Below are 72,089 nucleotides of genomic sequence, written 5' to 3' on the forward strand. Positions count from 1 at the left end.
CAAATTTTGGTGAAATAGACCTGATCAAGACGAGCCCGGCCTGGCCCGAAATTTTAATTTTTTTGGGCGGGTTTGTAAAACACAAAACTACACTTTCTAGTTATAAATTTGACACGGTTCGAAAAGCCCGGTATTTTAGGCCTGAAAATAGCGGGTTGGACACAATTTTTTGGCCCGGCCCGACATGGCAGGCTAATTTTTTATGCATAGGCCCGACCCGACCCGCAATTTGATCAGGTCTAGGTGAAATTAACCAAGTAAACTAGCTGACATTTACGATTCCGTAAAAGTTTTGACATAGCAAATTATTGTCACCCAAAAAAAAGTTGATGAAATAAAGACAAGATAGGTAAGCAAGTGCCCTTAATCTAGTATGTGGTGAAGCACATAAAAACAGCACGTAATTTGGACCTTTAATAATTAGCACCACGAACTGCAAAACAATGGATAAATAAAGGCACAAAAAGATTAAAGGTTTAAAGATCAGAGAAACAATTTCTGGATTTCATCCACCTTTTAAGACGAACAAGCAGTGGGAAGAGCCTTTTAAAAGCAGAATTAACACCTTATCTCATTAAAATGGTATGCTTTTAGATTGAGTAACTTTGCTTCTCATAACCTTTTGCTTTTCATGATCATACGCACAAGCTAGGGGAACTTAGTTGCAAATTGTAATTAGCATAAGTAGACGTATTAACTTCTAAAGCCTCGTCGACTAAGCGGAGTTTCTTTATCGTTTTTAGTCGTTTTGTTGGCAAGGTAAGGTTAGAACTAGAGGTGATCAAAATTAAGGTATGACCGGGCTTTAACACACAAAAAATGCCATATTCATAAATTTGGTACGGGCTTTGTGGGCCATATGGGCTTTTTGGGCCAGTCTCTGATTTTGGTCTTAAAATGCATATTTTAGGCTACCCAAACCCGGCTTTCTTGAGTCGGGTCGGGCTATAGTTGATCAAGTCTAGTTAGAACTCAAGTTGAGCCGCGCGTGCATCTCCGTTAACAATGACAGGAAGCAATTGTGAGGTCATTGTGAAAGGGATAGAGAAGGAGGTGCCAGTCCACGCCCATCTCACTTGTTTTATGACAGACTTCGAGCAAAATTTTAAAATGACGGCTCAAGCCCATGGGCCACAAGTCGGTTCTTCCTAATTTCACTCAGTTAAGGTGTTTTGTCATGCCGAGCTTTTTCCAAAAAATCTGACCCAGTTCAAGACTCACAATTGCATGCTCGTGTTGGATCGTACTTTTTTCCGTGCCCATGTCAGACCATGCTTTTATCGGGCTGGGTTGTGCCATCTTCAGTAGGAGGGAGAGAGAGTGGGGTTAGTTGTAGAAAACCGGGGGGAGGGCATTAGCAACTTTGGGTTGGTGATAGTAATTTTCGAGATTAGAACTGCGGTTGCAAAAAGTCCCTCATGCAGTATCCGGTGTATAACATTTTCTTCAACTTTTCCCTATGTACACATCAAAGAGAATATGAATTTCAACTTCATATTAGTCTATTCTCACTCTCCTTTAGCCTAATCGAGTAATAAAATCTCAACTCCGAATAATAACCATTGAGTGGGAACAAAAGCTCAAAATTGAATAAATCAGAAAAATATAGTATATCGTTCCAATTTTATCAGATGTCTGAGTCATAAAAGAAAACAGTGGACAAATACGCAAGCAACTTATCGGAAACTTTCAGAATCAGAAAAATAAGTATAGCACTTCTGGGACCAAAACTCGACTTGGCTTTACGAGTTGTGGCGAATAAAACCAACGTAAAAGAAAAAGAAACATAGGAGTTTCAACTTGTAACTTTGTTAGTGATAAAGTCACAAGCGTATAGATATGTTTCAGATGTGTTTTTTTAATCTGTTAACAAAAAGATATGCTCCAATCATTCATAAAGTGCAACATCCTCCTTTTCTTTCTCTCCTAATTTTAGTTGTTTTCAGCAATATCTTACTAGCCCTTGGCTTACAGACAGTATAAAGCAAAAAGATCTTCCTAGGCTAAAAGGAAACTTCTTAAGAAAGAAAAATCACACAAAAAAAGGTCAAGAAATTTGAAAAAAATAAATCAATAGGATTGATGTTTAAGTTACGCTTAATATTTGATTGATCAGAAAGTGACCCTAATCAGTAATCACCCAATCATATGATCCAATTCGGATTTATAATTCATCGATGTTGTCCCACGCTCCCATTTCCTTGGATTCGTGTAACTCTTTTGGTAAGACCGTCTCACACTAATTTATACTCTATAATGAGACATCAAAAAGCTATAAGCTAAAGTAACAAGTCATCTTCAGAATAAGCTAAAGTCACTGTGAGACCATCCCATACAAGATTTTTCCCTACAATATTAAGTATAAACTCTTGAAAAAGGTAAAAACATGCCTCCTCTTTTAGTCTTGGGTGTATGAACCTAATTGGTTAAGTTGCAAACCTTATAAACCAAGTCAACACTTTTTAGAAGCAACCTCTCTACTAACCCAACACCAGCAAAACGGTGGGACCTGTGCAAGATTATCTGCTGTTGTGACCATGTGGACTGTGATAGAGTGACATAGAAATATAACTGAAGGAAATTCCAATTTATTCATGCACTTCTAATCAGATTTCTTACAGTGGTTTAATAAAGGACAGGGTGGCTTATTGACTGATTCTTTCTTCTCTTGTTTTCCCACTTTTGTAGAACATCTATTACAGATCTTACCATGTGTAAACAGAAGGCAGTTCAGATCGAATTTCAGTTCGTTAGGAATTCTCTGGTTTAGGTGAAGATACGTCTTCTTCGCATCAGCTCCTTCTGGTACCCAACCAAGAGTAGTTGCTATCTGCAAAATCTGGAATGCATAATTCGGTTTTAGAGGATCTTCCAAACATGTGACATAGTCTTTTCACCAGCACATAAACTAACACTTACATGTGTGTCAACTGGAAAGTCGTCTTGCTGTAAATGGAACATGAGAACGCAAGCTACCTGAAAACCAATTACCAAATTATCACATAGCCAAACAAAAACTAACACAATTTTTCTATTACATCCATTCTTTACCATTTTTTTTTACCAAAAGACGCCAACTAATGTAGATGATTCAAACACCAGGAAGCTCATAACCGATATGAAATTGATAGAAGTAGGCACATGTCCATGTTTCGGTAATTATGCATACTATTCACAAACCCTTCTTTTTAACCACACGTCTTGCAAAAATTGCCTAACAAACAGCTACTACTAAAATCAGACACTATTACGCAATACATTCCTCCTGCATGACATAGCATCCTACAAGGCAAAATACAAAACAGAACTCACAGTTTTAGGCCCGATTCCTTTGAAAGAGGAGAGCTCGGACTTTATTTCGTCTATGGACAAGTCTCGCAAGTACTCTAAGCACAACTTCCCACTCTTCTCGTTGAGGCAACTCAAGATGTTTCTAATGCAGGAAGCTTTAGTTGGAGCCAAACCTCCACATCTGATGGCATTCTCTAACAAGTTTTGTTCAGCAGCAAGGACCTAAAATTTACAGAGATTGAGCCACAAACAGATTACACAGACAGCAACAAAAAGGAACAAGATTTCAAAACTCAAAAATGTCCTGAATGTACTCATGTGAAAATGGATACACCACACTTCTACGCGCTGTAAACTCAGTATATAAGAATCTAGCATTACCACAGAAAGATTTAAGATAACATAAACACTCTACCAATACTCGCGACTCTTATAGATGTAATGCTTCATAATAACAGTGAATTCAGGCCCTTAAATGTGTATTTCCTCTGGCAATGCATATAAAAAGTTTAGCTCAATAAGATTAAGGCTTAAACCATTCATGCATAACCTTGGGTTATCTGTATATGTGCCATAGAGCCAAAAAAAATCCTATATTTCACAAAAAAAATAAACGGCAGGACACATCAAAGAGCCTAAATAATCAATTACTACTTAAAAGTACTGCTTCAATCAAAAATCAAAGCAATTATTGCCTAACAACTTAATCTATAGTTCTTGAACCAGTATATAACCATAAATTTAGGATTTTTCCAGCAGAAATAGGCAAATAGCACATTCAAAATCCAGAAAAAAAATACAGTAAGCATCAAGTATCCAACAATTAAACCATAAATATTCAATGATAATTGATAATGAATTCCAGAAATTAATGCAACTTACAAGTTCCCAAGTGGGAAATGCAGCTTTAAGAGAAGCAAAAGCCTTCTGAGAATTAACATCAGTAGTATTCTGCGAAAGAACAGTGCTCACTAAACCATCCAAAACGCTCAATTTCTCAACTGAAACCTCTGATTTCACTGACCCATTAATCAAATTCGAAGTTTTAGGTTCTGGGTTTTGTCTTTCCTCGCGATACTTGGCGAATTCTTCAGGGAATCCATGAAATTCCAAGAGTTCATCCCTAATCGCTAAGCAATCTTCTGGAGTTGGTCTTGGGTGAGATGGGTATGGTTCAATTGTGGCTGTTTTGGGGGTTCTCTTGGTTTGAGTTGATCTGATTTTAGCAATTGTGATTTCTGCATGTTGTTTGTCGTTTTGGGGAGAAATTTGCTTCCTTTTTCGGGTTGGTTTCTGCATTTTTTCAACTGGGTTTGCAATTGGGAAGGGAGATTAAAATTGAAATGTCTACATTAGGGAATGTTATTATGTTTTTTGGGGTTTTCTCTTTCTTTTTCCTTTTCTTAATCTTCTTATTCCTTGTGTTTTTTTCTTAATACCACAAACACAAACTATGTTTAAGGATGTAATTAGCAATAACTAATACAGAGTATTCGGGCTCAACTTTGTACTATCTCCGTTTCAAAAAGATCTTTACAGTTACTATTTGCACGGACTCTAATGCAATATTTAACTACTAATATATCCAATTTCGTATGTGAAAAAATTATAAAAATTTGATATTCTGAAAATACATCCCGACACCAATCTAACAAGATCTTACAAGTAACGTTTTGATGTATATAATGGTGAAAATTTACGGTCAAAGTTTTTATACTTTGGACACATTTTCCAAAGCGTAAAGAATTTTCTGAAACGGAGGAAATATAAGGTTTCTCAACAAAATAAAGAGTTTTTCCTTACATGATGGACCTGATCTACATAAATAGATGCTACGTAGATATCGCACAAGGAAACATATGCATAGAGATGAACTAATAGTAGTATTGTTTTTTAACTTGAAAAAATATTTGATTAGTTTAAATGTGTGTAGTTTTAGATATATAATTATTATTTTTTATTCATAATAGGTGTCATAATTGTAAGATGCTTATATTTTTAATAAGATAATTGAATTTTGTTGTATTAAGAAATATAACTAAAGTGATTATTCTTTAATCTAAATGAATGAATAATTTGGGATTTCCCTAAGGAAAGAGCTCAAGAGCTTGATGACTTATAGATAATAATCTTTACTTTTTCGTTTTACTCGAAGTTTAGAATACTATGTAGGTTCCCAGTTATACTAGCTACTACGATTTTCATTAATCAAACGTAAACGAGCTCGATTTTATTTTGTTTTTCAAGGAAAATGAGCTCGATTTTTGAAAATCTTTTTTTCTCAAGCCACTACATGAGCAAATAGTTACGTTTTATATTGTTAAACCTTTTAATCCAACAACAAAATACTCCTCCCTCGGGAGAAAAAACCTATTAAAAGATAGTTTTTTATTATTAAAAAGTGATTGTGATTGCATTTATTGCACTAGCAAGTATAGTGAATAATGGACAAATTACAAGCATTTCCAAATTCCAACCCCAAATTGTTGGGGTCAAAAACTACATTATCCCATTCATTAAAGGTAGGCATCATTCGTGTACCACTATAGGCAATCACTACAGTTACTTCACTTAGGTTAAAGATGAATTAAGAAAAAGTGGGATTTCCTATTCATAATTATTCTCCTCCAATTTCACTTGTCAGATTCATAGTGAGGAGCAAAACAGATTGACTTTGAAATGTAAATTTGTTTAATTAATCTTATAATTATCACATCTTAACTCTTCAGGCACATAACTATCTCAACTCATGTACTATTTTATACGGAGTACACAAGTGTAATCCTTGATAGATAAGAGGGTGATACGAGATACATGTCACTTGTTAGAGTTTGTTGTCAAACCAACTGCAGAGAAAGTCAACTTTTGTCAAGTCAACGCTTAACATCTAATATCATTGCTCCACCACTGTCTCACGTTTTAGGTGCTATGTGATAAATAAATTTTGTAAATAATTATATAAATTTGATATTCATGCGCTTCATCATATACTTGTATGTAAGTTTATTTGTACAAAGTATTATATATGACATGCTTACAAGTCTACAACGTCAAAATCACTATCACTCCAATATATTTAGGTCACAATATGGAACAATTCCATCAAATACGGACCAAAATCTTCATTGAAGATAACATATGAAATTATTAACTAGTATTCATCATTCTATATCAAATAAAAAAACAAATTAGGAGTTATGATAAGTTACACGTCATTATCCTGAAATTTGTTTTTATGAAACTTCCCAATTAAAAATTAAGTCAATAGCAATTCAATACTATTAAAGTCATGTAGTCCATTTGCAGGATGTAACAACTTCTTTATTAGTTTAATAGGGGAAAGAATAAAGCATCATGTTATTTCATCCGTTTTCTAATAGTTGCAACACTTTTTTAAAATGACAAGTCTTTCTAACAACGTTACTGTACAGGGTGTCCTACCGGCATGGGCTCATACCGGCAGAACTCCCGTCAGCAAAGTCATCCAAGAGCTAAAACGAGTAAATAAACCGATTTAACTCTTACCAGCATTTCTACAACTCTCCTACCGACATTAACAGTTAGCCACGTGATCAAAGATCACCAAAAGGTCACCACCAAACAAGTCACTGTCCTACGAGGTAGAAGTTACTCGACCGTATAGGACACCATGTCTATACAAGGAAGACCTCATTTATTGCTACAAGGTACGAAAAACTTAAACACACTCTTTACTTACTATTCAGTTATATCTTAATTACGTTCAGTAATCTTACTTAGGCATCGGAGGGGGATCCTCGAACCACCCCGAGGCTAATTAATCCATTATGTTGTGCAGATCCAAGTCAACATCCCCAACGAAAGTTCACTATTCCACAGTCAGTTGTTCTTACTCCACACCCAGAACAGTTACGATTATGGTAATTTTGCACTATTAAATTTACAACTTTGTCCTTATTCCTCTAATTTTGCTTAATCTATATCCAAAATCCCACTATTTCCCCATTTTCTTAATCCCCACTTCGAATTAGAAAATGGAGGAAGTACTACTCTGTTTAGAAAGGGTTAAAAAGCAGTGACATAATTAATCTTAGTCAAAGCAATGAAAACAGGGAACCTTAACATCAAAGAAATCAGATTTCTTCATTCAATGTCTTCTTGTCGTCATCATTTCTTTCAAGCTCCAAAACAATAAAGAAATAAGTTGATCAACAACTTAATTCATACTCCGTACTCGGTACTACTTGATTCATAACTTTTGGTTCTCCTTTTTTTACCGAGTAATTGATAGTTTGATACATTTATTTTGTCGTGTTGGTTAATGAAATATTTAAATCACTAGCATATTTTATTATCAATGGTTAAAAATGATTAAAAAAATTTGATGATTACTCCCTCCGTCTCTTTTTGTTTTATATTTTTGGTATTTTTCACGCGTTTTAACGATTAATTAATTTGCATCGAGATTCCTCAATTTTTTTTATTTAAACAAGATAAATTACGTTTATTTATAATGTTTTCACTTTTATCAAAATTCTGATATTGGGAAATGAGAAAAATTTAATGTCCCAATAAAAAAGTGTGAAAATTTTAATATCCCAATGAATTTAATTGGTTAAAATAATAATTGGCCCAAATTTTGATAGAATAATAAGTCATTTATGTGATAATATAAAAGGAAATGTAAAGAACACTTTGAAAAACCCAAAAAGAAAAACGTAAAAAACAAAAAGAGACAAAGGGAGTAAATTTTTTTTGTAAATATAAATTACAATAATGATAAAGTCAATTATATGAGTAATGTCAAAAGTCAAAACGTGTTAACTATTTCATTTATAGATTACCTTGCCGGTGATTCAAATTACTCCGTACTACATCTCCATAAGTCCATGCTCGACTTGGTATCCGAGGAAAGTTCGCCAACAAGTGTTCCATATCTTCAGGATTTGAATCCAAAATGTACAGTTAAACACAAGTAACAAAAGTTAAACACAAGTAACAAAAGTTAAACAAACACTAGACATTCGGTAATGTAACAGAGACAAAAATTCTAGTGTTAATATATACAGTATCAGATTAAACAAATAAGATACCTTCCAAATCCATCCATATTTCCAAAATGTAACACTAATTATTTACAAAATCCACAAGTATTTATAAAAATCTGACAATTAAAAATAGAATTAATTTCCCCAAAATTCATAACCCCTTGACCAACAATCTAACATAGTCATCAATAATTACATCTTGATCTTGAACCCAAAATTTAATGCCCAAAAACAAAGTAAACCAAACTACCAAAGTCAAGGTCAAAACTCGGTCGTTTTACCAAAACCAGGACCAACCGCAACTCGGTTCCGAGTCCGACTCAGTCCACCATCCGGTTCCAGAATCGCCTCCCAATCGATCCCCTCCCCAAGCCCATCCTCACTCTCTATCCTACCTTTCAACACCACCAGTATCCGCCTTGCCTTCTCTTTTGCCCGCTCGCTACCGTTCTCCTCGACCTCCTTTAACACCTCCACCGCCCTCGCCTCCTTGGCGAGAGCCTTGAACCTCATACTACCGTGACTCAGCGCGTAAAGTGCTGCGACACAGTTTTCACGAGTTGACTCGGACTCAAACTCGCCCTTCCCTTTTCTTAACATCCACACCAAATGCTCCACCGCATTCCCATCCAACATCGCCGCCTTTCCTTCAGTACTCGCTGCTAATTGATACAGCACCAGTAAAACTCTCCCGGCGATAGACTCCTTCTCCTGCCGCAGCACCGCCAACAGCGGCGGAACGGCGTTGAATTGCTTCACGAGCTTAACTCTGTTGCTATGATCAAGCGATAAATTATAAAGCGCGAGCGCCGCGTCACTCCGAGTTCTCTCTGAGTCTGACCTTAACAAGCAGTTCAACAATGGCGGCAAAGCGCCTAGAACACCGATTGCAGTCCGATTCTTCTCTTCCAAGGAGAGAGAAAATATCAACCCCGCGGCGTGTTCTTGGGCCTCTGACAATCTCCCTCTCAACAACTGAATCACCGTAGGAACAATTCCTGACCGTACGATCTTCAACTTGTTCGACTTCTCAAGCGACAAATTCACCAGCGCAGCTATGGCGTTTATCTGAACTTTCTCGTAGCTCGAGAAAAGCAGCGATCCTAGAGCAAGCAACAACCGCGGCGTACACACAGAAACCCGAGCTTCTTCGTCATTTCTCGTCGCTTTTCTCAGCGAAATAGCGCCCTGCTCCTGCTCGTACGGGTCACAGCTCTTGAATTTAGATATGAATTCCTCGTCGTCGGAAAAATTAGGGTTAGGGTTCATCGCTTCGTCAGAAACTAGGGTATCCGATGAAGAGGTATGAAAGGGGGACCAACAAGAAGCAGGCCGAGTGGTGAACGGCAGCGGCGTAAGCGGACTAGCAGCCGCAATCACAGACTCTTCGGAGCTCGTCGACGTATCGAACCGGTTGGCCCGGTGAGTCAACTCGGTGACGGCGTGTGATAGGTCCGGGTCAGCCTTATCCTTTACCGAGTCAATGAGGAACCTCTCCGATGGCCGAATCAAACCATTTTCTCTCTCCTCTTTCTCAAGCAACTCCTTCACAATCCTCTCGACGGCGACGTTCTCCTTTTCCTGAGGTAAAGCGACACCGTTTTTGGAGCACCAGGTGGGGATAGCAGTGCGGAGGGCCAAATTGGGGATTTTAGTGGAGAAATCAGGGCGGGTACCATCCGGGAAATCCGGCTTAAAGTTATGAACCTCACAAACCTCAGCACAGAGGCGGTCGACGGTGTGACCCGACCCTACAACAACCGGGTCAGTGAAAAGGGAGTTGCATATAGGGCAGATGTATTCCGGCGGCGGTGGCGGTGGAGACTGAGCTTTTGATGACGAACGTGAATGTGAGTTTCTGTAAAATGAGAAATTTAATTTGAGGAATTTCCCATTTCCCCCCATAATTAATTAATCAATTTGATTTTGATATATTGATTCTTTAATTCAGGTTTTCATTGGTTGGCAGAGGAGAGAGAGTGGAGGGAGGGCAGGGGAGGCCGGGAGGGGGGGTGAAGAGGATATTTGAAGAGAGTATATTAAGGAGGTTGAGAAGAGACTGAGTCGTTGCAGATGGAATTTTAGTACTCGTATTATCGTATAGTGATCGATGATTGACTAGCTTTGAGGGTGAGACAACAAGAGGATTACAAGAGAGAGGGTGTGGGAAGCAACTACTTAAAAAAAAATAAAAAAAATCTAGACACTACTTTTTGAAAATGATGGTTAATGTGTTCATGTGGTCTAAATGTGGTTGTGGATCGGGCCAGCCCGAAACCCGACCTGACTCGGCATGAAAAAAAGGCCAGCCCGGCCTGAGCATGAATAAAGTCTGGCCCGGCACGAAGTCGTGTGCCGTGAGCCTTAATTTTTTTGGAAAAGCACGACAAGGCACGGCATGACTCCACCTGGCACGAGAAAGCACACTGAATTTAGTAAAATTAACCTTAGGCACGACGGGCCGGCGCGAAAGCTTGTGGGCTCGGACCGGGCTTGGGCCTTATTTTGAACTTTTCGGCCCGACACGATAGAATGTGGACCTTCTGTGGGCCCGACCTGTTTAGGCCCACGGTCATCTTTAATGTGGTCCGGAATTAAAATTACACGCATAGTATCTCGAGTACTATTTAATTACACATACATTCATGTGTTCATTTGATGCGGAATTAATAATTACATATATAGTATATCGAGTACTATTTAGTTACACATATGGTGTAACAATTTAAGATTATTGAAATTTAGCATTTGAGATTGTATAATGTCAATAATACAAAATTCAATATAAATGATAAACTTTCTGACTTCTGAGATGGTGCTAGTGTTATCAATGAATTGCATTCAAATCACCTTTATGTTGGAGACTCGGAGGAGTATTGTTTTTTAAGTTCTTTAATTCACCTATACATGTAATTCATAATGTTCCATAAAAAGTGTTATCTTTTTTAAGATAGGTAATGCATTTGTGGAAATGTGAAATGGGTTTAATTTGATGACGGATGAACAATGAAAAATGACATACTTCCTCCGTCTTTTAATACTCGCAACGTTTGTTAGTTTCACGCATGCCAATGCACAACTTTGATCATTTATATCTTAAATTCTCTTTATGCAAAAATTATTAAAAGTTTATATTTTGAAAATACGCATTGAGACGAATCTAACAAGATCTCACATGACTATGTTATATCTTATATAAAAAGCACTAAGAATAGTCAAAGTAGATTATATGAATAGTGGCAAAAGTCCAAACGTTGCGAGTATTAAAAGACGGAGGAAGTATTCCGTTATTTTACTATCGTGTTAGAATCCTCTCTATTTCTTTTCGGATACAACAATCCTACTACTCCGTAATTTGTATGATTAGTAAGAGATACGGATTACTCCGCATTCCATACTACGGAGTACGTAAGAAAGATTAAGATAATGGAATAATCTGTTTTTTGTTTTCAGTTGGGAGCAAGATATTCAGTGAGATTTTTCCATTAACAAAAAAAAAAATTGGTGGACTTTGTATTAAAATAAAGAGTTTGATGAGAACTAGGCCTCGTGCTTTGGGTGATGTGGTGTTTTGGTGGAATAGATTAGTAATTGGTCCATTCTAATTTGTCTAGTGTTTATTGGTTGTGTATTGTATGCTTGAATTGGATGATAAATTTGACCATGGTGTGGTCAACAGTCAAGACTCAAGTGTATTAATTGGGTGGAGAGTCTGAGACTTCAAACAGGGTTTAAGGGTTGAGTACTTCTTAAGAGTTTCATTAAGACGGCTAATCATAACATTTTAGCATATTTAAATCATGATTATACATACCTAATAGGTTCATAGAGTTCTACTTGATATGTTAGTCAATATTCCCTCTGTTTCTTCAATTTGAGGCAGTTAGTCCCAAATTACATTTGATTTACTTATTCCCTCAACAATGCCCAACAACCTTTTAAATTTGACTTAACTTTCTTTTTTGTAGTATAGTGTTGGAAAGTTTAGTTTTAGACTATTGAACTTTTTCATTGACTTTTATATATACAAATAGGATAATTTTACAACGGCTACACTAATTTTGTAACTATTGTAATCTTTTGATCTGAATCGTTCATTCTTCGTTTTAAATCTCCACCCTCTATTTCATTGACTAAGGATTTTGTTTTTAAGGAAAATACTTAATTACTCTCTGTCTTCCTTTTCTTCCAGTGAAGGCCTGCTCAGTCTCTCTCATTTTTGTGGAAATAGGAGACTTAGATATGTCAGTAAGTACTACGTAATTAGTAGAACAAGATTGTGGCCATTTGATTAGCACTATGACTGGACCTCTGAAAGATTATTTTTTTCATTTATTTTACTTCGTTTATATTGGATAACTTCCGATTCTATATACCATGAGTCCATGACTCAATGAATACTTGATGGATGTAGAAGGAAGAGTGGTTACTTCAACCTTAAAAATGAAAGTTCATTGTCACGAAATTTATAGTTGGGATTTTCTTCCACTGAATGACGCCATCACTAAATTTCACTAAGCAGTTTTTTTCCTTTTTTTTCTTTTTCTTTTTGAAGGGAAATTAATAACTGAATTCCATGAAATTTTTGGTCAAAGAATCTAACGGATAAGATTAAGTCTATACAATCAAGGGTCCTGATTTTTAACAATTACAATGGCTACCGATTTTATATAGCCATTGAAAAACTTTCCCTACAAATAATAGTAACTTACAAGTCGTGAATCAAAAATAATATTGTGTTTTTAGAGTGAATGTGATGTTTCTATAATTGTCCTCACATTATCCATAAGTTTCATACTTCGTATTATATACGTACTTTCTTCAGTGTAACCTACTCTCTTTGCATAAATTTCAAGATTAGCCTCCTCTTTTTAACTTCATCAAATTTTTTTGTGACAGGAAAATGTAACGTACTTTCTTTACATAAATCTTCGTATCATTTCACCTCCAACTCTAATAAAACAAAATAGGATTGATTTTCTTACCTGCTAATCGCAATAATGTCTGTAATTATTGAACCCTCTAATTAATAAAATCCAGCATAAAAGTAAACATGGTCCAGTTCATTAAGAAAAGGGGTTTGGATTGACTGTGGGTAGGGACAAAAAGGTGGGAGAATCATGTGGATGGATTATGAATTTAAGATGGCCGATCTGCTCAGATATTCCAAAAGGTTTACTTCTTTATTCAGCTACGAATTTTGTTTAATTTTCATCCTTCTTCTTCTTGTATTTTTCTTCCCATTTTATTCCTAGTTTTTGTAATATATACTTGTTCATCTAATGAGTTCAACGTGACATTGTTTTCTATTATGACTTCACTCCATATGTTATGTTGATGCTTAGAATTAATCCCTTTCTTGCTTATATTTATAAAAAAGAGTGGAATCTTATTTTTAAAACACAAAATTAAAATTAGGGATATCATCAGTTCGGAAAGTTACATAGAATATGAATATTATAAAGTCTTGAAAGATAAAAGTTACTTACGGTAATTTATGGTAAGGAAATGATAACGATAGAAGTGTAGCGTACGGAGTACTAGAGTGTACAAATATGAGTAGATCTGTCCAACGGGTCGGTCGGGTCGGGTTGTACAAAAATATTTTCGGGTTCTGTTGAATCGGGTCGGTCACTTTTGGGTTCGGGTTTACAATGCTTGTTCAAGACCTAGAACTTTCGAGTTCGGGTCGACCCAACGGGTTGAGAGATTTTAAAACGCACATTATATTTTCATTAATTTGGGTGATATATAAGGGTGTGTTCTATTGACCTGATTTTCACTTATTTTTTCTGAACTTATCTTATCTGAACTTATCTGAACTTTTTAGAACTTATCAAAACTTATTTTAGTTATGAATTGTACTTGGTCAACCCTTATTTTTCCTGAACTTATCTTATCAGAACTTATCTGAACTTAACTGAACTTATTTTTTCTGAAAAAAGTGAAAATAAGGTGAACAGAACAGGGCCTAAGTAAGCAAATTATGGGTACAAATTAACAAATTTTCCTACACAAGTTTATATTTAGACAAATTTAATCATAAAATGGCGTATAATTCAAATTAAAATCATATTACACACAATAATAGTAAAAACGTGTTTATTATGCTTAAACTTTCTCATAATCTCATTTATTACTATAAATACAATGATTTCCAATCGGTCAGTTCCAAAACGGGATCGGTCGAATTTTGACCCATTACTTTTCGGATTGCTCGGGTTCGCATAAAATTGGATTACGGTTCACAAAATCTTGTTCAAGACCAAGAATTTTCGGGTCAGGTTTTTTTACTAATATCTTACATTGAATACGTTTTAAGACCATTTACCCAAGAACACAATCTCATAAAATTGAATACTATGGATTATTCCGCATGTAAATTTCTTGGTCAAAGTCTTGACCGTTAGGGAAATCAACAAGTTGCTTTTTAAGTTACTTGAGTATTGTATAATTTAAGTTCCAATTTTCAACCTAAGAATTCAGCTGCATACTTTTTAATTTTTATTGCTACGACTAAATTATATGTCAGATCAACTTGAATATATGGTTTCTTTTGGTCCATATGTTATCCTGATTGGGCCACTACTCAGTCGGTCCAAAAATAAGCAGCTACGCCTAATTGAAATAGGTCCATTCATTCCGGGCTGTAGAAGATCCATACATGGCAGAACCACAGTGTGTATTCATACTAATTGAGGTTGGCATGAGTGGTTAAGGGCCTCTTGCTCCTTAACCAAGGTCTCGGGTTCGAGCCTTGGGAATGGAAAAAATCTCAACTGGGAGGGATGCTGCCCATCGAGGTACCCATACAAACTCCCGCGGAAGATTAGTTCACTCGCCGAAGGCGGTGGGAACTCCTCGTAGTAGAACCCAAAAAAAAAAACAGTGTGTATTCATCACTGAATGGGCATTTATTTCGGGTCGGTCAGCTTTTAACCCATGTGTTTACTAAAATAATCTCCGTTGTCCCAGACTCCCACTCACTAACTTTTCTTTTCGTTATTTCATTTTTCTTTGTGCAATCTTTTATTTATTTTTAATGCAAGCATAGAACATTAGATTAAAAAGTTCAAAAGGTTACAAGAGAACGTTCAAGGAAATTTATCCTTCAAAATTACATTCACAACAAACATAGGAGGGTTGTTCAAAACACTTTAAATTAACGGTTTTTTCATGAAATGCCCCTGAGGTTTTAAAAAACGCACCAAATACCCTCGCCTGTTTCGATTCACATAATATACCCCTATTTATCCGTACTGTTCATGACATGCCCCTGTTAGCTAACGCCGTTAGTCTGCCGTTAGTGGTGTTTTACTTATTTGCCCTTAATTTTGGTTTAGCGCCATTGACTTCCTTCACTTTCACAGAAAGACCAAAAAAAAAAAAAACCGTTCACATTTTTCTCTTTCTCTCTCCTCTCCCCTGTTCTTCTTCAAGCTCTAATCCTACTCAAACCCTAGAAATTCTGGGTAGATCTTCAATATTTTTGTGAATTTTGCTGCGCACCTTAAAGGCGAGTTCGTGGGTTGTGATTTTGCTTCAATCGCGACAAAAAAGGGAGAAACTTGAGGCGATTTCCAGTTGAGTTAGTGTTGAAGAGGAAACGGAATTTAAAGTTGGTTAGTCTACTTCCAGGTAATAATCTCTTCTCCTCTGTTTAATTTTGCTGGTAAACTTGTTTTTTTTTCACGAAATCGATTAGGGTTAGGGTTTGTGAAATTGTCAGTTTTTTTTTTAAAATTGCGCAACTTTCTTGTTGGTTATTGGTCAATTGTGGTTGTTGGAATGAAAATTGATGTTAGTTTCATTATTTTTTCCCTTTAGGATGAGTGCTATTTGGTTGTTACTACGTTATGGGTCACATAGTTTTGATATTAGAGTGGGAGACATGGAAAAATATCGTTTGTTGAAGTTGTTTCTTGATATCTTTGAGGAATCAGTTAAGCAAGATGTTTTTTTGCCTAGTACCTTTAGCTTGTATGTTGAGGGTCCTTGTGGTAAGGTTGAATTGAATGATGATAAGACTTTAAGGCTTCTGTGGGGATGGAATTGGGGTAAAGACACTGCTGAAATTTGGGTTGAGGGAACAGATAAACCAGGATTGGTGTTTAGGAATGCTGTTGCAACAATTGAGAATCATAGAAAGGAAAAAGAGAGACAACTTAAGGAGAGACAAGAGGAACTGTTGAGGGCTCAAAGAGAGGAGGAAGAGGCAATGAGGAAACAACAGGAAAGGGAGGACATTTTGAGGGAAATACAGGAACAAATGGAGTACACTGTGGCTATGGAGGTCCCTGTTGTTGATTGTGAGGACATGAAGGTTGAGTATGTGAGAGTCATTAGCAAAGATGATGCTGATGAGGTGTTTCCAGGTTGCTCTCAACCAAAACAAACACAAGAATCCCCAAAGAAACAACCCACCCCACCCAAACACACAAATCATGTTGCTTCTAAGTCAAAAGGCAAGGATAAGCCTGCTTCTAAGAAACTAACCCCCAAAAGGAGGGCATCAGCTAAACAACCCACCCCACATAAACAACCCACCCCACCTAAACAACCCACCAAACAACCTACACCACCACCCCCACCACCCCCACCACAGAAAGAACCCACCCAACCAAAACAACAACAACACACACCACCACCAGAACATCCCACCTCTCCACCACAACAACAACAACACACACCACCACCAGAACATCCCACCTCTCCACCACAACATCACACCCCTCCACCACCACCACAAAATCCCACTCCACCATAGAACAACCAAACTGATGAGCCTAACAATCAAGCACCACCTGATCAAGCTCAGCCAGTGAAAAAGAAGGGGGGCAGAGCTAGACCTGAGGGGTTTAGGGTTAACAAAGTCACTGCTAAGAAGGCTGGAACTTGGGTTTCCAAGGGAAAGGGAAAAGGGAGAAAGGGTACAGGAAGGTCTAAGACACCAGGGGTTTTTGCTGATGTTGGTGAGATATGTTCAGAAGAGGAGAGTGAGGATTCTGATTATGAGGAATCAGATTCTGAACAAGAGGATGTTCTGAATGATTGGATTGATTCTGATGTTGATGATGAGGTGATTCCTGATGATATTCCTGATTTGGGGTTTGAGGATTGTCTAAATGGTTCCTCAAAGATGGATAAGGCCTATAAAAATGGCAAAATATGGACTGATCAACCATATGGGTCCATTCAGTTAGAACCCTGGTTGATCTTTCATGATAAGGCCACATTTCTTGAAGTGTTGAGAAGTTACTGCATACAGGAGGGGTTTGGGCTTAGTGTTGAGAGGGCTGATAATAGGAGGTACACAGCAGTGTGTGCAGTGGAGTCATGTGACTGGAGGATACATGCCAGTAGGTTGTTTGACAATGTTAGCTGGGCCATTAAGGTGATCAGTGGGTCCCACAGAACTTGTGGGAGGCTTGAGGAGAATCCAGTAGTGACCTCTGAGTGGTTGTGTAAGCATATGTTGGGGGAAATAGAGGCAAATCCAGAGATTCCAGTGGAGACATTGAGGAGGTATGCACAGGAGAAGTTTCAGTTGAGGGTGAAAAAGAGGCTATTGTACAAGGTCAGGAGTATGGCAAAGGGAAAGCTGCATGGTGGTTGGGCTGAAGCATATGAGCTGTTGCCTAGATATGCTGAGATGATTAAGAAAACAAACCCAGGGAGTCATGCACTTATAACATGGGGGGCCAGTAGTGGGGATGTGAACCCAAAATTCAGAGCTTGCTTCTTCTCATTTGCTGCACAAGTCAGGGGGTTTCTAAGGGGTTGTAGGCCCATAATTGGAATAGATGGGGCTCATTTAAGTGGTTTCTACAAGGGCATTCTACTGACAGCAGTTGGCATAGATGGGAATAATGAAATTTTTGTTCTTGCCTATGGGATAGTAGACACTGAGAGTTGTGACAGTTGGACCTACTTCATGAGATGTTTGAGGCAAATGTTTGAGCAGGAGGGTTGCAACAGAGATGATTGGACCTTCATCAGTGATAGGATGAAGGTATGTGTACTGATCTGATATTTACTCTTTTCTGATCTTTACTTTTTCTTATGTTTATGTTTCTATATTAATGAACCTGTTTTTGTTGTTTGCTGATGTGTAGGGTGTTGAGTTGGCAGTTAGAGAAACTTTTCCTAGAGCAACTAGGAGAGTTTGCTGCCAACACCTATACATGAATTGTAAGAACAATGGCTTCAGTGGATCTGCATTCCACAAGCTATTTTGGATAGCTGCTAATGCATACAATGAGTATGTGTTTGGTAAGGCCATGGAAAAGATCAGTGAGTACAATGCAAATGCCACTGCATACTTGAACAGCTGCATTGAGCAGTGGTCTAGGCATAAGTTTGACTCTACTGTTTGTTGTGATCACAACACAACAAACTTTGTGGAGTCATTCAATGCATGCACAAAGCCCTTCAGAGACATGCCTGTCTTCTCATTATTGGAAGGTATAACTCTTCTAATCATATTCATGCATAATATTACCCCTGAACTTGTTGTTTGTTGTTTAATCATATTCATGCATAATATACCCCTGAACTTGTTGTTTGTTGGTTAATGTCTGGTGTACAGCAATCAGAAGTTGGTGTATGCAGAGGGTGGGGGCTAGATTTGACAAGGCAGTTGACATGGAGGAAGGTCAGCTCACTGCATATGCATTGAAAGAGTTAGAGGAGAGGACAGCTGAGTCCAGGTTATGTTATGCCACAGCATGTGGAGGGGGTGAATTTGAGGTTAGGGATGGACATGTCAACTTCCCAATTAGGCTTGCAACAAGAAGTTGTGCCTGTGGGAAGTGGCAGATCTGTGGAATCCCCTGCAAGCATGCACTGAGGGTCATATATGACCAAAGGATGAACCCCCATGATTTCATATCCCCATGGTTCAAGGCTGCTGCATACAAGCTAACCTATGCAGAACATATTCATCCTATGGCAGATCCATCTCAATGGCCTGACTTTGGCCTTCCTTCCATTCAGCCTCCAACCATCAAAAGACCATCTGGCAGACCTGCTAAGAAGAGAAAGAGAGGGGCAAATGAACCAAAGAAAGGGAAGAGGAACACAAATGTGAAATGTGGAAAGTGTAGAGAGTTTGGTCACAACTCAAGAACATGCAAGAGTGGAGGAACAAGTGCCACTGGACCAAGTACTTCAAAGAGTGGTGCAGCAGGAGCAAGTACATCAAATGGGGGACCAAACACAAGGAAGAGGTCAAAGGCAGCTGCATAGTCACCTCAGTTGGCTATATTTTGTGAATTGTAGTGCACAAAGCTAAACTAACTTAGTCAAATCAGTTTAGTCAGAATCAGTTTAGTTAGAATCAGTTTTTGGAAACAGTTGTGCAGAGATCATTTTTTGGAAACAGTGAAATGCTTAGAACACCTCTTTTTGTGCAGTTCAGTGGTGTTTGTCCACTTAAAGTTCAGTTTATGTAAAGCTTATTTGCTTGAACAAGTATTTATGGAACAAAGTCTCTTTATTTCATGAAATTTGTTACAACTTTACTTCATTGCTATCCAAATCAGAAATGCAAACATTAATACACCAATTTTTATTGCAAAATTGATTTGCTGTTTCTGTTGTTTGATCTTCTTCTTCAATAGCTTCAACTCTTCATGCATTCCCCTGCTCTGTTCTTGCATTCCCCAGCTTTGTTCTTGCATTCCCCTGTTTTCATCATCTCTGTTTCCCTTGCTCTGAACTTCATCACTTGTGTGCTCAAGAAAACCTTTGCACCATTTGAAATTATCACAAGGATCACACTTGTAGTAAAGCTTTTGCGGATTTTTTTCCGTTTCCGAGCTCCTAATTGCAAATCTTCTCCCGCAATAGCAATTTTTATTAGGAACTCTAATGTATGCTAAATTTGGGATGGAAGAAGATTCGATTTTTGAATGAGAGCTCATGGCTAATTTGGAGAGGGGAAAGTATGCAAGTGAGGTGAACACTAGTAGCATTTATATGCAGCAAGAACATAACGGCTATATTTTGCTTCCTAGGTTTAAAAACTAGCCGTTAAATTCAAATTCCTGCAATTTGGGTATCTAGTGCAACTTAATTTTAAAATAGGTGTATATTATGCATTAAGTTTATAAAAAGGGGTATACTGTGAATTATAAACACGACTTAACGGAGGACTAACGGAAGGTCAGTTAAGGGGTATTTGGTGCAAACTTGGAAAAAAATAGGGGTATATTATGTGAATCGAAACAGGCGAGGGTATTTGGTGCGTTTTTTAAACCTCAGGGGCATTTCATGAAAAAACCGTTAAATTAATTAAAGATATATTACATCGAATGACACATTTTAGCCATTTTATCCGCCACCTTGTCAATACATCTCAGGACATACACAATCTCAACTCCCGGAAGGCATTGGTGCAAAACATGTTCCAAACAGTTGCAGAAGCGAGTTTGCTAAGCAGGTGGAGGCAGTTTAGCTTCGGTAGTCCTCTTTGGAGGGGTTGAGTTTCTATACTGCAATGTCATCTGTGATGAAATCTTCAAATGATATTACTGGAATCGTAAAGCCACAACGACTACGGATCATTAGACAATAGCGCATCATCATATACCGTTGGACTAATCGTATATCTTTGAAATCTATTCCCAAAGTTTACTTGGAACTGCGGTAGTATGAGATTTGAGTGTAGGTTTAATCGTTCTCCGTATTCTAACATTCTACCTCTTCTGATTATCAGAATATCGCCACCAAAGTCAGACTGGACGATGTATAAGTAAGGCTCTGTGTCGAGCTCTGAAAGCGTAGTCGTAAAATCTGGATCTATTTCAATAGGTCCATACACATAATTAGACCTGGTTATCGGGCGGGGCGGGTCAGGGTCGGTGCGGGTCAAAAGAGGGTCGGGTATTGAAAGGGTCATTTTTAGCGGGTCGATAATGGGCGGGTCAAAAGCGGGTCGCGGGTCAATAGCGGGTCATTAGTGGGCGGGTCAATAAACGAGCAATGAAAAATGAAAAACAAAAGAGCCATGTGCAAGTACAAGTAAATACGAAGCTATACACGTAATTTTTGGTATCATTACTATTTTAATTTTCAAAATAATTGTAGTATAAGTTTGACCCTATAATGACCCTGTCCAATAAAGGCCCTGTCCAATAAGAGCCCTATTAACTTGACCCTAACCCAATATCCATTGGACTACCCTGTCCAATAACCAGGTCTACACATAATTAGTGTTGGAAAGTTGAAGCTGTTTTAGTTCTTTTGGAGTATTGATAAAGCTATCAATATCACAATAGTATAAGCTACCTACTTCGTCAACAAACACCAGTGAATTCATCTCACTTTTATATATAACATCCCTCAACGTGGTCAAATCAAAAAGCCCCCTCGGCCAACCATACGGCGAACCCCAACATGCTTTGCCTTTTATTTCAGGGAGGTTGAAAGTATACATTCTTTCCTTATTCAACCTCAAGTTCAACAAACTTCTTTGATTAACAATTGCATCATCGTAATTAACAAATGCCTTTTCCTCTTCCTCTTCCCCAACATCAACATCATCATTAATCATAATTGTTCCGGGGTTGAAACGATGGAAGGAGCGTCCTTGATGTCTTGAGTTCCGATCACGTACGGTGCCTGCAAGATGAACTCCGGGCCAAGGGGGGGTCCCCGAGGCGGAGCCTCCGACGCTCAAGTCAGTACAATTGATGTATAAAATGAGGTGTTTAGGGGAGAGAGAGTAGGGTGGCTTCTCTAGGGTTAGAGAATGACCCCTTTACCTTGCCCTTTGAGGGGTATATATAGTGCCTTTGTTGGGCCTTTGAGGCCTTGTAAGGGATATTGGGCTTGAGTGGATTTTATTGGCTTTTAGGTTAAAATGGTGGGCCCATTTTAACACCCCAACAAATGCCCCCCAGACCCAATTCTATTTGAAAAATGGGTTGGGTTTTGATTTTGATCACTTCCAAGTGAAAGTCGATTTCAGCTCAGAATTTTAACCTCGGCTCGGATTGTAACATCGGTTCGAGTTGTAATCTCGGCTCGGATTTTACCTTCGGATTTTTGTCCTTCGGATTTTTACCTTCGGCTCGGTTTTGTCCTTCGGATTTTTACCTTCGGCTCGGTTTTATCCTTCGGATTTTTACCTTCGGCTCGGTTTTGTCCTTCGGATTTTTACCTTCGGCTCGGTTTTATCCTTCGGATTTTTACCTTCGGCTCGGTTTTATCCTTCGGATCGATTTTTACCTTCGGATTTTTACCTTCTTCTCGGATTTATCCTTCGGATTTTTACCTTCGGCTCGATTTTATCCTTCGGATTTTTACCTTCGGATCGGTTTTATCCTTCGAATTTTTACCTTCGGCTCGGTTTTATCCTTCGGATTTTTACCTTCGGCTCGGTTTTATCCTTCGGATTTTTACCTTCGGATCGGATTGTAACATCGATTCGAGTTGTAATCTTTGAGCGATTTTTAACCTCGTTCTTCAAATCCGGAGATCTGTTTAAGAACGTGCTTCTAAAATCGGCTCGGATTGTAACATCGGTTCGAGTTGTAATCTCGGAGCGGCTTTTTACCTTCGGCTCGGATTGTAACATCGATTCGAGTTGTAATCTTTGAGCGATTTTTAACCTCGTTCTTCAAATCCGGAGATCTGTTTAAGAACGTGCTTCTAAAATCGGCTCGGATTGTAACATCGGTTCGAGTTGTAATCTCGGAGCGGCTTTTTACCTTCGGCTCGGATTGTAACATCGATTCGAGTTGTAATCTTTGAGCGATTTTTAACCTCGTTCTTCAAATCCGGAGATCTGTTTAAGAACGTGCTTCTAAAATCGGCTCGGATTGTAACATCGGTTCGAGTTGTAATCTCGGAGCGGCTTTTTACCTTCGGCTCGGATTGTAACATCGATTCGAGTTGTAATCTTTGAGTGATTTTTAACCTCGCTCTTCAAATCCGGAGATCTGTTTAAGAACGTGCTTCTAAAATCGGCTCGGATTGTAACATCGGTTCGAGTTGTAATCTCGGCTCGGATTTTACCTTCGGCTCGGTTTTATCCTTCGGATTTTTACCTTCGGATTTTTACCTTCGGCTCGGTTTTATCCTTCGGATTTTTACCTTCGGCTCGGTTTTATCCTTCGGATTTTTACCTTCGGATTTTTACCTTCGGCTCGGTTTTATCCTTCGGATTTTTACCTTCGGATTTTTACCTTCGGCTCGGTTTTATCCTTCAGATTTTTACCTTCGGCTCGGTTTTATCCTTCGGATTTTTACCTTCGGCTCGGTTTTATCCTTCGGATTTTTACCTTCGGCTCGGTTTTATCCTTCGGATTTTTACCTTCGGCTCGGTTTGACATCCTGAAGCTTATTTTTTTTTGTTGGAGCTTTCCTCTTTATCATTAATTAATGTAAATAGGGACCTACAAAACAAATTGCAACTTGTTTTAATCATTTACCGCCAGGAAGATGCTTTTCTTGTAGTAAAAGATTGTTTATCTTTTAAACAGATCTTTCTCTTGGCTCTTGATAAATGGAACTTGGTCATTAGATGTTTTGCTGATGCGTAGCTCGTAATTGATTTGTTTGTTTGCGACTGAAGTGTCGTCAAATGAGTTTGCCAAACACATTATCCACCTTCGAATGATGAAGATTTGTTAGTAAACTAGTAGTTCTGGCTGGCTATCTTCAAATTTTCCGGCCACTTTTGTGCTTGAACACGATAGCCATGTAAGAGTGGATCTTCATGGGTTATTGTACTCTCTCCCCACAGACGGCGCCAAATTGTTCCGGGGTTGAAACGATGGAAGGAGCGTCCTTGATGTCTTGAGTTCCGATCACGTACGGTGCCTGCAAGATGAACTCCGGGCCAAGGGGGGTCCCCGAGGCGGAGCCTCCGACGCTCAAGTCAGTACAATTGATGTATAAAATGAGGTGTTTAGGGGAGAGAGAGTAGGGTGGCTTCTCTAGGGTTAGAGAATGACCCTTTACCTTGCCCTTTGAGGGGTATATATAGTGCCTTTGTTGGGCCTTTGAGGCCTTGTAAGGGATATTGGGCTTGAGTGGATTTTATTGGCTTTTAGGTTAAAATGGTGGGCCCATTTTAACACCCCAACAATAATAATCTCATCATCTTCTTCACTTAAAAGTTCATTATCATCTCCCTCACTTGGATACTCTTCTTTTTCAAATTCGCGAACGTAGGCAAAAATGTCATCCATCCAATTACTTGGTTCGGGAACACTATGGCGGGAGTAGGAATCGTCATTACCATCTGTTAGCATAAGCCATGGCATTTGACGAGCCCACTGGTTTCGCAACTTGGATTTGGAACAAGTATAAGCAGCACGGTGCCATGAATGACAAACAACTGAAAACATGATGTAATCTTCCAGTGATATTAGATGATTCTCGACAATTCGCATCAGCAATTCTTCCGGGAGATCAGACCAATCTATAGTTATACCCATCGAACAACCCTAACATTCACAACAACAAAAACAAATTCATTATCAGATTTCTAATTCCAAATAACAAAAACTAATTAAAATCATTGGAGAATATATATGAATTCAAAACTGAAATCAACCATTTGAGGAATAAATTTTATGAATTTCACCTGATCGAACGCGTACGAAACTCCAACGGAAAATTATACCGAAAGTATAAACTGCTAGGGGTTTGTCGAGGAATAGATTAGAAAATAAACAAATTAGAGTGAAGACCGACCCAAAACGACAACGTTCTGTTAGGTTAGAAATAGGGTTGTTACACAGGTTGTGTAGTATCAAACGCGTCAGCATTTGTTTTTAAGTTGTGCATGGGCCGTGTAGGCCCACGTGCTATATCCCATGCCTCTTGTTCCAATGAGCCGTGTCTAGAAAGCAGAAAAATTCATATCGAGATGGATTTCTGCTAGTTTTTCATAAAAGAGTCTCATGTGCGACCTGTCCCACGTGTTATGCTAGTTGGCGCCTTACCAATTTTATGAATTTTATTATTATTGTGTTAAAAATAAGTGGGCCAACTCGTAGTATTCGAGCCAATTTTTGGTGAACTTCTTATCTTTTGTTCACGTACAAGAAGCTAAAGTGATGGCTACCACCAACATAGAGTTGGTTCAAGTGGTAAGCAGCTTGATGCCGCTTAAGGGAGGTCTCGGGTTCGAGTCTCGCCGTATGTAAAAAACTCTTGTTGGGAGACTCACCCACCACAAGCAAGGTGTACGACCCGGGTCGGATCCGGATGTAGTCGGAGCTAAGCTCCGGTGAACCGGGTGTGCTATGCGTAAAAAAAAAAGTGATGGCTACCAAGTGGGTTATGATGAGTGTGTTTGGTAGGTCGTGAGTTGGGGATGGTTGACATAGATGAGACCAAGCAGTGGTGTTACTGGTGTATCAAGATGAGACCAATCCGTGGTGGAATAACTAACTCAATTTAAGAGATCAGGTGTTTAAATAACTGGTTTCTTAGGTTTTAAATTAAATGAATAAGAGAGAAGATCCAGTGAAATCGGACAAATTTGAGATAAATCATGCATTAGAACACACACAACCTTGGCATGTAGCTTGGGTCGAGTGGTAATTGATAGGATAAAATGACTACAATGTTGATAGTGTACAAGGGTCAAAATTTAATTAACTTGACCCGGGTCGCGTATGTGGCCCAAGGTCAAGTGCATTAAAATTGGAGGTGGGACCGACTTCAGCTCCACTTACACTTGCATCGGTTGTTTGCATGCAAATATTTAATGCAATTTGTACCGTGATTATATTACTGTATGCATGCAACAAATATTTCAAGTTCTTGGGCTCGTGTGAACCTGCCACGCATGTAATTAATTTTTTTTTTTTTTTTTCCCATTTTGCATGATAACAATCCAGTTATGTACGGAGTATCAATTTTACTTCATTGTGCTATATATGCGTGTTTAAGATTATAGGTTACATTTTTTTTTATATATGTAATGATAATTTAATTTCATTCTTTTGTTAAAATTAATAATTGTGTTTGAAGGTGAATTTAAAGTGGAGTATATGTAAAAGTAAAAAAGTAGGTAAAAGATATTAATGACCTTGAGTCAAGATTGTAGAAGCAAAAAGAGAGATTTAAGTAATTAATATGTCAAGTTAGTGGAATATGAGGTGGAAGAAGGAGAAGGATGAGAGAGAAATTATTTTTCATTTAACCGAAGGTCAAGGATGCACATGGTCTTAGCGTGCATTTCAAGAGTTTAGAGCGAGGATGGTGATGCATTGATGAAAAACAAGCATGAAAACAACCTACCATCCAAAATTGTCGTCCTAGCTATATCTACTTATACTTTTTTAATTAATAATAAGATTATTAAAAAAGAAAGGAGGAAAGGAATAGGGAATACTATTACACAGTATTTACCGCCTTAAACACCGTGTTCAACCATGATTATAAAAGCAAAATTGCAGCAATTGTCGTCCCTAATTTGCTCAAAAGACTTAACCTTTGGAATCTTTATCAGTTTACCAACTTTACTCATACCCTTTTTAGGAGGTGGTAAAAAGTGGGAAGTGGGAATTTATCAAAACCATGCTAAGGTTAAAAAGAGAACCAACTAACGAGTACTGTATATAAAGTCACCTTTCTAGCCAAAGTGATGGAGTATAAATAATACTTTCTCCGTCTTTTAATACTCGCAACGTTTGGACTTTTGCCACTATTCATATAATCTACTTTGACTATTCTTAGTGCTTTTTATATAAGATAAAACATAGTCATGTGGGATCTTGTTAGATTCGTCTCAATGTGTATTTTCAAAATATCAACTTTTTATAATTTTTGCATAAAGAGAATTTAAGATATAAATGATCAAAGTTGTGCATTGGCATACGTGAAACTAACAAACGTTGCGAGTATTAAAAGACGGAGGAAGTATATAGATGGGAATTGAAATACCCTCTCACATTTTCCTCTTATATGTAAGGAGAAAATGTAAGAGGGTTCACCCATGGACATAGAAATGCCCTTGAGTACACGGTACACCCGACTGTATATAATAATTTTTTAAGGAAAGGACGCCTAGCTAACATTCACACTTGCATTTAACAAGATCTTACTTCGTTCCTATATATGCACACTTTTGTAGAGGTGTAGATAGGAAGTTGGCTTGCACCCCCAATTCCCATGCATGCATATCGTTTGCAAAAGTAACCTTATTACTTTATTAGCTAGCTTAATATTGCTATTACCATAAATCCATAATAATATGAGCATATACCGATAATGTCTAGATCTAGGTTAATTAAGAAAGTCTGTATATAATAGGTCGCATGTTCGTTCCCTTCACCCATCATTTGTAACTTGTATTTCCTTTGTGGTTCATTCATAGCAAAGGAAAAAAAAAAATATGATGAGCATATAATTCTTGCTAATTAGGGGATTAGGTAAATAAGAACAATTGCAATTTAGAGTGCTTTCTTTTCTTTGTTTCTCGCTTACTATTCATAACAGAAAAAAAAAAAAAAAAAAAAAAAACAACTAGAACAAACTCACTCATTACATATACATATATTCTCATGTCACGATCGATAAAAAGTCAAGTAGAATCATGACAGGGTTGAAAATTAGCGCTCTTTTTGATGAGGGGTTGAAAATTAGCTAAATCCAATCTTTCCTAACAACTTCGGGTATGATAAGATCGATAATACGAGTAAAAGTACTGTGTTCAATGTTCATGATGATAAACAGCTCACTCATTGCAAGTTAGGCATCATAAATTCATAATTAAATGCGTCGCGTATACATGTAATCAACCGACTTAGCCACTCCAAATTAAATGTGTCGCGTATATGTATAATCAACCGACTTAGCCACTCCAAATTACCCGACTTAGCCATCCCAAATTACTTTTATGAGTCTTAACATGAGTTTCTGCAAAGTCTATCATACATGGCGCAAGTCCATCTACATCTAGGAATATAGGTGATTTTATGAATTGAATCATGCATGCTTTTCAAGTTCATTATGAAATTGATCATGTAAAATAAAGATAGCGTATGATAAATTAAAAATACAAAATTGTGAGTTACAAACCCTAACTTGTAGACCTAACAAGCTTATAAAGATTATATCTTATTTAATTTACTTATTCATCAAGATGTATTCAATGAAGTATAAATGGATTATATAAGCCGCTTAAAATTATCCCATAATTAAATCGTTTAATTAAGAACAATTTTAATTAAACTAAACTATACTAATTATTAACATACGGAGTACGAAAAGATTAAATCAAGATCGAAAAAGGCTTAATAATTCCATAATGGAAAATACAATTCAAGAGTAAAATCAATGAAAATAGGTAACAAGTTTATATCTATCAAACAACTTTTCTTTTAAATTAATACAAAAAAACACGAGAATACAATTAATTGAAAGCCACACAACATAAAAACAAACATAATAAAAATAATAATACAAAAAAGAAAAACTTGTGATGAAGATCTTGTAATTAAAAAAAAAAAAGATATAGATCTACCTAATTAAAAACCCTTAGCTAGGGCTAACAAACAATCGGACCAAGATGCTTGATTCCCCATGTGAAGATAAAGCAACTCAAAAGAGCTAAAGATCGAAAAGAGAAAAACCCTTGTTCTTCAACTTCTTCTTCTTTAGTTGCATCTTCAAATAGTAGGAAGAATATTCATCATGTTGTTGTTGTTGTTGGTGTTCTTGATGATGATAACGACGACGACGACGACGACGGCGGCGGTGGAGGAAAAAACGGAAGTTGGTGCTTTCGAGGAGGGTGATATAAGAATAAGAATACAGAAACAAGAAGATTATTTGAGGACGGAGAGAATATAAGACGACGATGACGATGATGATGGTGGTAGTAGTAGTAGTAGTGGTGGAGGAAATGATGAGAGTTGAAAAAGAGAAGAAGAAGAGTGAGGATGTAATGATGAACAAGAGTCAGAGTGTAGGGTAATAAGATCATCATGATGATAGAGATGATGAAGGTTTTTTTGGGTTTGCTTAATTTTGTGATAATGGTGATAATTTTATGAAGAATTTAATTTCTCTTTCCTCCTCCTCCTTACCTAAAAGGAAAGGAAGGAAATGAAAGGAAAGAGGCTAAGAAGAAAAATCCAAGAGGCTGGGTTTGTGTGCACTCACTATCATCATCATTTCTTTCTCTGACTCTCACACATTCCTCCTCCTTATCATCATGCTGGGGATAATTATGATCAACCCAGAGTGTCTTTTTCCTGGGGTCCCACTCACCACCCTTCTTCTTTAATCTATGTGCCCTAATTATCACTCCTTCGTTTATGCTAAGTCTTATTTGGCATAAAACATTTTCAGTGACCTTCAATTATAAATTACTATCTACCCCGTATAATGATTTAGTGATTTTATATATTACTACTTATACTCTTTTCGTATTTTAAAAAGAGACATATTTTTCTTAAATGGACGTATTTTAAAACCTCAAGTCTTATATGTGACCAGAGACACCATCAAGTTGATGGTGTGGCATCTTCACACTTATAAATAAGCCTAACGTGTTTAAAGCCCAAAAAATAAAGTAACATCGGCAAAGAATATAAAGTAACATCAGCATAGAAAATAAAGTAACATCAGTATATATAAAGAATTAACCTCTAACATGAAATTGAAGAAAATGCAATAAAACAAGAAAAGTAACAGCAAAACAATGTATAAGTAACACTAGCATAGAAAGTCAAGTAAAATCAGTTATACAAGAAACCTCTAACATAAAATTGAATAAACTGCAATAACGAAAAGGTAACACCAACATAAAAAGTCAAGTAACACTAGTCTATATAAGGAACCTCGACCATGAATTTCGAGAAATTGTAGTAAAACAAGAAAATAACAACGAATACAACGTATAAGTAACATTATCATAGAAAGTCAAGTAACACCGGTCTATATAAGAAGAACCTCTAACATGAAACTGCAATAAAACAAGAAAAGTAACAACGAATACAATGAATAAGTAACACCAGCATAGAAAATCAAGTAATATTAGTATATACAAGCAACCTCTAACATGAAATTCAAGAAACTGCGGAAAAACAAGAAAAGTAACAACGAATATAATGGAGTAACACCAGCATAGAAAGTCAAGTAACATGCATCCGTCAATAACTTTCTTCATATTAGATAAGCGCGTCACACCGTCAAGTTGATGGTGTGGCTGGTCACACATGAGACGCGCTAATTTTAAAAAGATATACACTTTCTTTTTTTGACATGTCTTGGTCCCCACTTCCAATTATATTAATATTTCTTTTTTTTTCTGGTGGTCCCCATACTTACTCACATCATCTGTTTACTATAATAAATAATTTATCCACCACCCCACTTTCATTTTATTTTAATAAATTCAATTCACTCTTCTAAAATTACGTGCCGGTCAAAGTGTATCTCTTTTTAAAATACGGATGGAGTACCTTGTTAAAAGTTGTAAATCTATCTATATGTTTAGTTATTGTTGTCAATTACTACATTAGCCCATATTTCATCCAACTAATTACTATCATAACATAATTAACCGTCACTACAAGAAATTGAACTATTAACGACGGGAAATCCCGTCGCAAAAGGCCAATAATCGTTGATTAACGACGGGATTTCCTGTCGCGAACCCGTCATAAAAGGGGGTCGTCGTTAATAGAAAATCCCGTCGTAAATCCGTCGTAAACCCGTCGTAAAAGACTTTTGCGACGGTTATTCCTGTCATTGTTTGGTTGTTAGCCCCGTCGCAAAAGGCTTTTGCGACGGGATTTTTGACCCGTCGTAATTAGGTTGTCGTTAAAGATACAAATTCTTGTAGTGCGTTAATCATATTTTAATAATTTTTTTATTTAAATAAAGTATTAATTAAAGTATGTTAACCGTTGATTGTGAAATATGTATGAAAAAAATTAAAAAATTAATTTACTAAATTAATAAAATAATTAAAGTATAATTAACGGTTGATTATAATATGATTAGTGACTAATTGACCGAAATATGAGGTACGGTAGTAATTGAAAACTTTTAACAAACTATGTAGTAATTTGGATAGTCACTAAAAACTTAGGTACTTTGCAAATTCTCCAAAATATAATTCCAAATTAGTTTTCCTTTATTTAGTTACTTACAAGAAAATTCATAGAGAAAAGGAAAAGAGGGAATATAGGGGAAGATTGATGGGAAGTAGGAAGAGGAAGGAAAAGTGAAAAAATTGATTTTTCTTCCTTCCAAATGGTATTTGTATTTGATCAACCAATTTTTAATTTTGTACATAATATTCGGTTATGTATTATTTCCTTCTATATATTGATTGATATTTGATCAACCATTTTTTTTTATATAACTAAAATCACATTAACATGAACTAAGTAGATGTACGTAGTTGATGATGTACTGGAACTACTGATCGAATGAGTACAAATAGGGATATTGGGTGTAACCCGTGTAAGGCATACCCGGATCGATGATATAGACGTTTTATCTACAAAACACCAACTATTTTGAAGAAGAGACTTGTGGCTATTGTAATTAACTAAAGATTTTAGTGAATATAAATAATACTCCCTCCGTTCCTAAATAAGTGTCACATTTTCTTTTTTGGCGTTCCCTTATAAGTGTCACATTTCTATTTTTGAACATATATTTTTCCCAGTTTTCCATACACTTTTCACACTTTTCCATACACTTTTTCCACTTTTCTATAAATTATGATTACTTTTACTTACACATTCTACACTTTTCCACTTTTCAATCCCTACATCCACTTTTATTTGTACTTTACTCAATTAAACAATTATCTACTTTATCCTTTCCCCAAAAAAAACATTCCCAATCATTAACTCTTACACACTTTACAATTTTATTAATTACCGCGTCGGAGCCCAAATGTGACACTTATTTAGGAACGGAGAGTACTTGCATGTGTACTATTTAATGTATCTTACCTCCGTTTCATTAAGTTCTTTACGCTTTGAAAAATGTAAAACTTTGATCATAAATTCTCACTATTATACATATCAAAATTATCATGAGATATCTTGTTAGATTCGTCTCGAAATGTATTTTATAAATATCAATTTTTTATAAATTTTTTTCGTACAGAATTGGATATATTAACGGTCAAACATTGCACGGAATCTGCATCGGAGTCCGTGCAAAAAGTAAGTGTAAATATCTGCGGGTTGGTTCCTCTGTCGTCACCGGGGAGCTCTTGGCGATCGTCTTTGGAAAGTAATCCTTGGCATAAGCTAGCCCCTCTTTGACTTTGAAGTTATTTCCAGATACATGGGGAGAGCGGAACCAGGCATAAGGAGCTTCAATCGCTAAGAAGAACTATTCTTTATAAGATAAGAGCTAACCGTTTTGAAACGGAGTTAGTATATGTTACAATCAGTGTGTTAGAGACTTAGAGTTTTAATATGTTAGGGTTCTAACCCTTTTAATTAGCAGACATAAGAGGGTACATAGTATATACTCAGAAATTATCATTTGTTTTTAAAGAAAAAACACATTGTGTCATCGAAAATGATAAAGGTCGGAACATGTAATCTTTAAGCCGTGTCACAATGATGACATGGCATGCTTACGTGTCATGATTTAAATTGGAAACTAAAATATTTAAGTTATATAACCTATTTACATGTTTCAAAAAAAAGTTAGGAAAATCTTAGTATTCTAATTTGTTTCCTTCTTTATCTCGAATACCTTATTTACATATTTTCATAGTAAAAATATTGTATTGATAGTAAAATAATCTGATGACGCATAACATACGTAACGCCTATATGTACCAATTAAATTCCAACACATGAAATTGCGATAACTAAACGTTGTTACAACTTGCTACTTTTCTCATCATAACAAGGAGTCTTTGAAATTAATCGTAATTGTGACAATTAATGATGGAGCATCCAAGTAATTAAGTCTCGGCTAGTTGAGGCCCAAGTCTCGTGGTCATCCTAGATTCCTACCGTGCGGGTATAGGGTTTGAAAACATTCTTTTTGGTAGAATATCTGAATAATATATAGTTGGATTTAGAATATTAATACAAGGAAAAGGCTGTAAGTGACTGTATATGCATGCTTTAATTAGAATATTGTTGGGGCGTTGGGAGTGTAGATCATTTAGATGCTCTTTGGTTGCTTTATTGTTTTTACTCCGTTATCAATAACCCAAAACACAGGAATCATAGAATTTTGGAATTACCAGAGGCATCAATTTTTACCAATAAAGCTTCTTTTTGGTTGTCCTTCTGATTAACCAGTTTTTTTTCCCAGGGATTCCAGTTATGTTTTTTATGGATAATTGACACATTAATTAAGGTCTATCTAGGATAAGTGATAATAGTTGAGCTTGTAACTTGGAAGTGTGTTAATAATCCTGTTTGGTTAACATGATATATTAACTTTCGTAGACAGTTGTTATTCAAAGGAAATTAAATTCTTAGAAATTCACATGAAGTTTGATTGACCTTGAAGGGCTTGGTAAGTAGGTAACATACTTTCCATGTTTTTGTAGAAATTTCAACTTTCCTTATTTTTAAAAGTCAATCAAACAAACACTGAAATAAGGGAGAATTGAGTAAGAGAATTGACACGTGAGTAGAAGATGCACCAACAAGAGGGTTCTGGTACGTGATGGATGATAGAGTATAAAACTAATTTTGTGGCTTCAACCATCAGCTTAAGTTTTTGGTTGAGATTTAAAATGAGGGGTGGATGAGATTTGAACCCGTGATCTTTGCATCACGCTGGCTCTAATACCATGTCAAAGGACCAACTCAACCAAAAGCTTTAGATGATGGTTGAAGCCACAAGCTTAGCTTTATACTCTATCAATATTGGAGTCCATGGAGATCTCGAAAAAACGTAATCAAGAATGTCAAATATGACTTAGGCTCTGTTCTCTTTATTTGGATCGGTGTGGTCTGGTCTGAATTCTTCTGGTATGATCTAGTTTGCATGTTTTTGCGAGTGTTTTTTACTTTTTCTTGTTCAGTATTGTTTAAAAGTTTTATGTTAGTGTTTTTTTTTAAAAAAAACTTTTTCTAGCTTGGTCTGATATTGTCTTATTTTCTGGTCTAATCTGATTTTTTCTAGTTAAAATTTAAGAAAAAAGAAAAAGAAATCAACAGAATAAGGTAAAGAGAACAAAGCGCGCATTATGCAGTAAGATGAAATAATTAAAAAGAACATGAATTTGGACTTGCAAAATGATGTGCTCATTCGATAGAAGTCATGGAAGCTAATATTTCCGTAGCAAATGAAGGATGTTTGTGGATTACTACGTGAGTAGTGAGTACATAAGATAGACTATCGGTTCGTAAAACGGACCCATATTTAATTTTTAGGGTTTGGAAATAAACGCTATATCACTTGGTTACCCATAGGACTATTTTATTACACATAATAAAGTGTGGTTACTCCAAGACAAGAGCATATTTTTCAACAACATTTGTTTGACTGCTTACGTATTTGTGTGCGTGACCTCGACTTTCTAAAGCATGATTAAGCTATTATATCTTTAACTTTTTACTCCTTAATTAGGTCGTATTTGAGATTATTATACTTGTTTACATGTACGATTAGGTCAGGGGAAAATGGAAAATCGATAAATTTTTCAGTGGTTACTTTATGATACCTTATGGTTAATCATCATGGAAATTTAAGAGTTGGTTGTCCTCAAATATTCAAACTTCAAGGTAAGGGTAAGTCGATTTTCTTATGGCACATTTTTTTTATTTTTTTTTTATTTTTTATGACATTCATGAAAAGTACAAGAAAGAAAAAATAAAACTAAAACCAAACTAATCAAGCTCTCTAGAAAAAGTAAAGTAGCATGAGAAAATCCTTCTTGAATTGCATTCCTTGCTCGATTATGCGCCTCCTGCACCTGTTCTCGATTAACCTTATAGATAACACACCTGCGGAAAAACCTACCTAGTTGTCGACAATCCTGTCAATCGTCCATTGTTGATAAATAAAGACATAACGAAGTGTTGTTTTAGATAAAGAATTTATGATAAAATCATAGATCCATCCTTTTTAAATACTTGTACATTTTTATGGTTACCTCTTACCTAAGTAGGGTTGCATGTACAAATTGCTCGTTAAAACTCGTAATAAGGGTTGCATGTACTTAGTAATCTTTTTTGATGGTGCGTTTTTTTCACCTTAAAAAAATAAAAGTTTAAGGTCCAGTAAGTTCAGATAGGTTGCAATCTCGTCTTATTATGCACTTCAATAAGTTATTCTAGCTCTTCAGTTTACTCTCTTGTAATCAAGTCTTATTGATATCAACAAATTACAATTAGGTCTTTCAGATCAACCAAGTTTAATTAGGTCCAATAAATTCAATTCAGTTAAGTTCAAGCTCTATCCGATAAATAGAACACACCATGAATACGTCATGTGGATGGTCAATTAGCTAATTTGGTTAAAGGTTTAAGTATTCAAAAACCTATATGAATCGAACCTCATATAAATTCTTAATTTTCCCGTTTGAAACTGTCTGGCTCTAAAAAAAGGTTGGTCACGTATTCCCATCATAGGGGCATTGGAAATTAAATTGAAATTTGTAATTTGGTAAATAAGTGGGTTTGAAAAAAATAACCAAACTTAATATGACATTTTAGTTAGTTTGACTCTAATTAATAAAGTTCACTCACATAAAATTCTAGCCTTTTATTTTATAACTTTATTATTAATTAGTTTGCCAAAAGTCTATTTTAGTGGTAAGACCACAAAGTGGGCAAAAAGATAAAGAAAAGTTGATCAATTCACATTACTTATAGATCCAAATTTTTAATACATAAAAACAAAGTCCAAAGCCTAAAGATGATCTAGAAAGTAACCCAATTTTTTTGGGCATCACTAAAAAGAATAATTAGGATAAAATTAAAGTTAAACTTTTGATAATTATTGTCTCCTCCCTTCCTTATGGAATCCTGAAAAAACCTGATCATATCACATGGCAAAAATGTGCAATATATTTTCATCTGATGATCTAGCTGTGAAAATTTTGCTTTTCTCTTTTGCAGGGGTTCCCATCAAAGATCCCACGAAGGAATATTTGTTTCACAAAAGAATATTTTGTTGATTAGTTATACATCCACCCTCACCTAAGGTAGATTAGCTTAGCTAATGAACAGTACGTTAAACAGTTAAATCTCACCCCCACAACGTTGTAATAATGCGCAAATGATTTTAGGATGGAACTCTATTAAACTTATACTTAGTATGCATGAGGTGGGTTTATAATATTACACTATGTAACTTAGTACTTGTATGAGATTAATTGATTGGTACTTTTTTTTTCTATTTTAAAGCTCCATTTTATTGGATTTATTTTGACTGGACTTATATTATCCGAACTTAATTGAATATATCTGGAAAAAAGACTTATTTTGTCTGAAATAAACTTATTTGTGTGTGAAAATGTCTGGAAAAAAAAACTTATTTTTGCTGAACTTATATTATCTGAATTGATCTGAACTTAACTAAACTTATTTTATCTAAAATAAGTCAAAATAAGTCGAACAGAACAGAGCCTAAATGATAGATGCTTATTATGTTTAAGGGTTTAGGGTGTAGGCATAAGTTACAAAACATCTTACATGTACTCGTTGTATAAATTTAATGTTACCGGGGTAAATTTTATCCATTTTTAGGTAAATTTTAAATGATTAACCTTTTATATTATAAATTAATATTTATGCATAGGCTTTTTAAAAGGTTATAGAGTTACCTATGTACATTATCATGAGAGTGTTTTTGAAAAAAATTAACAATTAAAAAATATTATATCAGGGTAAATTTTAAACATTTTAACGTAATTTTATATCAATATTACAATATTTATTATAAACTGGATTTAATTAAGAGATAGTGAATATAAATAAGAATTCATTCGCCGGAAAAAACACTGTACTGGCTGGTGGAGCGGTGGAGGAATATAAAATGGTGTGCCCCATATGAGGATAGACAGAAGAAGGAGTCAAGGGAAGGAAAAGCATCCATGGTGGATCCAAAAATAATAAACTTCCTGTCTATAATGATTACATTTTAGAAAGTTTGGGTTGTGGTCGACCCAGTAGTCCATCATCATATCATCTTTGTCCAATATAAACCCCACGTGTCTAAAGGACATGTTAGGATATTAATCCAAGTCTCACTTCGGAATAGTATAACTGTATAAGGCAAGATTGTCTAGTATATCCTACAAGCAAGGAGTTGCATTTGACTATTCATGCAATAGTGAAGTATCTAAAATGCCCTTCAATTTCTTCCAAATTTTCGTTTTTGTCCTCTTTCTCAGATGTAGACACGTGGTTGCATCTCTTTACATTTAGCCCTGACCTAGGTCTTTCTTCCTCTTCCTTTTGCTTGCTCGAGCTTCCCCTTTCTCTTTCCTCCTGATTCTCTTCTTGGTATAATCTCATCCCCCATCTCCTACTCAAATTTTTTCGACCACACAATTCACGAATGAAGGGAGGTTGGATCTATTAGATTGAGAAATTAGGGTTTAATTCAACTATCGCAAAGATTCTCTGCCTTTGAATGGTAAGCTCTTCAGATCTGAAATTGTTATCATTTTCAATTGTTTTAGAAGATTTACCAGTTTTTTCTTCGATTTCCTCTTTTTGTTCTTCGTAATTGTAGTTGTTTTTCTCATTTTCAGAAATTTCTTGGTGTTTTAAGGTTAATGTTGTGTTTTGCAATCTGATTGTGGATCTGTTGATCTTGAATTTGATCTCGATTGCATTTTGTAGGGTTTCTACTTCTAGATCTTTTGATTGGTTGATGAGGCGGTGAAAGCAACGGAGCTTCAAGTTTCTTCAAGTTCAGTAGGATAAATTACACGAAAAAACCCTCACTCTGCCCAAGCCAAGGTGATTACGTTTCTTGACTCTCTCCCTTTCTCCTCTGCTGATTGCGTTTTTTAGGGTTTATGATATCATTTTTGAAGCTAGGGTTTTGTTTGATTGGGTATTTGAGTTGGCATAGACAAACGTTTTCGAATTTAATAGTGTAGATGTGTGTAATTGTAGTTGTGATTTTTTATTGTATTCATTATTCAATTGGTAAATTTGGGTATATTGAATTGATTGAAATGGTTAGTGGGTTGGTAATTAATTGAGCTAATAAATCACTCATTATATAGAATTGATTGGCTGTTGTTTTAAGATGTGGAAAATTAAGCGAGCTCAGGGATTTGATTAAGTTGTTGATTAACCCGTTTCATCTTCAGTACGTTTTTACTTCAATTTATTCACCTAGACTTTAATAGTTTTTCCCCCTAATTTGCTATTTATTTTTTACTTCGTTATTTAACTCCTTGTATGTTGCATTTAATCTATCTTGATTCATACTCCTAATTTGGGTATTATTCAATCAATTATGGAGTCACAAATACATTTGTAGAATGTGAAAATATGTCAGAAGATTTTAATTGGGTTTTGCTTGGAGAATCTCGAATCTGGAGGCTTTTGCTTGGAGATTTTTGTTTGAAGAATGAAATTTGAGTTTGTAGGTGGTGTATGATAAATATAGCTGCGTAAAAACTTTAAGATACCACAATAGGGAAATCTTAATTCTTAGTTTTGTTACTGATGATATACTTAGCTAAGGTTGCAGATGCGATCAATCGACTGGAACAAAATTTCATTGTTAAAATCACAATGTTAGAATTTAGAGTTATTTTGGCATGTAAAATGAACTTATGAGTTACTTGAATTTGGAGGCTTTCGAATGAGCTTTGGAAAATGAAAATCGGGTTTATAGGTGGGTTATGATAATTTCTTTATCAACTGAATAAATGGCAGAGAATCTGATATGGTGTACAAGTACAAATTTTCGATATCCTGCTAACCTTATTGCTTAAGAGCTTTTATATGAAATACTAAGCTACAAGATGAACTTAATTGATGGTGCTGAACTGTTGATACAAAGAGATTGTTTAGGGGGAAGGACAGAAAAATGATCCTAAAGTAAACCCTGAAGTTGTAGTTGGGGGTGGATGTTGAGAACAGGGTGTGGTCTTGAGGAATTGTTGTAATTCTTGAATTTTTTTTGAAAGTATGATTTCTGAGATATTATCAGTGCATATAAGCTATCCTCTCTGATTGAGCCACCTCTTTGGGCAATGGGGAATTGCTCCAATGATATTGGATTACATTTTATTATTGAATTTTAGAGAACCCATCTTTGCCTGGCCTTTATTATTTCTCCATTCATATTTTTGGTGACTGCCTCAATTCGCATTGGAGTTTCGGTAGGGTTGAGGAAAAAAAAAACTTACAGTACTTTTAGCATTTCATGTTATTGAGTTTTTAGCATCCTCCGGATTCCGCCTAGCTTTATAAGGTTTTTATGTGCTTGCGCACCTTGACACTCGATCAAATTTTGCTGACACTTGAAATAATTGAAAGCCTATTTTCTAGCTGTTCCGTGTTTAAGAGTTTAACATTTTCATACTATGATGGTTTGGACTTGAACATCAATGCTCCTAATCTTAAGTACTTGCACCTAGAAGTTGTATTCAAAGATTTATGCCTAGAAGATACCCCACTGCTGAATGTAGTTTCTATATCTTTTTATATGAACATTTTGTGGATACCCCACTGCTGAATGTAGTTTCTATCTCTTTCTATCTCTTTTTATTTAAAGATTTATGCCTAGAAGTGTTGTACTCAGGAGCATTTTGTGGAACTCTCTGGTTGCAATTTTGTCAAGCGCCTTGGTGGCGTACCTAACATCAGAAAGCTAAGTGGATATGTTTACTCTATGAAGGTAACATGAGTACATTACCCTTATTTATCAACTCGAAAATACGATTATGCTGCATTCTTATTTTGTTATGCTAGTTAACACATGAATTCCAGCAATCTTAATTTTGTAATAAAGTAATTAAACGAACAAAATAACACCTGCTGGTAATTACTAAAGCATACGAGTAATAAGGGTTTCTTTGTTTTGTTTCTCGTGATAGGAAATTTGTATTTTCAGAGACATTTTCGCCTGCAAACAGGCCATACTGCTGCTTACACTGGCAAGTCGAGCTGTATATGGGTGCTGATGGTGTAAATCGTGTAATGTCTCGCCCGTACCCTCACTACACCAGTATTTATCTCAAAACGAGTGTTTTTATTATGGTGGAAGAGGCCGACATTTTATTTTGAAGCGTGCAAAAAAGGCTCGTATTCTGGTAACTATCCCTTTTCTTAAGCTAAATCAAATCTGATCAAGTCGCGTGATAAGGTGATCTAGATCAGGTTTTATTTAATTTTCTCTTGTAGTTGGTATAATATAAGCATGATAAGTACGGAGTATTTATATAAGTAGGGTGTGATGTGATGCTATGTATGTGTGTAATAGGTAATGGGTAATGGGCATGATTCAAGTCTAAGATTGTTGAAACCTAAAGCTTTAAGTTTTACATAGATCACCTGCATGTCAATATAAAATTTGCTTGCATAGCCGTTATTCGTTCAATTCATTACGTCTATGTATTAGCTAAATAAATATATTGTTGGACAACGTATATGAGGCTGCTTTTCTGCAATCTTAGACTTGAATCATGCCCATTACCCATTAGCGACTTCTTTGGTATTTGTTTTGAATTGTCACCTTACTTTAATAGACTGATTAATGCTTTTCTGCAATCTTAGACTTGAATCATGCCCGACTGCTTTTTTGAAGTCAAGAAGTGGTATCCTCTTTGGAATTGTCGTGCGTAAAATTACCAATTCTCTTTATATGTGTAGAGATGAAATCATGTACGTAATATCTGGAATTTATTGTTGTTTCCGGAAAAATGACCTCTATGAAGTTGTTGAGCGCATAGCTAAAGGTGAGCAGACATGACAAAATGTAGTTCTCGTTTTTGAATTAGCTATGAACCCGTGATGATATGTTTATCTCATTTTAAGTATGTTATACCTGCTTTTATGTGTAATTTTATGTCTCCAATCCCCAAATCCCCCCATCGGCTTCTAAAACCTCAAAAGCATCATTGTGAACCCGTAGTTGGCTACTAAAATCATATAGTTGGAAAAGCTACGTAAGTTAATTTTCATGGAAATATGCTAATGGAACTACCTAAGAGACTAAAGGAGAGAAGGCCCCTCGATTTAATTGTTTTTAATTAGTTACCAAAATCATTGAACTTGGGAAATACGCTTATGTGCTCCCACTGAAGAGGAGGTCTTACAGTTCGCTACTTCGTCAGATTGTGAATGGTTTATTGCATTTCCCCCCCCCCCTCTATTTACCTCTTTTAGTTCTTTAAATAAGTTTTTCTTAATTTCATCTATTGCAGAATCCATCTCAAGCATAAAGTACCATCTTCAGCTGGATATAAATACTACAGTAACAAGCATGAATGTGGATCATGACAGAAGGCAAAGTGTCTTCATTCCTGATACATAATAAATATTCATCGGACTAACTACTCAAACTCTGTAGTGTGCGACTGGAGACCTTAATGGGCACATGTGAGCCCTTGTAGATAAGGTAAAACTCAGTTTAGCCACTCCTTCATTTTCAGTGTTTTAAATTAGCATAGTTTCTGAAAATATCTGTTGAGTTTTGCTAAATATGAACCAGAGCTCACGACCTGTGTAGTAGTCATTGCCGTTTAAGTTAGATCTTTATCTGAAAGGAAAACATGCATGCATCGGTAGATATCGATTTTGTGAACTTTTGTAGACGAAGTAAACAATTAGAGACCATTGCCTGTGTTTTTTACTTCACGCCTTCACGGTATACCACAACATGACTAAAATATGCAAGTGGCCAATGAATGGATACGGTTCAGGGCAGCTGCTTGGGTTAGGGATATCACTGAATGCCTCATTCTCTTTAGATGTAGTTTCACTCTTGATGCAGTCCTTGCCTTTATTGTGCCAACGTTTAGCTGATTTAGATTTAGCACAAATTTAATGATTATGGTTGTATGGATTTGTGGTGGATCCTGGTGTAACACCCCGACCTCTAATTCAATAATTAAAGCATAATTAGCAGCGGAATTAACCTAATTGGTCAGGGCATTACCTGCCGTAACTCCCTCTTGGGAATTACAAGGCAACCATCAATCATAAGATATTAAATCCCAAAAATTAATATAATAATCTTTAATATTACCAAAATAAAGTGCATAACTTACTACAAGTCTTTAATTAAACTATTAAAACATTAAGCATAAACTAAGTGAATATTATTGAAGTGAAATCCTCGCCACTACTCGTTCCCATCGTTCCCAGCGGTACCTAAAACAGAAAACAAAATAACGGTGAGCCGAAGACTCAGTAACGAACTATTCTAGCAACGTAAATTCATTTCAATTCATTTTATTTAATAACACAGGGAGAATAGAATAATGTGAAACATTTTATAAAGTCCTTTATTTAATTCATTTTCAACTTTAGGGTGCACATGCTAGTCGTGGCAAGTATGACATGGTGGAACGTCTTCCACGATGGACCGTTGTCCATAAACATGGGGCCTTGGCCCGAAAACATGAGAGCCTTGGCTCAATGGGCGGATGCCCCATGGGTACATGCATGACCGAGAATCGTAACCTGTGAACATATACTGCCAAACGGACTAGGAATTTCACTTTCATTTATCATGTTTCGTTTAATTTTACATTTTAGTCTTTTTACTTCAGTTGAAGTAACATAATTCCTTTGGATCATAAGATCAAACATCCTTTCTTTCCTGGTTTCTTATAAAGAACATTTTATAAGAAATTCAATCAATCATCATAGCATTTTATAATCAATCATAAAATAAGGAATAATTCCATCAAATCATATTAAAATAAATTATTCAATAAAATCATATTTCATTTCCCGCAATTCATAAAACATGTCAAAACATTCATTTAATAAATCAATCATACGTTGTAATTTCATAATCACATTTATAAGGGAATTGCGGGTACTAGCAATAGCCGTTACCTCACTTCCGCGATTTGCTAAGGGTTTTCGTTGGTTCGTTCGTCCTGAGCTCCGAGTCCAATTTCCAAAAGCCCAAGGGATTATGGCCCAATCTGAATTGGGTTTGAGGAGGATTAAAACCAAAATTTAAAATCACAAATTTTTGGGTTTTGGTTTTTGCTTCTGGGAATGAGTCACGACAGGGGAGGAGGGAGAGGAGACGGACGAGAAGAAGGGAAGAGGAGGGGGAAAGGAAGGGTGGCTGGGGACTCGACGCCGACGGGCGATGGTGTTGCTGGTGGTTTGGTGGCGGCAGAACGGCGAGGAAAAGGGGAAAAGAGCACGAACAGGGGCGAAAACAGGGGAGATTGGGGCGGTTTCGTGGGTGGTTCTGGGCGGAGGGGAGGACGGTTCGCCGGGGAGAGTGGCGGCGAAGGTTGGTTCTGATGATGACGGTTGTGGTGTGGTGTCGACGGTGGTGCTGCGAAGAGAAAAGGGAGAGGGGACAGGGGAGTGCGAAGAGAGCAGGGGAGGTGAGGTGGTGCTTGCGGTGGGTGTGGCGGCGGCTGTGCTTGATTAGGGTGGTTCTGGTGGTTGTTGGACGGTGGTGGCAGTAGTGGTGGCTGGTGGTTGCAGTGGTGCTTGCGGTGGTGGTTCGTGAACCGAATCAAAGGGAACAAGGGAGTGAGTTTGAGGTTGAATTTGATTGTTGTTGAAATTCCACCTAAAGTTTCTGAATTTGTACATGAGAATTGTGTTGAACAAGCTAGGAATTGTGCTTGGGGTCCAAGCATTTGCATTTGGACTGAAATGTGGGAAGGAAGGAAGTTTTTGACTTCCTGGTTTGAGCGTGGGGAGCAAGAAAATAAAGCTGACATTTTCATTTTTTTTTATTTTTTTTATTTATTTTTTTTTTTTTATAATAAATTCACAATATTTGGCAAAAATTCAGAATTTGTAATAAAATGTTTAATTAAAATAATTCCTTAAAAATAAATAAATTATCGTTAACGAAAATAAATAATTTCAGTTTATAAATTTATCGTTTAAAATAAATCGTAAAAACGATTAAAATTAACGAAATTCGATTATTCATAATTTAATTAAAACGAAATCAAGTTAATAAATATTTTTAATTTTAATAAATCGACTTTAAAATTTCGGGGTATTACATTCTTACCCCGTTAGAAAAAGTTTCGTCCTCGAAACTGGAGCTCAGTCGAACTAGCCATTCCTAGAAATCATACAATTCATACTTATTCGTTCTATTCGCTAGACAAACATGGCGGAATAACATTATAACATAATCATTCAAAAAGCATATTAGAATTCATACATCTTATCGTTTCTAAACGAATAACTGGGGATATTTCGCTCTCATTTGCGCTTCGACTTCCCATGTGGCTTCAGATGTCAAGTGATTGGCCCACAAGACTTTAACCATTGGAATTACTTTGCTTCTAAGTCGTTTCTCTCTTCGTTCTAGAATTTCAATTGGCTTCTCCTCGTAAGTTAAATCGTTTCGCAATAGCAAGGGTTCGTGCGTAATCACATGGCTAGGATCAGGAACATATTTTCTTAACATCGACACGTGGAATACATTATGCACCTTTTCCAAGTCGGTTGGTAAAGCTAGTCGATATGCTACTGCACCTACTCTTTCTAGTATCTCATATGGCCCGATGTATCTTGGGCTCAACTTTCCCGTTTGACCAAATCTCATTATTCCTTTCGTTGGCGAAATTTTCAAGAACACGTGATCTCCAACCTCAAACTCTAGAGGTCTTCTTCGTTGGTCTGCATAACTCTTTTGCCTACTTTGCGCTGCCATCATTCTTGATTGGATTAAACGAATCTTGTCAGTAGTTTCTTGAATCAATTCTGGTCCTATAACACGCGCCTCATCGATATCACTCCAACATAATGGTGTTCGACATTTCCTTCCATAAAGTGCTTCGTAAGGTGCCATACCAATGGTGGCCTGATAACTGTTGTTGTACGAAAATTCAACCATAGGTAGAAACTTCTCCCAGGTTCCTTGAAAATCCAAAATACATGCTCTCAACATATCCTCGACAATTTGATTGGTACGTTCTGTTTGTCCATCAGTCGTTGGGTGAAATGCGGTACTAAAGTTAAGTTTCGTCCCAAGGGCTTTCTGCAATTCTTTCCAGTAGGTTGATTGATACCTCGTGTCACGATCAGAAACAATCGAACTAGGCACTCCATGCAATCGCACAATAGTGTTCACATATAGCTCGGCCAGTTGATCTAAACTCGAATTACTCTTCATTGCTAAGAAATGTGCTGACTTCGTTAATCGATCAACAATAACCCAAATAGCATTCATTCCCTTGGTTGATCTTGGTAAACCTATGATAAAATCCATTGAAACTGAATCCCATTTCCATTCTGGCACATCCAGAGGTTGCAACAAACCTGCTGGTCTTTGATGCTCGATCTTGATTCTCTGACACGTCAAACATTTAGCCACATATTCTGCCACTTCTTGCTTCATGTTGCTCCACCAATACACTTGCCTTAAATCCTTATACATCTTATTTCCTCCAGGGTGAATCGAGTATGGTGAACTATGAGCTTCTTCTAAAATTCTCTTTTTCAACTTCTCATCATTAGGCACACATAATCTTCCCTGAAACCTTAACGTGCCATCTTCTTGAATGACAAAACCAGGTGACTTCCCGTTTTCCACTTCACTCCTTATTCTTTCTAATTGCAAGTCCTTACATTGCGCTTCCTTAATCTCATCAATCAAAGTTGGTTTCATTACCAACACATTCAAGCAAGCATCTCCTTTGATAAACTCAATTTCCATCTTTTGTAGATCATCTTGGTTGACTCGGGAGAAAGTTAGGATAGAATTTAAGTGAGACTTTCGACTTAATGCATCCGCAACAACGTTAGCCTTTCCGGGATGGTATTGAATATCAAGGTCATAATCTTTAAGAAGTTCTAACCACCTACGTTGTCTCATGTTGAGTTCTTTTTGGGTGAAAATGTACTTAAGACTCTTATGGTCGGTGAAAATTTGACACGAAACTCCATACAAATAATGTCTCCAAATCTTAAGGGCGAAAACAACAGCTGCAAGTTCGAGGTCATGGGTAGGGTAATTTTGTTCATGAACTTTGAGTTGGCGTGAGGCATAAGCTATAACTTTTCCGTTTTGCATTAAGACACATCCTAACCCATTTTTAGAAGCATCACTATAGATTACAAATCCGTCAGTTCCAGATGGAAGGGTAAGAATAGGGGCAGTGGTAAGACGTTTCTTAAGTTCTTGAAATGCACATTCACAATCATCATTCCACACAAATTTGGTATTCTTTCTAACTAATCGGGTTATGGGCAAGGCAACCTTAGAAAAATCTTGAACGAATCTTCGATAGTATCCAGCTAAACCCATAAAACTCCGTACTTCTGGTACATTAGTTGGTCTAGACCATTCCACAATTGCTTTTATTTTCTCGGGATCAACAGATACACCTTTCTCAGAGATAATATGTCCTAAAAATGATATTTCCTTAAGCCAGAATTCACATTTCGACAACTTAGCATATAACTGGTTTTCAATCAACATATCTAACACTTTTCTCAGGTGCTCCTCGTGTTCCTCATTACTCTTAGAATATACCAAAATATCATCAATGAAAACGACTACAAACTTATCAAGGTATGGTTTAAAAATACGGTTCATCAAATCCATAAATACAGCGGGCGCATTGGTTAACCCAAAAGGCATCACAACAAACTCATAGTGACCATATCTAGTTCTAAAGGCTGTCTTTGGAATATCCTCAGGTTTAATTCGAAGTTGATGGTAACCTGACCTCAAATCAATCTTAGAAAACACCTTTGCACCTCGAAGTTGGTCAAACAAATCATCAATACGAGGTAGAGGATACTTATTCTTAATGGTAATCTTGTTTAACTCTCGATAATCTATGCATAACCTCATAGTTCCGTCCTTTTTCTTCACAAACAAGACAGGGGCTCCCCAAGGTGAAACACTAGGTCGAACATATCCTTTTTCAAGTAACTCATCTAATTGTTTCTTTAATTCTTGTAACTCAGCTGGTGCCATTCTATATGGTGCCTTAGAAATAGGGGTAGATCCTGGAATTAATTCAATGCTGAAATCTAATTCTCTTGGTGGGGGCATACTAGGTATTTCTTCTGGAAAAACATGTGGGTATTCACAAAATACAGGTATGTCAGTAATGGAAGGTACATGGGTATTTAGGTCAACCACACTACATAGGTAACCAGATAAACCACTCTCAATCATTTTACGTGCTCTCAAAGCATGGACAATTTGAATCGTTGGTTTTCTTACTAACTTATGAAATGAAACTCTATCTCCACCTGGCGTTCTAAGGGTCACACTTTGCCTTGAACAATTAAGGTTAGCTTCATACTTAGTCAACCAATTCATTCCCAAGATTACATCAAATTCAGATAGGTCAAAGGCTACTAAGTCTGCTAGAAACTCTACTTTTTCTATTACAATGGGACAATCTCTATACATGGTCCTACATTTCACTATTTCTCCACTAGGAAGGGAAACACTCATAGCATGAAAGTCACAACATGGTTTCAAACTTAAACATTTAGCAAACAATGGTGAAATAAAGGAATGTGAAGCTCCAGAATCAAAAAGAACATGGGCAGGTAACGAATGGATAGAAAAGGTACCGGTGATAACATTATCATCCTCATCTGCTTCATCTTGTCTCATCACAAAAACTCTTCCAGTTGGCGGTGGTCGAGGTGGGTTGCGGTTTGAACCTCCTACATTGTTGTTCCGACCACGATCGTTGTTAGTTGAAACTGGTCCTCTCATGGTTGGCGTCACTTGATTTGGGCAATCTCTGACGTAATGATCATGGCTTCCACATCGATAGCAAGCATTCGTGCCAACACGACATTCACTCTCCACATGACTCCTTTTTCCACATTTGGCACATCCTTGCGACCGATTGTTCCTTCCTTGAAATCCTTGTCCCCTATTATTTCCTTGATTACCATCATTCCTCCTTTGATTTCCCTGGTAACTTTGGTTGGGCTTCTTTGCTCCTCCTTGGCTTTGGTTATCATTTCTCCTTTTATACCCAACATTCTTCGCTTCTCGAAGTAGTACCACTCGCTCCACATTAGCCGCAATATCAACCATATCCTGGTATGAAGTAAACCTCTGAGTGGACAACCTATCCTGGTACTTAAGGTGCAGACCTCGTTCAAAACGGTTCATCCTGGACTGCTCTGTCGACACCAAGTCTGGTGCAAACCTTGACAACTCCATAAACTTATTTGCGTATTCCAACACGCTCATTGTTCCTTGTTGCAAGTGTAGAAATTCATCTTCTTTTTGTTTCCTCAAGGATGGTGGATAAAACTTGTCTCTCATTAACTTCTGGAGTTCGTTCCAACCAAATCCAGGCCCATTCTTTCGTTCCTTGTTAACTTTCCACCATAATCCTGCTTGGCCTGACAAGTAGAACACTGCGAAATCAACTCTCCATTTCTCAGGGCACTGCAGGGTTTCAAACAACTGATCAATGCGACTTATCCAATCCTCGAACTCAACTGGATCAGGCTTGCCATCATAGGATGGTGGGTTGAGTGACGAAAAGTTCTTGAACGTCGCTGCGCTCTCGTTTCCACTAACATCTTTCTTTTTCCGAGAATCATGGACTAATTCGGCCAACATTGAACTCACATTTTCCAATCGTTCCATCCTTTCCTCATGGCCATTAACATGGACATACTCCTCGTGAGAAATGTCATTATCATCGTGAACATGATGCTCGTTGCGAGCTCCGTTGGTAACATCGTTGATAGCATCGATGGTCGACATTCTGCATAACATATCTTATCAGGTTGAAGCGAAATAATAATATAAAATAAACCCTTTGATCCCGTTCCTACACTCACACTCATATTCATTTTAACTTAGCAAGATTTTAGAACATTCTTTTTAACTCATTCCTTAAAATTCTTTACTTAAAGCCTAATGAATTCTATTCGTGCGAAAACCCGTAAGGTTTAGCACTTATGGTCCAGAACCTTTGCTCTTGATACCAAACTGTAACACCCCGACCTCTAATTCAATAATTAAAGCATAATTAGCAGCGGAATTAACCTAATTGGTCAGGGCATTACCTGCCGTAACTCCCTCTTGGGAATTACAAGGCAACCATCAATCATAAGATATTAAATCCCAAAAATTAATATAATAATCTTTAATATTACCAAAATAAAGTGCATAACTTACTACAAGTCTTTAATTAAACTATTAAAACATTAAGCATAAACTAAGTGAATATTATTGAAGTGAAATCCTCGCCACTACTCGTTCCCATCGTTCCCAGCGGTACCTAAAACAGAAAACAAAATAACGGTGAGCCGAAGACTCAGTAACGAACTATTCTAGCAACGTAAATTCATTTCAATTCATTTTATTTAATAACACAGGGAGAATAGAATAATGTGAAACATTTTATAAAGTCCTTTATTTAATTCATTTTCAACTTTAGGGTGCACATGCTAGTCGTGGCAAGTATGACATGGTGGAACGTCTTCCACGATGGACCGCTGTCCATAAACATGGGGCCTTGGCCCGAAAACATGAGAGCCTTGGCTCAATGGGCGGATGCCCCATGGGTACATGCATGACCGAGAATCGTAACCTGTGAACATATACTGCCAAACGGACTAGGAATTTCACTTTCATTTATCATGTTTCGTTTAATTTTACATTTTAGTCTTTTTACTTCAGTTGAAGTAACATAATTCCTTTGGATCATAAGATCAAACATCCTTTCTTTCCTGGTTTCTTATAAAGAACATTTTATAAGAAATTCAATCAATCATCATAGCATTTTATAATCAATCATAAAATAAGGAATAATTCCATCAAATCATATTAAAATAAATTATTCAATAAAATCATATTTCATTTCCCGCAATTCATAAAACATGTCAAAACATTCATTTAATAAATCAATCATACGTTGTAATTTCATAATCACATTTATAAGGGAATTGCGGGTACTAGCAATAGCCGTTACCTCACTTCCGCGATTTGCTAAGGGTTTTCGTTGGTTCGTTCGTCCTGAGCTCCGAGTCCAATTTCCAAAAGCCCAAGGGATTATGGCCCAATCTGAATTGGGTTTGAGGAGGATTAAAACCAAAATTTAAAATCACAAATTTTTGGGTTTTGGTTTTTGCTTCTGGGAATGAGTCACGACAGGGGAGGAGGGAGAGGAGACGGACGAGAAGAAGGGAAGAGGAGGGGGAAAGGAAGGGTGGCTGGGGACTCGACGCCGACGGGCGATGGTGTTGCTGGTGGTTTGGTGGCGGCAGAACGGCGAGGAAAAGGGGAAAAGAGCACGAACAGGGGCGAAAACAGGGGAGATTGGGGCGGTTTCGTGGGTGGTTCTGGGCGGAGGGGAGGACGGTTCGCCGGGGAGAGTGGCGGCGAAGGTTGGTTCTGATGATGACGGTTGTGGTGTGGTGTCGACGGTGGTGCTGCGAAGAGAAAAGGGAGAGGGGACAGGGGAGTGCGAAGAGAGCAGGGGAGGTGAGGTGGTGCTTGCGGTGGGTGTGGCGGCGGCTGTGCTTGATTAGGGTGGTTCTGGTGGTTGTTGGACGGTGGTGGCAGTAGTGGTGGCTGGTGGTTGCAGTGGTGCTTGCGGTGGTGGTTCGTGAACCGAATCAAAGGGAACAAGGGAGTGAGTTTGAGGTTGAATTTGATTGTTGTTGAAATTCCACCTAAAGTTTCTGAATTTGTACATGAGAATTGTGTTGAACAAGCTAGGAATTGTGCTTGGGGTCCAAGCATTTGCATTTGGACTGAAATGTGGGAAGGAAGGAAGTTTTTGACTTCCTGGTTTGAGCGTGGGGAGCAAGAAAATAAAGCTGACATTTTCATTTTTTTTTTTTTTTTTTTTTTTTTTTTTTTTTTTTTTAATAATAAATTCACAATATTTGGCAAAAATTCAGAATTTGTAATAAAATGTTTAATTAAAATAATTCCTTAAAAATAAATAAATTATCGTTAACGAAAATAAATAATTTCAGTTTATAAATTTATCGTTTAAAATAAATCGTAAAAACGATTAAAATTAACGAAATTCGATTATTCATAATTTAATTAAAACGAAATCAAGTTAATAAATATTTTTAATTTTAATAAATCGACTTTAAAATTTCGGGGTATTACACCTGGAATATGGGTTTATTTATGAATAGGGTCAAGAAAATACAGGAGGGTTAGGCTATGGCTTCAGTGCTACTCATGTCCTTCAGAATGGTGGTGGATTTGTTAAGGGATGGTCTGACTCTAATGGGTGTCTTCTAAGCTTGTCCTAAGTTATATTTCGTACTTCATTTTTAGCTTAATTCTCCTACATTCTGTTGTAGATGCATCATTTTGTACAAAATCTCCGTCAGATACTCAGATTTATTCAAAATATAGATATCCAAGTTGGACATTATTTTAGTTAGATGGGACTGAATGTTACCATTTAGTAAGAAATCAGCAGATTTTTACTTATGAGAGAAAATTTACCATCATATCTATGCTTTTGTTGCTTTTATCATCTTAAAATATCTGATTGAAAGATGTCTACTCCTTTTGCAGCTTGTTCGCAACAATCCTCGTAAATTCATGCCGTCACAAGCAGATGAAGAAACTCATCAGTTATCCTACTCATAGAAAACACTTGAAATATATCATTACCCTTCTGTGAGAGCCGTTGAAGGGGAAGGTGATGAATCTCTGGTTAGTTGCAACACTATCCATTATATAGAGTAGAGTTGTCCATTGCTAGAAGCAATTATTCTTTCTTTTATTGATTTATTATTTTATCTCGTTATTTATAATTTAACAAAAGTGTGACAGGAGTGGTATGGACATAAAACAAGACTACTTTAAAAAAAAGAATATAGATGACTCTTAATCGAGTAGTTCTATAACAAGTATGATTGGTATTCACTTATTGTTCTTGTTCTAATTTGATACTTTTAGGCTGGAACGATTGCTATTAGACATAAGACACCCCCTTGTTTCAGATTCAATGTTCCACCGAAAGGAATATTCGCAACCTGAATGTTAAATCGAAGTCCTGAATTATGGATGTGAACATAACAACTGAATTATGGGTCTAATTCATTAATAGAAAGCACGTGGTTTTGGGTATCAGAAAATCCCGGCTATATTCAATACACTTCTGATTTTTCAAAACTGAAAGCTCTTTTTTTTTTTTTGAAATATTACCTCAAAGTAATTGTTTATGTAAAGAACATTACGAGTAAGACGGTCATAAATAATACATGAAGTCAAAAACAGGACAAGACATGTCTATCAGATTTTGGTTAAAAGTCTGTTGGGAATTTCTTGCTTACGTAAGTTACTTCTGCTTCTTTCAAGAACAGCAACCTTCATTGATCATAAGATTTATTATATTAATCATATCTTTTGAATAAAGTTTCAAACTCCGTATTATACCTGTATGGTGTTTGATAGGGCTTAATCTTTTTTTTTTTTTTGATAACACAAATGAGAAAGAACAACTAGGGAACCTTCCTGGCAGTAGTGGCCAGGATGTGAGCCCTTAACACAAATAATCTAGCTACTTTCTTAATAATGCAAGAGTTATAAGTAAGAGCTAATTTCTTGACATCTCTGAGTATTGCTCTGCATTCCAGCGGCGCAGCAGCCTCATCTTTGTGTTAGATGCAACAAGTTAACATATAAAAAGTAGTTATAATTTCTTTTTTGCAGTTATAATATCTTTTTGTGTTAGATGCAACAAGTTAACATATAAAAAGTAGTTTTATGTGTTAGATGCATGTTGTCTTCAAAAAATTACCTGAAAGAACTGAGGCATGTATTGAATAACTAACTGTCTGTTTGATTTCCAAATTTCCAATTTAGATATCTTGATAAGAAGAAAACTGCTGAAGAAATGGAGCAGCAATTCCAGAATTCTTTAGCCATTGATTACAGTTTGAAAGATGGAGAGACCCTTGTTCTTCGGTTGAAAAAAGTAAGCTCGCTATTTGTCTGTTTCCTCACTGATTAAATAAATAATTTGCTACTCGAATGAATGATAATCTGTTTATGCTCAGCATTTTATTGTTAGAAACCTGGTGGCAATATAAAGCTGAAATCCTTTGATGAGGGTGTGACCAACCTATGAATAACAGATAAAAGTAAAGCTAAAGCTCCCTTGTTTTCTATCAGACCGCGAAAAAATAAACCATGAATCTATATATTCTTGCTTAATGTCCGCTCAGAATAATAATAAATTGGTGTAGCTTAGTGGTTAATCTTCTTGCTGTAACTCTATCATTTGAACGCAGAAGTCTTGTGTTCGAGTCCCGACCCTATACTCTTCAAAGCTGTAACACTTTTTTCCTTACCCGTGACCATTCATCTTCATGTTTTCTTACTTTCTAAAATGTTTTTGGCTTTGTTTTTTACTTTTACCATTTTCTGATGTTTTCATGATTTATTTCTTGCTCTCTTTTTGTTTTTTTCTTCTGATTTTAGTACTGTATTTATATTTTATAATTGCTTAATTTCATTGCATTTTTTAGGGGTCTAATTATATAATAACAATATGCCCCATAAGTATGAAAAAGATGCAACTTTTTTTTATACAATAGTGTAGTTTTGTCATTTTTTTTGTTAGTAATTTGTAATGAATCAGATTTCTTATAACATGTAAAAACTCATCGTATACACTCGTAATAATTTTTTTCTTGAGATGAAACGCTGTAAATTATTGTTTGGACTGATATATTGATTTCTATTGCTCTTAAGCCTACACACAAATTCCTAAATCTTCACTGCATAATTTTGTTATGGATATTAAGAAAATTTATTACCTAACGTTCCCTAATTCCCCTTAACAAAAGGGGCAAAATAGAAGGATAAGCAATTTTGTTTTTTAAAAAAGTAAAAAGTTGGACCCCCATTTCTATATTACTGAGTCCTCCACAGTCCTCCACCACCAACCCTCTCACCAACTTCTTCTCCTAAAACTCCTAGATCCCCAAGTTCTAATCCTAATAAAATATTCGAAGAGGAGAAAGAAGATCCCAGTAAAGAGCAGGTTCAACCTGATTTTAATTTTAAGGAAAATCAAAGTTCAGAAGATACAACACATGAGGACTTTAAGGATTTTCAAGCAGCTGGCTGATTTTTTAACTTGTATAAATAAACTTCTGTTCATAAATGAAATTTCTTTCGGACAAGGCTGGTGTACATTGTGCATGATCAAGTGTTGATCCAAAGTCTATGCTATGCGAATTTTTAAGGCAGGGCAGTGTTCAGAAGGTGAGGAAAGGAGAAAAGATTGACATTTACACAGATGTGTGGTGATGGTGAGTTGTTAAATTGTTAACTTTTGGCTTAACCCAACTTTTTCGCTCGTTTATGTGATAGTTGATAGATGACATACAACGGGAAACAGGTACAAGATAAAGCTATGGATGATAGGAAGACAGAACAAGTTGGGTTAATACGTTCTTTGTAATTATTTTTGTGGAGATGGGGGGGTGTTTAGGGGTGACTTTTATGTATACTCTTATTCAGAGTTGGGTCTAATCTACTCAGCGCATTCTGTCCTGCTCATATCACTTAGTTTTTGGTTGTGTCAGCTGTTCTTAGTTGTTCTCTCAAAGTACTAGCAACACTGGTGCCACAGTTCTATTCTCCGAAGTGTGCTGATGTTTTTGTGTTCTGGCTTGCATGAAGTTTGCTGGTCCGTGGCAGTGCAACAAGTTAGCTCAGGGTTGCTGGGTAGTCTGGTTGTCTGTTGCTGGTTGTGTTTGTTGCTCCGTGAAGTTTTAACCAAAGTGGTCAGGTTGACTTGGTGTGGTGTTGTTTGCTATATATAAAAACATAGTCCCAATGAGTTTGCATAATAGCCCCAGAATTGTTGTAACTGATTTCTTATTTATATACCTCATGTGTTTGCATATTTGTAATTTTTTATCATTTCAGATCCTCAGTTGTCGGAAATGGAGGTGTTGCAACATGATATATCAGCTCCCTTACAAAACTAATGTTATTAGTAATCCTTAAACAATAGGTTTCTTCCTAGAAATGCATGGTTATAATACTAATTAAACATGCTTGATATATTTTAATAAAAATAACTACGCCATATGTTTGTCCCTACCTTGGGGGACGGCGCGCGATAGCGCGTCGGCCAACAACTAGTACTCCGTAAGTGTTTACCTTCTCCTATTAGTATGAGGCATTTTGGAAGGAGGTCAAGAAAAAATCCGTGCGAGCTTGACCCAAAGCGGACAATATCATACTAATGTGGAGTTGAGTGGTGTGCAGCCCGACAAGATGGGTGATAGGGGCCCAACAGTACAAGCATTGGACACTTCATTGTCTTCCTCATCTAGATACAAGAGGGCTAAATATTGATTTTGCGCCTTCTCTCTTTTCTACTCCTCCTGTTCTTAAATGATTTCATAACTTGAATGAAATGATTGCACAATTTGAATTATATGTTTAAAATTCAAATTTTTGATTACGTTTCTTATTTTCGATAAGAAAAAGCTATTAAAATAATTGACATCTTGAAACTATATACCTTATGACTAGAAAAGAGTAATAAAAATTCTAATAGGATTTTACATGACTATAATTTCATATGTTTAAATAACAAATTTCAAATGATATTTTTTATAAAGAATGGCGAGAATAGTTATCAATCAATAAAGGACCATAATGAGTTAGGTTATGTTTTGTTTACCTTATTTCCACTTATTTCAAGAAAAATAAGTTCGGTTCAGTTAACTTCATATAAGATAAGTTCAGGAAAAATAAGGGTTTTTCAAGTACAATTTATAACTAAAATAATTTTAGGTAAGTTTTAATAAGTTTAGATCGATTAATTGAGTTAAGAGTTCAAATAAGTTGATATGAGATAATTTCAGGAAAAATAAGTGGAAATCAGGTGAATAAAACCACACTTAATCGTTATTCATATTCGATTAACTAGATTTAATTCTATACAACGCACATTGTTATTTTAATTTCACAATTTGGTTAAGTTTTCTATGGAGTATGTAATAATGGAGGGAAAAATGTACAATCAAATTTTGAAACAACAGAGGGAGATGAGTTTGGGGATTGATGATAACTGTACGATTGAATTTGGGATGTGAAACTGATAATTAAAAGTATTTAACAAGAGATTAATTATGTACGGCGATACGAGAGAGGAAAAGATGAAAAGATAAGTAAAGAGACGAACACACAATTTTTCCCAAAAAAGGAAGAAATTTCAAAAGGAATGACACATGCCATTTATAATATTATTAAAACCCCAAGCAAGACATGTAGTGGATACCAACATCATTTATCATTATGACATGGCACTACATAAACGAATACATAGCCATTAATGTGGTTTTAGCTGAATTCCAATTATCCATTCAATTTTTAAAAAATATTTATATCTAACAAGATTTAGATTTATGACCTCCCATTAATAATGTGAAAGAATAACCGTCTAAGCTACACAACTTTTATGTTAATTATATCAAGTAACGTTAATATATTGCATTTCAAAACTTAAAAACAATTCTAAAATGCATGTAGACAATGGGTAAGACATATGCATATCAATTATGATGTTTATTTATCACAAAAATATTCTGTCTCTAATTTATCTAAAATTCAATTCTAATGTTCCAATATTTATATTTGTCTTTTTTTTTACCTGCAATGACCAGTGACTTAGGGTATTGTTCAAGGCAATAACTAGTTATAACATGCTAAAAAGTTCATGTTCTAAAAAAGTACGTTTCGTAGTATATATAATACCAATAAAATTTTAGATATCCATCTCTATAATCATTTAGATTTGTTCTACTCAGAGTAATTGGTTAAATGTGTACAAGTATTTTGTATACTTCACTAAACCTGCGTAGGTTTTTCTAAAATTATTTTAAATTATTTTTTTTGTGAAAGAAAAAAATCATTAATAATCACCCTTCAACATCTAAACTTACATGAATTGTTTGTAATTTACTATAGAAAAGATATACTCCAAATAAGCTGAAAAGAAAATTATTTTGTTTAAGAATACTTGAACGTATCTTGTCATCTATCATAAGTCAAAATAAGTTAAACAAAACCTTAAAACAAAAGAGAACTAGTCGAATAAGTAAAACTTATGATATTTTATTTAATTACAAAAGCGGAGAAATATTTTTCAATAATTATTTCGCTCTCACTAAATTTGATTTTAGATAATTGATTCGCTCACTAATTTTGATTTCGATAATGAATATGTTTGTTGTAAATAAATTTCAAGCCTAGTTTACGAACAAATTTAATTTAAGTTAAACACTAGATAAAGAGTTATTTAAAATTGTGGCTATTACATTTATTCATTAAATCATCTCAAATTAACTTCAAAAAGAAATTTAAGAATAATTGTAAGCTAATAAAAAAGTTGAACACCCGATAAAGAGCTACTTAAAATCGGGGCTGTTACATTATATAATTTTATGTGAAATAAAATAAAATAAAATATCATGTAATCAAATAATAATTTTTTAGTTTTTAAATGGTTCATGTGATTTGTTAATTTATAAATGATTTTATGCAATTGACTGCTCCGTATTTGATTTCTTGCCCCATAAATGATTTTATGTAGTTGTAATATTATGAGAAATTCAATTTGTATACTCAATTCGACTATCAATTATATAATGATTGTTTTATCAATTGTACATACTGAGGCCGGGTAGTTAGTTTTAAATATTTAGTTCAATTACAGAGTAGATTGTTACTTATAAATCTAAAGATATCATTCTAATTATTTGTGAATTTTCAATATTTTGTTGGAAAAAAATATGCTTCATTAATCACAAAATTTACTTCATAATAATGCAATAACACTTCTTATATAATTAATCATAAACTATGAAACTATAATTTTCCTTATAAGATTTAAATCGCAATATAACAATACCAAATATATCTGTTATAATCAAGAACTAAGCATGAACAAACAAAAAATGGATAAAACTAAATTTCAACATACGTTGGTAGTAAAGGAAGAGAAGTCAAGAACGTAGAATAACGATGAGGATGGAGATTAAGAGAACAAACAAAAATATAAATTTTGTGTTGCATGATATTAGCTTTTGATTAACCGAGAGGAATAAAAAAAGTCGTTACAGTAATTATTTTAGATCATTTATTCTCTCTAAATTTGATTTCAATAATGAATATGTTTATTATAAATAAATATCAAACCTAGTTTATAAACATTATTAATAAGTTTAAATTTATTCATTAAATTATCACAAATCTAAAATCATGATCTCAAATTAATTTTAAAAATATTTAAGAACGATTTTAATCTAATAAAAAATTACCCGACGATTATAGCTACTTAAAATCAGAGGTATTATATCGTATAATATTAATTATGTGACATTAAATTAAATATCATGTAATGATCAAATGATTATTTTGTAGTTTTATACTCCGTAAATTGTTTTATGTGATTTTTTAATTCATAAATGACCTTATGCAACGAACTATTTAATTTTGTACTACGTATTCAGTAAATGATTTCATTTAGTTATATTATTCTGAGAAATTAAATATTCATATACAATTCGATTTATCAATTATATAATGTTTGTTTATCAAGGGAAAATACGAAGGGTAGTCAATTTTTCATATTTAGTTCAATTATATTGTTGCTTACAAATCTAAAACCATCATTTTAAGTAATTGAAACTAGATTAGTATATTAAAATTCGACTTAAAATTGTTATCATTTCAGGTTTAAATTGTGTTTAAAACTCAACTCTTATCTACAAACATTTACATACAGATAACCATTGTATCGATCTAAAGACACACAACCGTATATTAAGAAAAATAAATAGATGAAATAATAAGAATTGAGTATTATTATGATTCATGAATCATGATCATGCTTGTCAAAGAAATGACATGTTCAATTGTTGAGCAATAGAACTTGAACATATCATCATGTGAGATTTATTTCAAAGCTCATTGCAATCAATTCTATTGCAATCAGCTTTCAAATATATAATTATTGATAAGATTCATAAGGCTAATGACTAATGGCTAATTAATGGCTTACTTTTACCAGCTCTAATAACAGTCATAAGGCTAATGGATTGTGATGAGATACCATATGTTGTGATTTTTCACTCTCTGTTTGCATTTTTTAGAAATTAATATATAGAATATTTTATGTTCCATTCGACTAATTTTGTACTTGTATAAAATAACGTACATGAGTATTTTGTTAACTTATTTAAACTTGTGCTATTTTTTCTAGAATTATTTGTAACTGTTTTTTCACAGGATAGAACTTGTGTAACTTATCTGCCATACGAGATCTTTTTATTTTATTTTATAAGGAAAGAAAACCCAGGCGGACTACCTGACGCCATCCTTTCGAATGGGTGAATTACAATGACTCCGAGCTAATAAAATACTTCTTGTAGAACAGATTGTACAAAGAAACTACGTTCTAACCTCATACTACCCCAGCCCCAGTTCCAAGTAAACTTGGTGAATAGACTTATGAGATAGACGATTAGCCGAACGGTATATGCCATACGAGATCTAAACTTGTGTAAATTTGTTTTTGAATTGTTTGTAATTTACCGTAACAGAAATTCTTTCGATTGTACATCATAGCAAAACTATTCTTACTATAACCTAACTTATTTTTCTAAAATTATTTTCACTTATCTTGTCTATTACTTCTTCCATTCCGCAATTGATGAATCACTTCTCTTTTGGACACTATTCATTAACTAGCTTTGACAATTATTCTTTCACATTATGTAAAAACAAACATAGTCAAGTGAGATCTTGTTAAATTCGTATCAATGTGAGGATTCAAAATATCAATTTTTTATAATTTTTTCTTACACGCAATTAGAGATATTAATGTTCAAACAAGCATATTGGGATACGTAAAAAAAAAAAAAATGATACATCTATTGCGAAATAGAGTAGTATAAGTCAAAAAAGAAAACATGACCTTCTAATAAAAAGAACTATTCGAATAATTTTGAGGGGTAATGTCTTGAATGTTGTGGGCCTTGTGGCCTTATTACATCATGGGCTTGGGCTTATTTAGAGAATGTAGGAATTTTAAAGCCCAATTTTTGAACATATATAATTCTTCAACCAATCAAAAAAACATCGGGTTTTTCATGAGATACCCCCGAGGTTTAAGTTTATTCACCAGGTACCCTCGTTGTTTCAGTAATCCACCAGGTACCCCTCAGGTTTCATTTTCTCGCATGACTTAACCCTGCCGTTAAGTGGCCGTTAGAAACTTTTTTTCACCAGGTACCCTCGTAATTTATTTCACCAGGTACCCCTGAGGTTTCTTAGTTTTTCACCAGGTACCCTTATGTTTTATGGTAATTTCACCAGATACCCCTGCTCACCAACGGCTACTTTTTAAAAAAAAAACTGGCTGGTATGGAACTGCATTCCATAAGTCCATAAGTTCTTCTGGGTTGCTGCAAATGCATACAACCCATATGTGTACAATAAGGCAATGGAGAAGATTGCCAAAATTGATCCAAAGGTTGTTGATTATCTGTCCCAAGTGCCAAAGCAGTGGTCAAGGCACAAGTTTGAACCACAAGTGGTTTGTGATCACAACACCACCAATTTTGTTGAATCTTTCAACGCTTGTACCAAGCCTTTTAGAGACATGCCAGTGTACACTCTGATGGAAGGTAAATGTTCTATCTTTACTGCTTTTTACACTGTGGTTGCATATGTTTTACACCACCCCTGTCCTTTTTATTAATACATTTTCTGTTTTGCTGCTTTATTTTGTTTGTGCTTGGATGCTTGGATCTAATAGAGGCTGGGAGTTGGTGTATGAAGAAGATTGGGTCTAGATTTGGCAAGGCTATAGAAATGGGACCAAACCAATTGACTGAATATGCTGCTGGGGTATTAGAAGAGAGGAGTCAACAGTCTAGGTTTTGTTCTGTAACAGCTGATGTGGGAGGGGAATATGAAGTGAAAGAGGGGGCTGTCAAATACCCTATTAGGTTAGATGCAAGGACTTGTGGTTGTGGAGTATGGCAAATATCTGGCATACCTTGCAGACATGGCCTTAGGGTTATTTACCACCAAAGACTTGAAGCTACTGATTTTGTGTCTCACTACTTCAAAGGGCAAGCATACAAGTTAACTTACTCAGAGCACATGCACCCCATGCCTGACCCAACCCAATGGCCTTCTTTTGACCTTCCTATTATCCTCCCACCACCCATGAAGAGAGCATTAGGTAGACCCCCTAAACTGAGAAAAAGAGGTAAACATGATACTAGAATAAAAAAACATTAGAATGCCATTTTTTATAGCTCCATGCATTAATTTCTTTTGTTGCTTGAGTTTCTTCTTCATTTGGTGAATTTCTTCATTCAAGCTTCTATTTTCTTCAATTTCTCCTTCCTTTGTGCTACCTTTGTTGTTTCTCATTGGAAGTGGTTGCTCAATGCTTCCCCTGCACCACTTGAAGTTGTCACATAAGTCACACTTGTAATATAGTTTTGAGGATTTTTCATTGTTTTAGAACTTCTTATTGCAAATTTTTTCCCACATATGTTGCATGTTTTGTTTGGAACTACAACGTATGAGGATTCATACGTTGTAGAGGAAGATTGAGATTGAGAATATGAGCTCATTTGAAAGTGAGTTGGGAAATAGGGAAAATATGAGTTGGTTAATGGGAAGAACAGAAAGTTGTAGTGAAGAGTTGCTAATGCTCCCCCTTTAAATAGAGAAGGCTCACCAACGGCTAGTTTTTTTAGCCGTTGGTGAGCAGGGGTATCTGGTGCAATTACCATAAAAACATAAGGGTACCTGGTGAAAATCTATGAAACCTCAGGGGTACCTGGTGAAATAAATTACAAGGGTACCTGGTGAAAAAAAGTTTCTAACGGCCACTTAACGGCGAGGTTAAGTCATGCGAGAAAATGAAACCTGAGGGGTACCTGGTGGATTACTGAAACAACGAGGGTACCTGGTGAATAAACTTAAACCTCGGGGGTATCTCATAAAATATCCGAAAAAACATTATACATTATCATTATCATTATCCCCCACAAAAAAGGAAAAAGAAAACGCGGGAAACAAAATGTTGTGTTTGCGTAGTAAGCTCATTCTCTCCCCATTTTCTTTCAGGACTTTCATCGAACACCTTCCATACAACAAACCTAAATCCTTAAATTTCACTCTAAACACCCGCAAATCTCTAAACACTGCTGCATCCGTCAAATCTTCTCACTTTGAAACCCTTAATCCTCATCAAAAACACCAAATTTCACTCTATGTTGATGCTCTTATTCAATGGAATCAGGTCCTTTACCTATCTCTTATAACAGTTCAATTTAATGCTGATTTTTTTTTTGTTGATTTTTTTTTTTGGAATTTCATTGATTGAATTTTGTTTTTGTTGAATTTAATTGATTGAATTGTGTTTTTTGGGGGTTACAGAAGATGAATTTGACTGCTGTTACGGAGCGGAGTGAAGTGATGGAAAGACATATTGAAGATTCGCTTGCGATTCTCCCGCCTATAAACGAGTCTTACACTTCACATTGTGATTCTTCTTGTGAAAGTATTAAGCTTGTTGATGTTGGAACCGGTGCTGGGCTTCCGGGTTTGATATTAGCTATTGCTTGCCCAGGTATTAATTAATTTTGTTACTTGCATTCATACATTGTTGTGGAAATTGAGGGAATTTTTGAGTTTCTTTGTATAGAAAAATTAATTCACACTGTCACATTTACAATTTTCTCATATAGAGTGTAATTGGTGTAGAGATAGCATCAAACGGAATGATGTAGTGACCATGATTATAAAATCGCGATTCAAATCGTAAAATCTTACGATTCTACGATTTAAATATTGTCAACGATTCAATTTACGATTCTACACGATTCTACACTTTTTTCTTGACTAGCGAAAACCTCACAAGTTTGAATCACGTTGACAAAGTTATTAATAGATAAATATTGTTAATTATTGCTTATTTATCTATCTAAAAACTATATATTTCAATTATTATGTTTTTTTACCTATAATATAAACATTTTAAATGAATTTTGAGAATAAAATCTTGATTATGTTGTTCGTAGAATCGTAAGATTCTACGATTCGATTCTAAGTGTCCCTTCCGATTCAAAGTAGAATCACGATTTTGATAACATTGGTAGAGACTTTGGGTAATGGGTACCAACCCCGGAAAATTATCTAAGACGGACATTACTCGTATTTGTTTAAGGGGTTAGATTATAGCTTCATTGTTTTCAGAGTGTTGTTATCAATGTTATGGTTTATTTTTTGTGGTATCCATGTTGCATTTTTTGAACATTATAAATTCATTTATTGATGATTTGGATTAAATTAGTAATAATAATATGAGGTGTTTCTTAATTTAGTAATAAAGTAATATTATTGTCAAAATCAATCATACAACCAAGGTTCCAAGAGAGGGGACAAACCTTCTAGGAATGACCCCGTCGTAAGGACCTGCCAACAGAAAACAGTAGGCCTAAGCCTTACAACTTCCAATCTAACATTTTATCCTAAGGATACAAACGAAGCTCTGTCAACTCGGGAAACCTTTTTACATGAAATACAATTAGTTCTATGCTTCACTATGGCTCTGTATCTCCTTAACAGTAGGGATTTTACCATTCCATATAGCTTCATTTCAAATATTCCAAGCTGTGCACAAAGTTGCAGCCACAGATGCTATGGAAAATTTTCCCTAGAGTTGAGATCTCCTTGCTCTTCTACTAATCAAATCTCAAAATGAAATAGAAATCATTAATCATATCCCGGATTCCAAGCCATTGTTTGATCTTCTGAATGCACTGATTGTTGTATGGACATTCAAAGATAAGATGTTTATGAGATTCACCATCCTGATCACAAATGCCACAATTATCAGTTTTACTAATGTGCAATTTAAACAATCGTTATAGTCTACTGAGGAGCTTTATAATTCTCCATATTTTGGAAAACAAATTATGGTCAAAGATTTGTAAGTTCGACCCTGAAAGTTAAAATTTTAGTGCGTGTTTTGTATGGATTTAAGAAAGAAATGGAATAGAGACAATGAGGAAGAATGTGAACTGCTACCATCATTGGTTGTTTGATACTCTATAACATAATGAAAGGATTCACTCGTATGTATCAAATTGGGGATCAAGAAGGGTAACAATTTGTTACCACATGGTTTGGAATGGTAACAAATGGGTGGCTATGGTTATGTTTAGGAAATAGATTGTGCTACCACAACTCTCATACCAAGCATTAGGTAATGGAAAGGGTTGAGCGATTCCATTTCCATCACTTGAATCACTATACCAAACAAGCTCTTAAGGGGAGGAATGGAGGATTGATCTTTGAGATGTTTGAGGAATGCATGATTTTCTTTCTAGTTTCTACCCTCTAGTTCAGTTTCTCGCATAGTATTAGAGTTTCCTGCTGAAGTCCTACATATAATCAGGTGTTTTATTGCTGTAATTAGTTTTGGCTTTGTTTTTTAGGAGAATAGGAATCTGGTGCAAGAGTTCTGCATTGTATGTAATTAGGAAATTAACTGCATCATACTGAAGTTGAAATGACTATCATTATGGAAATCGATGCGGGGTTTTTCTTAGTCATTTTTATGTGTTATGTCTTCTTACATTATCATTTATTGGCATTATTAATGTATAGGTTGGAAGGTAACACTTCTAGAGTCTATGAACAAGCGTTGCTTATTCTTGGAGCATGCTATTGATGTAACCGGTGTGTCCAACGTGCAAGTTGTCCGTGACAGAGCTGAGGTATTTTTTTCGTAATTCTTAGCAAGCTTCAAATTTTTTATTTATCATAAGGCCATGTTTGATCAATTGAGTTTCTTCTTAAATAGCACACTAATTCTCCATGGTTATAGGGCAGAATTTTGGACAAACATTAGAGTTCAGAGAGTCCTTTGATATAGCTGTTGCTAGGGCTGTTGCAGAACTGAGGGTTCTAGGTGAGACTCATTAATATATCTCTTCAGTACATTGTGAAGCTCCTCATGTCTTCTGACAAAATGCTTGTTTTATTCTTTTATTGGTCAGCTGAGTACTGTATCCCTTTGGTTCGCAAGGGTGGTCTCTTTGTAGCTGCTAAGGGTCACGATCCTCAGGTGAGCCGTTATTTCTTATTCTTGAATGGCCCTACTATTAACTTTTTTTGGGGGTTAATTTCTCCTTTTCATGGTATGGTTTTCATTCTGTGCAACTTTTGACTCAGGAAGTAGCTTATATTACCAATGTAGGGAAGTGAGTTGAGTATTTCTCTTTGTAAAAAGATTGCAGCATTTGATATTTTTATGATGTATGATTAGCATGTTTGTGGTACTTAACAATTGAAAAATGAGGAACTCGTGAGTCATGACCGTAAGCTGGCAGCGTTAACAATTATTTCCTCCGTCCCTAAAAGATTGCTCCATATTCCTTTTTGGGATGTCCCTATTTGTTTGCCCCACACCTTATTTAGTAACTTTTCCCACTTGCTCCCTCTCTATATCTCTCCTCAAGGGTCCACTTTACCAACCCATGTGCACATTTTATACCCAAATATTAATAAAGTGAAGTTTGCTTCACGAGGAAATTTTTTAGGGACGGAGGGAGTAACATAAGACGATGTACTTCCACTGCAGTAAAGTGTCTAACTCAGTTCTCAGGAGAATTACAGATGTTATGCAGACCGTAAGTTCAGATTGATGATTGTCTTTACTGGATATGGATGAGATCTGACTATCTTAGAAAGCTGTGATGCATTATGCATAGGGGAATGAAGGGGGCACTTTTGATAATGCAAAATTAATTAATTATTATTAGCTTGGAGAGGAAGGCATCTAGAGAGTTATATATACATGAGATCGTGAAAATGATGAGAGTTTTATTTAGTTATTTTTTTTTTTTCTCTTAAGGATAGTCCCCTATATGCTCTATTTGGTGATTTGATCGTATCGAATACAATCTACTATTATATGTCCTCAAATTCTCTTCTTCTCCCTCACTAATAATTTTCTGATGATTTATTATATTATAAAAGCATCGAGGTTGTTATAGTTAATAGTGTTCACAAGAAATGGAGGCAGGGAAGCTTTGCTATATAGTAAGATTCTGCCTGTTTAATCTTATGTAAATGGTGGTTCACAAGAAATGGAGTTCATGGTTTGAAATCCCTGTTACTTTTCCATATGCTATGATTTTGTTGAAATTATCATGTTTCTGATGGAATTGTTTACTTTTGCAAGAACACTTAACTTAGAAACAAAAAGAAATATAGGGTAAAGCATACTAGTAAAAAAATGTTTGTTGAATGATTAATGAATATATGTAAATTTCCTGGCTTATGTGAGGTGCTCAAATATAACTTACACTCCTTTGAAAATGTTTCCGGTTTTATCTGGTGATTGTTAACACAAAGAATATTTAACAAGTATAGAGTTGGATGATGGAATTTCTCCATCTTTCTGGTGATCCAAGCTCAATTTATTCTCTATCTCCTGACCAAATACATAAATAAAAATATATCTATGTTGAGTTGAGTGAGGAGAACATGCTTATGTACTCACTGTGATCTAAAACACAGAATATACAAACATCCAGTGATCCAGTACCCCAAAAAAGTTTTGTCGATTGAGCTTCTGTTCATCTGTTGTGAAAATGGGATCTACCCAATTTGCTAAGCGTTTTTATTTATTTGGTAAGATCCGAGCCTAATTGATTATGACCTAAGCTGATGAGTAAGATAAGATGAATGATAAAGGGAGGAAACCATATTTTGTGATGAACTGTACTGAACCAGCAGTCTGGCAGCAGTGTAGGTGTCACTGTGGCAGCTTCTGACTTGTAGTGTCTCCCGGTAAACTGATTAAACTTGCAATGAGATTCAGGGATGGAATGACAGTTTATTTTTTTCCATCTTCTTTGCTGGTGTTTAGGGTTCGATTATCATTCACCCCCTCTGTAAAGAACTGACTCGACTCAACCAAAAACACAATAATGAAGAAGAAGATAAATTGGTTAAGGCCCAGCCAAAAGGTTACAAAAGGCAGTAGCTTTAGGCTACCAATCTCCAAAAGAGTGACTTTAGGTCACAAGTCTCACAATTCACTACCTATTTCCTGTCCTTCTCTCTCTTCCTCTCTTTCTATTTATACTAATATTCTCTACTGACTGCTCTAATGTCCTTGTTGTTTGCTGTTGTGTTGCTATTGTTGTTGGGCTGCTCTTCTTGGGCCTCATTAGCTGGGTTCATTACAATACCGGCCCCCTAAACTTCCACCTTGTCCTCAAGGTGGATAGTAGTCGGCAATCGATTCTCGGCCTCGGCAACAATGATTAGTAAGTTTCGGCGCCATGGAAGGGATCTTCACCAACCGTTCACGAGATACTATGGAGTGGTGGGAAGAATTGATGTTGTTCGAATAGGGAGGATAAGTGTACAGGTTGAAGCAAGTGTTGTTTGGATTGGTATTGTATGAAAGTAAACAGGAGGTATAAGTGGGATCAAGGGTAGACAAATGAGGTTCTAAAAAGTTGGTGGAGCTGCTGGCTTTAAAAGATTGGGCCTGAGAAATGGGATGAAAACCAGTAAATTCAGCATTGGGCTTTGAGTTTGTAGGCCTAAAATCAGTCAGGACCTCACTGAATAAAGAATAGTCCAAATTGACTCCTTCTCTTTCAATAGTTATATTCAGACTTGAAATATCACATGTTTCCAACCTAACTTCAGCCACTTCACCATTTACCATATTGCCCTTACTAGCATATTCCTTCTTCAAGCCAACATGTGACTCATTGAAGCTTCTCCAATACCCCTCTTTTTTTGGAAACATCCCCTGCAAGTTCTTTCTGTGCTCCTGCTCCACCACCACCATTCTCACCGGAGAATCTGCCTAGCCCACCACCAGAACCACTAACCCCTGATCCACTCTTCACAAATTCGCCCCTTTCCCTGTCCAAGCCACCATAAGGGGAAGCTCCATCACCAAAATTTCCTTCTCCAGCTAAGAATCCAGGGCCTTGACCTGAACCGTAACCTTTAGCACCACCTGCCTCAATTAATTCTCCAATGGCTTCTTCATTTTCGAAATTTTCAGAACCACCACTCGATTTACCATATCCAAACACGCCTGGACCTCCACCCGATCCGCTTCCTCCGGCACCTCCTCTCGTAAAATATCGTCCACTGCGGTGGTTGTCGATATTTCTGCAATCAACACTGAAAACACAAAAGGCATCACCATTGATATCTGGTGACGTACCAGATCTACTTTTCTCAATCTCTATTCTTTGTGGGTTTAATGGTTCCTTCTGTTTTTCCATTAGGGCTTTCATATCTACTTGAAATCTTTCTTGGTCTCTCTTCAATACAGCCATTTGTGCGCTCTGCTCTTCCATGAACCTGTCAATTCTGCCCTCCAAACGCATGGTGGCTGCCTCCACCGCCTTTTGGTTTTTCTGGGTCTCTTCGGCCCTTCTAACCACAAAGTGTTCTGCTAATATCTTCTGGAAGGTAGCCATCCCTTCTGCCAGAAGCTGTTGGATGCTGCTTTCAAACCCCTCCATGAGTTGCCTGACCTCGGCCGAGCCTGCTTCCATTCCATCCATTCTTTGCGAGTTGGACAACACCCTGACTGTTGTGCTTCCCTTCCCAGATTCGTCCGCTCTGATACCAAGTGTAAAGAACTGACTCGACTCAACCAAAAACACAATAATGAAGAAGAAGATAAATTGGTTAAGGCCCAGCCAAAAGGTTACAAAAGGCAGTAGCTTTAGGCTACCAATCTCCAAAAGAGTGACTTCAGGTCACAAGTCTCATAATTCACTACCTATTTCCTGTCCTTCTCTCTCTTCCTCTCTTTCTATTTATACTAACATTCTCTACTGACTGCTCTAATGTCCTTGTTGTTTGCTGTTGTGTTGCTATTGTTGTTGGGCTGCTCTTCTTGGGCCTCATTAGCTGGGTTCATTACACCCTCCCAACATATACAGCCGTGAGGTACAACATAATTGTTGGCTGACCTCTAACCTAAAAAGGCGTTTCTCAACTTGCAACATTACAATTGTCGGAGCAACTCCTTATTGGATTTGTTTTCTTTTTCAAAAAAGAGCCTCAAGATTCTCATGCCATTTAATAGGGCACTCCTCTTTGCATTTCCAAATTTTCGTATAGTTTCTAGCACTGTGTAATATGGAGTACTAGGAAAACAGGATTTAAGTACTATCCCATTACTTTCCTTCGGTTTCTGAGATGATTCTATTGGTCAATGTCCAGCTTCATTTAAGGGAAAAATATCTGAATGGTAAAGATCTCGATGTTTATGGGTTAAGCTGTACCCATTTGGACAATCTGCTTGGCTACTCCTTTTCAGCTGGCCCTTGTATTATTCAGTAATGGCTTCATATATAAGCATGTAATTGACTAATAACAGCCGCTAATTGTGAATATAAATGTCCCGAGTTGCAAAGGCACACAAAAGGGCTCTTATTTTACAAGAAAGGATTATTGTATTAGCCTTTCTCTTGACCATCAATGAGAACAGAAACCCTAGATGGCTAGATCCTACAACGGATCTTATGCAACTGCCAATGCTGCAGTGCTATATCTCAATGCTTTTAGAGCTTGTTATGATACTTTAAAGTTTAAATTCTACCAATGTTGTGGGTGAAGCTACTTGATGTTTTAGCTCTAGTCAAACATTGGTTTATGCGAAATATCGACTGCTTAGCTTATACTCCACTCCATAACTAAATCTTTTGTTAGCGACTTTCTGCCTGTGTAGCAAGATATCTTCTTAATGTCCTTACTTCCTACTCAACCATCTCCCCTGTCGTATTGCTTTTCTATTCCCTATTGCCATAAACATGAATAGCTTAATACATTTAATATCCTTTTGCAAGTATGATGATGAACCACCAGATTCTAGGAGGATTTTTTTCATCTCCTATGTTGTTGTCTTCAGGTTTCGGCCATCTCAGCAGTGCTAAGATTGTTTCTCAACTTTACCTTCCTAGTTTGAATTTTAAAATATAAATTTCTAAGAACTATATTATTCAACTATAGTTTAATATATCTTGACTTTCGATATCAAATGTTTTTCCTTTCTGAAACCTTTGTCTTGCTTCCAAATTCCAACTTCCAAGTAGTAAGGAATTTAAATTTTTTGATAGTTGCGTATACCCAGTTACTCAACAGTTGGAAAGTGGTCTAAGTCTGACTTTTGATTACATTAAAAGTTTAAAAAGAGACGTTTATATTGGGACAAGAGAGTTTCACTGAATATATGTTGATGACAATTGTGAAGTTTAAGTTCAGGCTGCTTTCGTCCTCTCCCCTCCATCAAGAATAGGGACAATATATACATTAAGTCAGTGATATTCTATGCTGTTATATATTATTCAGCAATCTGATCCATATCTCCATGGTTTTGTCCTTTGTGTTTCGGGGGCAGTTGAGTCTGCAATTCTTTCAGCATGACAGTTGTATAAGTATGACATGCCAAAATTGTCCCTTTTCAATTGTCCTTTTGGCTCGTATTGTTTGCTTCAACAAATATACATTGATTAATACATGCTTGTTTTTTTTAATAATCTTAACTTTCAACTGATAGTAACATTCGTTATTTTGAACAGGAGGAAATTAGAAATGCTGAAAGAGCAATGAATTTGCTGGGTGCCTCTCTTTTGCATCAGCATTTAGGTATGGTTTCGAGGAGCTAATCATGTCATTTTATGTGAAACTGTTGCTTATCATTATTTATTCTTAGTACAAAAGAGATTATCATTGATATAATCTTGTACAAAAAAGGTACTACTTATAATTAATTAGGCTTACACTTTAGTCTTTCATAGTTCTAGATCATCACCATTCACCACACTCTATTGCTGTCATTCAGATCTTAAGTATTTTGTTTGGTTTAGACAAACTTAAATAGGATAGATGCCTAGTCGAATAGAGACTGGTATAATAGTCCTGTTATATAAGTAGCAGTTTAACTCACTTGGTTTAAGCCTTTTAATATGTCTTTGATCTAGCTTCAGATATCCTTGTAAGTCCTCATAAAGGTATTATGAATAATGATAAAAATATAACGCGAGTCATGTCAACATGGTGAATAACAGCATTCCCTCTTATATGCAAGAGTAGGTTATTGCTGTTTGGCAAACATCTAACTCGTGCTTACCTTCAGAAGGTTTCAATTTGGTTGTAGATCTTTGTTTTCTGCCTATATTTGGTGAGGAACATATAGCAGTTCCTCTTTGGCTCTTTCCATGGTGTACATTGTAATATTATATTAACATCAATGCTACCTCAAGTCTAGGGGTATTGGCTGGACGTATGCAGCCTTCCCTTGCGTTAATACAAGGCTGTTTCCAATTAACACTTGATTTGATATGCAATGACTATTTGCTACTGCATATTAAATAAGAAGAGCAAAAAGATTGAATGAGACTTCTGTCAATTTTGCCGAATACTACATAATGAATCTTTGACTCCTTTTGAACTTGCCATATGATGAATGGTTCATTGCATCTAAGTTCTAACTGTAAGGTTGGTCGGAAATTGTCAGTTTGTCACATTGCACTCAATTTATCACTTGGACAATTAGTTGGTTTAAAAAGAAAATGATATTGAGACTAAAACAAAAACTGAGATTGAGATTACAAACTCTAT

The 72,089-nt window shown here is 36.0% G+C and overlaps 5 protein-coding genes and 2 long non-coding RNA genes across 7 annotated transcripts in view; 3 read left to right on the forward strand and 4 right to left on the reverse strand.

Annotated features, from left to right (window-relative positions):
* Positions 1–2,273: 2,273 nt before the first annotated feature.
* LOC110788081 (putative DNA glycosylase At3g47830) lies at positions 2,274–4,701 on the reverse strand. The gene is made up of 4 exons (XM_021992725.2): positions 4,174–4,701; positions 3,313–3,513; positions 2,920–2,976; positions 2,274–2,839 (listed from the first exon to the last, which is right to left on the reverse strand). Exons 1-4 carry the CDS (start codon positions 4,588–4,590, stop codon positions 2,603–2,605), a joined length of 912 nt encoding a protein of 303 aa, XP_021848417.1. The 5' UTR covers positions 4,591–4,701; the 3' UTR covers positions 2,274–2,602.
* A 3,602-nt stretch (positions 4,702–8,303) lies between these two features.
* On the reverse strand, positions 8,304–10,465 carry LOC110788108 (U-box domain-containing protein 38). Its single transcript, XM_021992749.2, has one exon. It carries the CDS (start codon positions 10,221–10,223, stop codon positions 8,580–8,582), a length of 1,644 nt encoding a protein of 547 aa, XP_021848441.2. The 5' UTR covers positions 10,224–10,465; the 3' UTR covers positions 8,304–8,579.
* A 6,987-nt stretch (positions 10,466–17,452) lies between these two features.
* On the forward strand, positions 17,453–19,840 carry LOC110801021 (uncharacterized). The gene is made up of 3 exons (XM_056829159.1): positions 17,453–18,330; positions 18,434–18,782; positions 18,907–19,840. The coding sequence occupies exons 1-3, from the start codon at positions 17,458–17,460 to the stop codon at positions 19,563–19,565; spliced, it is 1,881 nt and encodes a 626-aa protein (XP_056685137.1). The 5' UTR covers positions 17,453–17,457; the 3' UTR covers positions 19,566–19,840.
* Positions 19,841–42,436: 22,596 nt separating this feature from the next.
* Positions 42,437–43,393, reverse strand: LOC130460654 (uncharacterized). Its single transcript, XR_008920581.1, has 2 exons — positions 43,280–43,393; positions 42,437–42,586 (listed from the first exon to the last, which is right to left on the reverse strand). It is a non-coding gene; the product is annotated as an uncharacterized lncRNA (long non-coding RNA).
* A 6,113-nt stretch (positions 43,394–49,506) lies between these two features.
* LOC130461183 (uncharacterized) lies at positions 49,507–50,463 on the reverse strand. Its single transcript, XR_008921579.1, has 2 exons — positions 50,350–50,463; positions 49,507–49,656 (listed from the first exon to the last, which is right to left on the reverse strand). It is a non-coding gene; the product is annotated as an uncharacterized lncRNA (long non-coding RNA).
* Positions 50,464–60,534: 10,071 nt separating this feature from the next.
* Positions 60,535–61,880, forward strand: LOC110781433 (uncharacterized). Its single transcript, XM_056829337.1, has 3 exons — positions 60,535–61,072; positions 61,204–61,662; positions 61,777–61,880. The coding sequence occupies exons 1-3, from the start codon at positions 60,889–60,891 to the stop codon at positions 61,878–61,880; spliced, it is 747 nt and encodes a 248-aa protein (XP_056685315.1). The 5' UTR covers positions 60,535–60,888.
* A 545-nt stretch (positions 61,881–62,425) lies between these two features.
* LOC110776904 (uncharacterized) overlaps positions 62,426–72,089 on the forward strand; it is a 10,366-nt gene continuing 702 nt past the window's right edge. Inside the window, exons 1-6 of the mRNA XM_021981479.2 lie at positions 62,426–62,709; positions 62,847–63,039; positions 65,082–65,191; positions 65,307–65,385; positions 65,474–65,541; positions 71,048–71,114. Of these exons, the coding sequence (XP_021837171.2) occupies positions 62,488–62,709; positions 62,847–63,039; positions 65,082–65,191; positions 65,307–65,385; positions 65,474–65,541; positions 71,048–71,114 (739 nt within the window). The 5' untranslated portion in view covers positions 62,426–62,487. The remainder of the gene's footprint in view (positions 62,710–62,846; positions 63,040–65,081; positions 65,192–65,306; positions 65,386–65,473; positions 65,542–71,047; positions 71,115–72,089) is intronic.

The sequence above is a fragment of the Spinacia oleracea genome, chromosome 5 (genome assembly GCF_020520425.1).
Source record: "Spinacia oleracea cultivar Varoflay chromosome 5, BTI_SOV_V1, whole genome shotgun sequence".
In the NCBI taxonomy this organism is placed as follows: Eukaryota; Viridiplantae; Streptophyta; class Magnoliopsida; order Caryophyllales; family Amaranthaceae; genus Spinacia; species Spinacia oleracea.

Coding starts and splice junctions, on each gene's coding strand:
- LOC110788081 (XM_021992725.2), bottom strand. CDS start 4,590: ATGCAGAAACCAACCCGAAAAAGGAAGCAAATTTCTCCCCAAAACGAC. Junction 3,514..4,173: donor CATTTCCCACTTGGGAACTT/GTAAGTTGCATT, acceptor TGTAAATTTTAG/GTCCTTGCTGCTGAACAAAA. Junction 2,977..3,312: donor AAGGAATCGGGCCTAAAACT/GTGAGTTCTGTT, acceptor ATTGGTTTTCAG/GTAGCTTGCGTTCTCATGTT.
- LOC110788108 (XM_021992749.2), bottom strand. CDS start 10,223: ATGGGGGGAAATGGGAAATTCCTCAAATTAAATTTCTCATTTTACAGA.
- LOC110801021 (XM_056829159.1), top strand. CDS start 17,458: ATGGATAAGGCCTATAAAAATGGCAAAATATGGACTGATCAACCATAT. Junction 18,331..18,433: donor TCATCAGTGATAGGATGAAG/GTATGTGTACTG, acceptor GCTGATGTGTAG/GGTGTTGAGTTGGCAGTTAG. Junction 18,783..18,906: donor TGTCTTCTCATTATTGGAAG/GTATAACTCTTC, acceptor TCTGGTGTACAG/CAATCAGAAGTTGGTGTATG.
- LOC110781433 (XM_056829337.1), top strand. CDS start 60,889: ATGGAGAAGATTGCCAAAATTGATCCAAAGGTTGTTGATTATCTGTCC. Junction 61,073..61,203: donor AGTGTACACTCTGATGGAAG/GTAAATGTTCTA, acceptor TGGATCTAATAG/AGGCTGGGAGTTGGTGTATG. Junction 61,663..61,776: donor CCCTAAACTGAGAAAAAGAG/GTAAACATGATA, acceptor TCTTCATTCAAG/CTTCTATTTTCTTCAATTTC.